This window comes from Vulpes lagopus, chromosome 13 (genome assembly GCF_018345385.1).
Source record: "Vulpes lagopus strain Blue_001 chromosome 13, ASM1834538v1, whole genome shotgun sequence".
Lineage (NCBI taxonomy): Eukaryota > Metazoa > Chordata > Mammalia > Carnivora > Canidae > Vulpes > Vulpes lagopus.
The window spans coordinates 31,481,420-31,548,147 of NC_054836.1; the positions used below are offsets into that span (position 1 = coordinate 31,481,420).

Consider the following 66,728-nt stretch of genomic DNA (forward strand, 5'->3'; position numbering starts at 1 on the left):
TGGCAACTCTTTTTTTTTAAATGGAATTATACTACAAAGACTAATTTCATTGACATACTAAGCAAAAATTGTCAAGGAAGTGCATGGTGTTACTATTAAAGTGAAATTCTGAAAACTGTATTAGTCTTATGATCTATTATACAAAGATCGATGACTAAAATAAGATTGTAATATAGTATAGCATCATAGGATTTCTGGATAATGAAAATAGTCCTGAAGTCAAGCAGAAGATTAGGGTATGGAAGTAGGAACAAAATAAGATAATGATTATATCAAGTCACTAGCAACTTTAAAAAGGGTGGACATTTTGTAATAACACTAAAATTGGATTGGTTTATGTGATTTAGTACATTGCGTTTATCTCATTTCTAAAAGGAGCTTTAAGCTACACAATCAATAAGTTACATTTTGGTATGCATTTCTCACTCCTGAAGTTCCTATGCTAGGAGGAAATTATTTGTACACTTTATACATTTTAGATAGAATGGCAATGAATAAGAATACAGAGATGAAGAAATAAAAGAGAAGGTAAGACATAGACAGCAAAGTCCCCTGCATGCAGTGTCACTTTTGGGAATTTGTTCCCTCTTTTGCCTTAAACTGAAAGCTAGCTGTCCCTGAGGCTATCATCTTCCAAATGGTGCCTAATTATTTTCTCTCATCACACACCCAGGATATAGGGCTGATGTCTACCTAGTTCCCTGTTGCCATTTCCCAGATCACTTCTACTTCATAGACGTGTAAAATGGAAACAAAACCCATCAACCACAAAAAACACCTGGTTTCTTTGTAGGTCGTGCTAGAATATGTGCCTCATCACATCTCCCTCATCTTTCTGAACAAAAATCACCAGCCTACCAGGTCTCACCCACTGTTCTTCTTTCCCCCAGCTTCTGTGGGATAGTGCACCTCAAACTTTATGTACAGTTGAACTATCTGAGAGATCTTGTTAAGGTCAGACTCTGGCTCAGCAAGGACACTCAGAGCATCTGCATTTCTTATAACTCCCTAACAAGCTGTGGACCACTATGAAAAATAAAGCACTAGAGGAGCTATTTCTACTATTACCTCATCTACTATACTCCTAATTCCCCTGTTCTGCTGGGCCACTCATTCCTTTCTGTCTTTACTATTTTTAATACCTATTGTTCCTTCGTTGTTTCTTGTTTTTTTTTACATAGTCAATATCCATTTCTCCTCTCTCTCTCAACTGCACAAGTTCATTCATTAAAATACACACACACATAAAATCCCAACCTAACCCTTTACTCTCCTTCTAGCTACCTTCCCAAGCCTCTCCCTTTTACAGCCAAACTTTAAAAAATTGTCTGTATTTATGTCATTTCTTCATTTCCAACCCAATTCATTATCTACCAACATAATGTTCAGTAAAGTCACCAATGAGTCCATGTTGAGAAGCCAACAGTTTCAGTTCTCATCTTATGTAAACCTATCAACAGCATTCAATACTGTGAACCACTCCCAACAGTTCTCCACTTTGTTCTCTATGACATAATGATCTGCATATTTTCCAGTTAACATTTTAGTGACTCTTTTTAAATTGTTTTTTTAAGTCCATCATCTTCTATTCAGCTATTAGATATTATATATTGAAATTGTTTGGGGCCCAGTCCTTCTTTTCTAGTATATATTTGTACCCTAAAATCTCCATGCTCTGTCAACTAAATGCAAATGACTTCTAAATTTATGTCTCTAGCTTATACAGCTTCTTTGAGTTACAAACTTGTGTACTCTATTGCCTGATATCTTCCCTTAGATGTCTTAAAGGTATCTCAAACATAAGAGATCATGCTAAATTAATGATTTCCCAGAAGTACTTGCCACACACATAGCCAGGTACACAGTAATAGAAAACTATTAAGCTGTTGACACATCCTCTTCCCTTGCTGTCATATATCTACTCTATCCTCCAAGAACTCCCACATATCTATGGAATGTATTCAATTTTCTTCATCTCTACCATCACCTCTACCCTAGTATCAATAATTGCCATCTCTGGGGTAGTCTACAGCAAATGGTTTCCCTAGATGTATTACTTCCATGTACTCTACTCTAATCCTCCCTCTTTAATCTGTTCTACACTCTGCAGATATGATATTTTTTAAACACAAATTTCACCATTGATGCTCCAAGCTTGTTTTTGTCCTTCATATCTGCCAGGCTCCTTCCCAATAAAGAGATGTTGCTTATACTGTTTCACTGGCTTGGAATGCTTTTCTCCTCTTTTCTCCTAGCTAATGCTATTTATCCTTCAGACCTTAACTCAGTTACTATTTTTTTTTGGGGGGGGGAACCTATCTTTGCCTTAATGACCAGGTCAAATTTACCTAATAGATTACAATATTACAATATTCCTTGACTACACGGTACATTTCTGCTTTTATTCACCATTATCTCCCCAGTTCTAGCACAGTTCCTGACACACAGGTGTTACCCTTTACAAAATCTCTTCTCTTGATAAATTAATGTATGGAGAGGATGATACCAGTTTAAGAATCCCAAATAGTATGCCATTTGAGTTGGGTACTCTACCTCTGTAATTATTGAAGAATAAGGTGGAGACAAATTCAGGATATTGCAAAGAACACAATGTATTAGCATTTGCTGTAATAATTAAATAGAAGTGGAAGGGGACTTGAAGATGTTTCATAGGGGACCTGGAGAATGGTAGAGTTGATGATAAAGCAGTTTCAGCTAAACTAAACAATAAGCTCCATTTATTGAAGCACTGAATTTGAAGTTACAAGCTCACCAGTTGGAAAGGGCTTGAAGACCTATCAAGATGTAGGAATGTAGGATACGGTGAGAGATATCATCCAGACATCTTAGCCTGGATGCCCTTCTGTTCCTAGCAAGGAAACAGAACTTCTCTGTCTGTGTTCAATATCCTGGTTACCGGGATCCCTGGGTGGCGCAGCGGTTTAGCGCCTGCCTTTGGCCCAGGGCGCAATCCTGGAGACCCGGGATCGAATCCCACGTCGGGCTCCCGTTGCATGGAGCCTGCTTCTCCCTCTGCCTGTGTCTCTGTGTCTCTGCCTCTCTCTCTCTCTCTCTCTCTCTCTCTCTCTCTCTGTGTGACTATCATAAATAAAAATAAAATAAAAAATTAAAAAAAAAAATCCTGGTTACCAGCACAGAAAGAGTCAGAAATCTTGGAGCCATTTGAGATCGATGTCTTCTCGTCTCCTGACCCCTCTCCATCATCATGTTTGTTCTTTCTTCTCTGTCCTACTGCCACTTTCCTGGACTTTCACCTGGACTATTTCAACAACTCTCTTACTACTCCCCCTGCATGCAGGCTTGCCCTCCTGTAATCCAGTTTGCACTTTCCTCCCAGAGTGACTTTTCTGAGAACCGCAACGGCACCTTTCCTGTGGAATATCTTTTAAAGGCTTCCACTGACTACAGGATAAACTTTAGACTCTTCATCAAGGCTTTGTGATCTGATTCTAGAATTCCTGAACTTCACTTTCAGCTCCTCTCTCCAATCCTAACAGACTTATTACCTCCAAATGCTCCGTGATTTCCTTCTCCCTTGCTCCCTTTCCATCCCACTGACTATAAAATAACCAAGTTATTCTGGCTGGGGAAAAAGATATTATATTGTCTAGCGTGGAGACAAAAAAAAAAAAAAGGCCAAGCAAACTCCTAGGCTTCAAGTTCAACTCCTACGGAGGAGCCTCCTGAACGGAGCCTTCCCCTCTAGGAAAATATTTCGAGTCCACTGTAATTCGTAGTCAAAGTTAGCTGAGTCACTCTCACGGAGGTGAAGTTAAGCTCACTGTTTGGCAAGTCTGTCCTTGAGCTCCTCTAGCTACAAGGAGTTCGGCTCCTACGTAACCAGCTGTCACACCTCTTTTCTGGACTGGAAAGGTTTCCACAGAATCCTCCCCTTGACCTCAAGAAGATGGCTACGGGGGTGGGGGGGGCGTCGTTACGCCTTACGTCACCACGTACAAGGAGGGTGGGGCCCTCGAGGGACTGGGGTGGAGGGGCGGGGCCAAGCGGGGCAGGGCGGGGCTACGGTGTGCTGGGCGGAGCCGGAGGGGGGTCGGGGGCGCTTCTGCTGCGGAGCCGGCGTGTGCCGCGGCGAGAGGGAGCGCGGGGAGCGTCCACTCGACGCCCGGTCCCGAGAACGTGACCGGGACCGCGGGCTCAGAGCAGGGGCAGCCGCGTAGCCGAGCGGAAGCCTGTGGCCCCGGACTGCGGCCGGAGTCCGCGTTCTGCAGGCGGGAAGCACCCGGGATAGGGGAAGCCCCAGGAGCAGCGCGGCGGCGCCTCCCTTACCCGAGGGGCCGCGGCGACGGGCACGGGGCGCGGCGCCGCAGCTCGCGACCCGGGCCAGGATTCCAAACGGGCGGCCCAGGCTCCTCCCCCGGCCGCGCCGCCTCACCTGCGGACAGCGCCGCGCCGCCTCCGCCGATGTAGGAGGCACCTGCGCCTCTGGGCTCGCGGGTCTCCGCCCCTCGCCCCTCGGCCTCGGACCCGCGCAGCGCACCTGGACGCGCGCGGCTTGTGGGGCTTGTGGGGCTTGTGGGGCCCCGCGCGGACGCAGGTGGAGCGGGTGGGACTGCGTGGAGCCCGGCGCCGGCCGCCGCAGTCGCCCCGGTTCCTGCCCGGTGCCGCGGACGGGCCGTCGGCGCCCGCGCCCGCGCCCGCTCCCGCTCCCGGGGAGGAGCCGCCGCCCGCTGGGCACCATGAACAGCAGCAGCGCCCACATCACCTACGCCAGCCGCAAGCGGCGGAAGCCGGTGCAGAAAACGTGAGTGTCCGGCGCGCGTCCCCTGCCCGGTGCGGGAGGCGGCCCCACCCCGCCCCCGATCTCCGCCGTCCAGAGCTCAGCTCAGGCTCGTTCCCGACACCGTCTCTGCAGCCGAGACTTGGAGGCCGGTGGAGAGACCCAGGCCTTTGGTTTTTTCCGTTTTTAATTATTGCATTTTAAAAATTGCGCCCCCCACCCGCAGTCCCTGGCGCGCGCACACCCACCCACCTGCACCTCTGTTCTGTGTTTTTTTTTTTTTCTTTTTCTTTTTTTTTTTTCTGCTCCTAATTTGTTGACAGGTCTAGCCTGCCCTGTGGGGCTCGTGGATTAGTTGACCTAAAACCGCCTTGAAATCCCCTTCCACTTTTAATATCCTCATGGGTTAGGTTAAAGGACGGTTATTATTCTCGTTCCTGGTAGGGCCAGATGTTTTAAAGAGCTGAACACGTGCCGTCTGCAAGAAGGGCTCTCGGTTCCTGTGAAGGTACTTTTTGGTCCTTGCAGCCGGCTTTTTGGTGCGCTTTATTTACTTATTTGGCAGTAATTTTGTAGCGCTCAACGTGATCATATCAGTAACACACATAGAGGTGGTAGCAGAGATGAGTGAACGTAGTGGACAGGAGACAACGGAGGGTTTGCATGTGCAGCCACCCCGTTGGGGGGAACTTTCTTACACTTTTGAGATGGTTTTAGGGTCTGGAAATTGAAAGATTTAGAGGTGGAATTATTGAAACAGACGTTTGCATTCTTAGTATCTTTCTCTAATTACCTCCCCCCCCCTCCCCACTTCAAAGTTTTATCAGTTCTAATAGAGTGATTAGAAACTTAGGTATTTTGTTTTGGTGAGATATTTGTGTGAGATGGTAAATAATGTTTCAGAAAAAAAAATCTGTGCTTGACACAGATTGCTGCGTGTTGGCTGTATTCATGTGTTTATTACTAATGATGATGTTTGAGTTACTTAACGTTTTTCGAATTTTCATAAACCATTTTAAGAACACAAACGTTTACTCAACACAAGTCAGAAGTGTGCATTTTGCTTAAAGCTTTAATTTAGGTCGTTAATGCAGGTCAGAAAAATAAGTTTAAAATTTGTGTTTGGAGCCAGTAACTGGATTTTTCGTTATTTTCGTTATGTTTCATTATTCTGGAGTTTTAATTTCCTTTTAGAATTTCCGTTATTATAGTTCTTCAGATTTAGACTTGGCATTAACAGAGAATATTAACCTCTAAATACACTGATTAAAATTTGGAAGTCTTATCCTGCAGTGTGGCTGACATTAGGCATAATGCCTAGTCAGCAGTTTTCTGTCTTGGCAGTTCTGTGATACATATTTTGTAGAGTGGCATCTTATATAAAAATGTATTTGCCTAACCTACCCTCATCCTTATTTAAAATTGAGAGGCATCCCAAATGCCTCTTCATGTATTTATTAATATCCTAATACACCTAATATAATATAAAATAGAGATATCATGGGTTATATCTGTATGGTTAGAAAACTTGAACATATCCCTGATGAATTTTTAGGTTGTAGTCATTGTTGTAACAAAGGCTGATTTAAAAAACAAAATCAAAAGCCTTAATACTGTATTCATTATAAAGTGTAGCAACTTTGGTTCTAATTAACATTTTATTAAAGATCTTCCCTTTAAACGTATTTTTTAATGTAAGATGTACCTTTCATTATTTCATCTTAGTGTTTTAATATACTTCTAAAACTTTTTAATATACTTGTATTTAATAATCTCATAATACAGTATAATTAAAGCATTTTCCACATTCACCTTAATCTTTGTTGAGCACCATGCCTTGCTGCTAGTCATATAAATACCTTAAAATGTCACTACATTGCTCCCTAAGAAAAGCCTAGTACTGGCATTCACATACAGAATCATCTAAAATTGATTATAAGTTATTTTTGCCTGAATGAAAAATGGTTTACTTTATAATGCAGTTAATCAAAGTTCATTTTAGGAATGTGGCTGTTAAACCCAATATTAAATTTAAGTTGGATTTTTAGTTACTATTTTTTAGCTGATGAGGTCTAAAATCCAGTGTTGTCAGAAAAATACATCTAGTCTGAGCTGAAAATGCTATTGAGATCTATTTAACTTTGATCCCTTAAGTGAGAGTCATTTTATTTTACTTAAAGAAAAAATATGTTGTAATTATAGGATTGTTACTAAGACAGTCATTTTATTTTATTTTTTTTTTATTTTTTTTTATTTTTTTAAGACAGTCATTTTAATACACAATTCCATAGCATCTTGGAACCAAGTAGGTTATAACTTTAACCTGAAGCTCTTCCAGTCCATCTTCAGTTGAATTTATTAAACTCCCCCTAGTGGCAAGTCTAACATTGACAATTACCTAATTGGTAGGATATACAACTTTAATGTGTTAAGTTTAATCCCTCTAAAGTACCTTCTACATAGTAGATGCTCAGTAAATGTTTTATTTATTTTTGGAGTGATTAGGATAGGAAATATAAGGATCCAAAACAATCTTGCACCAGACCTATGTTCCTAAAGGAGTTTTCAAAGGATACACTTAACAGTGGATTCTTTTGTAACTTTCCTTAAGGCGTTGCTCTATATGTAATAACCCTGCTTGGAAGACAAACAATTTTTTTTTTTGCTTACATTCTGTTTCTGTTTTCTTTGGAGATGAAAGTATTTTTCTTCATTTGCTTTGTTTTCTTATGAAGATTGCTGAAAAGCACACTATTGAATTAAACAATCTTTTTTTTTTCCTAGTGATAACTTTGTATATATTTTTATAGTTTTTAAAGTTTTATTACTACAGGGAAAATTTTATTGCTACTTCAGTTTACTGTATTTCTAGAAAATAATTACTGATGGTAAATAATAGGTGTTGAATAAATGATATCTACACTTAAAAATGATTATCACCATAGTGATGGTCAAGATAGCCATCATGAAATGTCAGAACCAGTAATTCTTCTCAGTTTTAGATGATCCTGTTTCCTTTGTTAACATAGTAATAATGTTAACGAATATAAAAGCGGGCAGCCCAGGTGGCTTAGCGGTTTAGCGCCGCCTTCAGCCCGGGGTGGAGACTCGGGATCAAGTCCCACCTCAGGTTCCCTGCATGGAGCCTGCTTCTCCCTCTGCCTGTGTCTCTGCCTCTCTCTCTGCCTCTGTGTCTCTCATGAATAGATAAATAAAATCTTTTTAAAAAAGAATATAAAAGCATGCTCTTTCTTGCTATATTTGCTAAGTTGCTGCTCCATTTAAGCCTCATGAACCTCATTTATATAAATAGTAGAATAAAATTATGTATTGCTTTGCTGCAAATGCTTTTTATAAATGTACTATAATACCATTCTAAATAGCTTTTGAAATAAAAGGATAGGTCTTTTCAATTATATAATTATTGCTTCGCCATCATTTTTCTTTCAGATGGTTTTACTTAGTTTGTACATAGTGACTCTAGAGACTTACATATTGAAACTATTAAATAAGTGAAAGTGTATAGTTATCAATATTTGTGAAAAATAAATGACAAAAATAAGAAAAAGTGAGAAATAAATTGAAATAACATTAGGTCTAAACTAAGAGATGAGGTCTAGTTTCCTTGCTTTTGTAGATCTGAGCAAGTGACTGACCAATAGAGCAGGACAGTCCATACCTACAACGCCAGTTTCACAACTGAAATGAACAAAACAAAAGCTTTATATAAACTGTAAAGGTTGTTAACATATAAATGAAACAGAAACATAAATTCTATTCTTTAAATAATTTTAGCTCATATTATCACAGAACAATCAGTTCTCCTGCAAGAGGCAGTGTATGATTATGTTCTCAGTTATGGTTAAAACTGAAATGGACTACTCCACTGACAAACTTACATAGTATGTGCTTAGCATTGTATATAATTAGGATAATTACTTAGGAATAAATACCATGCAGATATCTAACAGTAGTAACTTTCTACTTCCATACTTCTTTTAAAATGTATTTTTTGTACAGTGGTTTAATTCTTAAAAAGCTGCTGTTTATTAGTATTTACTATGTTGCAGGTGTGCACAGTGTTTTATATACATCATATTTTATTTATATAATGATAGTATGAAAGGTATTATTTGTTTTATAGATGGGGGTCTGAGGTTCAGGTTCAGAATTGTCAGGTAGTACATGAAAAATCTTGAGTTTGAATATCATGTTTCAGATCTTATGGCTCCAGAGCTTATGTTATTATCAACTTTACTGCTCAGGTGGTAAGTGTAGTGATACATTCAGTCCACCAATGTACTAGGGATTTCCTGAATATCCACTGTTTCTCCTTAAATAATTAGTGTTCTGAAATAAATGATTTACCATTTCCTAGACTTGTGAACTCCACACTTGCACTCACACTCTTTCCTCTTAGTCTTTTTCTACAATCCTCTTGATTTACTACCTACCTCTTGTCCTTTACAATATTGTTTTCAGTGGCTGACTAGTACTCCTTTATGTGAATATTCCATGATTTATTTAACTGCTTTTCTTTTGGGGGTAAATTTTGTTATTTCCAACCTTTTAGTACTTAACTATTTCAGAAAATAACCTTGAGATACGTGAGTTTCTATGCAAATTCTTAGTTGTTAACTAAGGAAAAATTCCTGTTAATGAAATTTGAAAGTTCAAAGCCATGTATGTATACTTGCAAGGTGGAGCCAGATATGCTCTGAAACAATATCAAATTACTCTACAAAAATTCGATTCCTATTGGTAATATGTGAGAGTGCCTGTGTCCTTGCATTTTTGCTTTAAAATGTGAATTGCCAATTTTGTAAGCAAAAAAGAGAGGTGGGGTAGGTAATCGAACATAAATGTTGGGATTGTGAGTGTACATGTGTGTGTATGTATTTGAAGTTGTAGTACTAGTAGTAGTAAATAGTGTCTGCAGATTTTTCTTCTTGAGATGTCCTTTACATGCTATTTTTCTTTGTCTTATATTTTCAATTATTTTTTAGTTTGTTTTTTCCCTTTTATTGATAGAATTTTTTGGGGGGGGTGAAAAGTATTCCTATTAAATACATATGCAGGGTTAAGAAAGTCCATAATATGTGTATAAATGCTATCTTCTTTTTAGCATACAGGTATGATCTGTTTTATTGTGATAGTTAAGGTTACTAGTGTTCTTTCATCTCTCCTTCACCCCCCTTTTTCACCCTCTCAGTATAACTATCGTTACGTCAGTTTAAATACACTTATATGTTCCATTAGTTTTTAACAGTAAATATTGTTTGCTGCTGAGCCAAGTAATATGCTATGATTACATTTTCCTTCCCTTCCTCCTGTTCTGTTTTATCATTTATTTTGTTTCTAACTATTTTTCATCTTCAGATTATTATCTGGGTTTAACTCTCTCTTAGGTGTATTCGAGACAGGCTGTTTCTGTCTCTGGTTTTCCTTGTCTGGGATGACTTATTCAAAGAGAAGGGTCTTTGTAGATAGTTATGTGTTCTGCTGTCATGAAACTGGAGGTGACCTCCCTGACTTTTAAGATCTCATGTACATGTCACATCTTCATGAAACCTTCTCTCATTAGTCTACCTGCTTTTACTTTCCTGAACTCTTGGACCTCACTTTTTTATGGCAACTGTATTATTGTAGGATACATTGTGTTTGATTTTGCCTTGTTATAATGCATCCCCTCCTGGTAAGAAAGATAAATTCTTTAAAGTTATGTTAGTCTTTTGTCTTTGTAGCAACGAGAGCATCCTAGTATCATGCACGTGGGTAGTTGAGCTTTATTTACTAACTTAACAATTGACCACTTAAAATTTTCATTTCAGTGACTTTGGTATCGTAGATATATTTTATGTGGGTCCCAAGAGAAATAATTTTTAAAAAAAGAAAAGAAGACAAAAGAAAAAAAAGCTACATTGATATAAGAAGAGGTAAAGGGGAATATTTTTAATGAGTTTCTTCGGGATTTTGGAAGTAACCATGATTTCCAGGGCATATTTCATGTTCTGGTTTTCACTGGTAAAGTCCTAGAGACTGTAAACTGTATGTATTGCCTCTTCTTTTGTATAGCAAAAAAAGGGAGAAGGAAGGATGTATTACTGTGGAGTAACATCAGGAGAGTGACTGAAGAATTCTGACTCATTAAAAGTGACTTCCAGTTAGATTCTCTGAAGTTTTTATAGATTTTTTTTCTCATCTAAGAAAGTAAAATATTTACCTGTATTCAGCCTGCCAATGAAATTTGACTTCATTTGTGTTACAGATCAGTCTCCAACATTACATTAATCATATAATGTATGACTTTAAACATTTCAGCATTTACATTCAAAGATAAATAAGTACACACTGAAACCATGAGGTGGAAATGATGAATGAATGGCTTGAGTATAGTCACTATGGTACAGAGATTTATTGAAGAATATGTCAATTTCCTAGCTGTTGGCTAGAGTGAAGAGCAGTACCATGTCCCATGGAGAGAGGGGGATGCCCGAGGTCTGGAAAATATGAATGAGAGGACATTCAGGTATAGGGGCTAGAAGTAAAGATAAACAACTTATGAGTAAGTAGACAGAAGCAGTTGAGAGTAGATTAAATCACTGAGAGGAAAATGCTGATAGAGCAGACTCAGTACTGTGATAGGTAATCTTTGTTAGAAAATGCTGCTTTAATCTCATAGGATTACTGAAATTGTATCTTTGCATGTCATTTGAGGTTTTACGATAAATGTCATATGAAAACAAACATTTACTGTTAAGGTAATTTATGATTAAACTGGGTTAAATTTTTAATTTTGCTTTTAACAGTGGGCACAAGTGATGTGTCTAAGACATTCTACACTGGGATATGAAAAAAGCTTGAAAGATAGCGCTTATACTGGCATTAGTTGTGCTGCTGGGCTTATTAACGACAGCACTTAGAGCATGCAGGGCTTCTAAAACAGAAGCACGGTATGCAGTCCGCTAGAGTGTTGATTTCACAATTCTGATTTGCAGGTTGGGGCAAGGTTTTTGAGGTAAGGCTTAAAAAATAATAAATTGCTCCTTGGCTTTATCAACATCAGTGGTCTCTCTGTTTCAGGAGATATCATAACTTCAGATCTCCCAAATCTCATCTTACAGGGATTTTGTTTGTATTTCAGATGTAGCTTTTCATTTAAATAGATGGTTGGCAGTATATTTTGGCATAGATTTAAAGGCTTTACAAAAGTAAAAGTACTAGCATAACCCAAGTTGCGTATAATTGATGTAAGTTTACTCTCTATATTTATTATGTGCATCTTTAAAATGTGTAAATAAAGATGAAATATTTTCACAAAATAGTTATGAGTATTTCTCACAAAATCAGTGAAAAAGCATGTTACATTAGCTTTAACAACAGTGGATTTGAAATGCAATGCCAAGTAGATACTTCTCAGCTCTGACCTTGCTTAATTTTTCTGTGTATTTGATTTTATTCTGTAACCTTGAAAGTATTCTGCTCTAGTTCTTTTCCTGTCTTATTATAATTCCCTCTCTTTTGTCTTTGCCTGTGCTTTTTTCTCAGCCTTAACCTCGATGTTGGTATCATCAAGGTCTGTCTTCAAGTCTCTTTCTCTTTGTTTGTTGTACCTTCTGTTTAGGAAATATGGTCGTTACCCCAAGCTATAAATTCCAGTCATTGGCAACCTCACCCTCACTCAATTTTGTCGTCTTCCATACTTCTTGTGCCCTGTCAGCAAACATTTGAGTCTTGCTATATAGCAAACTTTGTGATAGGCACAAAGTGTCATTTTTTAAACGTCTCTCACGACACCTTACAATCCCTGTTATTACTGCCTTTGGTCAGGCTCTGATAATTTTTTTTGGGGGGGGGACACTTCTGATTGGCAAACACTAATTTAAAGTCCATTCTATGTGAAATGCTATGCTGAGCAACGAATATACAAAAGTGATCAAATTTACATAGTAATAAGAGCAACTAACAGGTATATGTAATACCGGTTATGTAACTTGGGAAATTTATCTCCTGCTATGTATTCCATAATGTGCATAGTAACACATTAGAGCTGTGGGCAGTTTTACATGGCACAAAGAAATAGTTTGATCTAGTGCAGGGTGGAGTACTGCTGGGTGCCAGCACAAGATAGGCAGCAGTACCACATGGAGGGATATCCTTTTTTTTTTAAAGATTTTATTTATTTATTCATAGACAGAGAGAGAGAGAGAGAGAGAGGCAGAGACACAGGCAGAGGGAGAAGCAGGCTCCGTGCAGGAAGCCCGATGCGGGACTTGATCCGGGGACTCCAGGATCACACCCGGAGCCTAAGGCAGGTGCTAAACTGCTGAGCCACCCAGGGATCCCTACGGAGGAATATCTTGAGTGCTATTTTTCTCTTTTACCATGATTGTTATTTCTCTGTGTCCTATCCATTTTTCTTGCTTCGGTGTTTGTGTTACTGTCTTCTTTTTGATGTTTTATAATCATTACTGGAAAGCTACTAGAGTGCAAAATTGCATTTTCAACTTACTGAAAATGCTATTTGCAGAGGATATTCCTTAATGGAATGGTTGTAGAAGACGTTTGCACAATATACATAAGGCACAGAAGTACTACAGGAGGAATCTATTGTGAATAGGTCAAGGAGGACTTCACAAAAGTGATCTAATTGAGCAGGGCTTTGAAGCTGATGGGACAGAACAAGAGGATTCTGGAGAGTAACACGTATGAAGCCATCAAAGTATATGTTTGTAGTGAAGTAATTTCTTCCCCCTGGAGTATAATGGACAAGGAAGGCTTTGGTTGGAGGAATGAGACCAGAGAAATAGTTAGGGGGCTATAAAAGATCCAGAAGGATTTTGCTTGCTAGGCTAAGGAACATGGACTGTGCAGAGCTACTGAAAGCTTTGAATCAGAGGAGTGACGTAGATTTGTATTTTAGAGAGAAGCGCCAGCTTCAGTGAGAGCTGCCCTACATTTCATCCACTCCGTAGCAAGAGTCAGCTTTGTAAAAAACAAGACTGGTCATGTAAATACCAACTGAAAGCTTAAGATGACTCTTAAGATCTCAAAGTCTGATTTTATGCCATTTCTGTGAGGAAATTTACTGTTTGCTCTATCTTGAACACTTTTTCATCAGACACCCACATGGCTCACTCTTTCATTGTATTTATGTCAGTGCTGCAATGTAACATCAAAGACCCTTCCTGGCTATCAAAACCAGCACCCTTGGCACTCCCCAGTTCTTATCTTACTTTATTTTTCTTCTTAGCACTTACCAGCCCCCCAAATCAATCTTTCTTTTCTTTTCTTTCTTCTTTCTTTCTTTCTTCTTTCTTTCTTTCTTTCTTTCTTTCTTTCTTTCTTTCTTTTTCTTTCTTTCTTTCTTTCTTTTCATTCATTCATTCATTCATTCATTCATTCATTCATGTGTCTTCCGACTGAAATGTAAGCTTCATGAGAACAGGAAACTTGAGTATGTATTGTTCACTGCCAAATCTTCTGTGATTGGCCCATGGTAGGTGGTCACTGTTGCAAGAATGTGGCCTAACCAGCTTTCTCCTTCTCCTTTCTCTTGTTCTCTATGCTTCACACTCCACATAGGGAAGATCAGTTTTTCAGGCCTGCCTCCTCCTAAAATCCTGTTCATCTTTAAAGGCCCATCTCAGATACCACCTTGTCTATGAAAATCTTTGTTCAAGACTTTGCTCACATACTTTGCTCCTGTTACACTTTTTGAATGTGCAGAAGAAGAATGTTTTCCTAGACTACCCAGGACATGATAAGTGAAAGTAAATATTTGTGTTAACAAGTAATTAACCAATAGAGAATTACTCAGTGAGATAGACATGCATGATAGGTAAAATTCGAAATTTAGTTGATTAATTGAAGACTTGAATTTGATTATAAATGGAGTATAATTAGGGGAAAATAGAGAAGCAGTCACCAGTTTCTGTTAAGTATGCAATTATACAGACCATCTGGAGAAAGTACTTGATTTATTTTGTATATCATATACTTTACCAATTTATTAACTCTTATTTTTTTAAAAGATTTTATTTATTTATTCATGAGTGACACAGAGAGAGAGAGAGGCAGAGACATAGGCAGAGGGAGAAGCAGGCTCCATGTAGGGAGCCCAATGTGGGACTCCATCCCAGGACTCCAGGATTACGCCCTGAGCCGAAGGCAGTCGCCCAACCGCTGAGCCACCCAGACATCCTTAACTCTTATTTTTGTAGAAATAACATGAACTGTAATAAAAATAGAAATATACAAGTTCTAGAAATTATTTGTTAGGAACAATATAAAAACATTAACCTTTTATATTGACTTTTTAATTAATTTTTTGTATAAAGTATGACTTCACATATACCATTGAAAACAAAGTAGAAATATCTTTTTTTGTTTTTTTTGCATTTGGTTTTGTTTTGTTTTTAAAGATTTTATTTATTCATGAGAAATACAGAGAGGCAGAGACATGCGCAGAGGGAGAAGCAGCCTTTCTGTGGGAAACCTGATGCAGGACCCCGAAGGCAGATGCTCAACCACTGAGCCACCCAGGCATCCCTTAAAAATATATTTATTAAATCAAATTAGTAGCACTACACTCAAGTCAATTTCTACTTTTTTTAAGACACTGTAATTTGAAATGTTGAAAATGTCTTTGTCTTCTCAATAAAACTGGGAGGGGGAGAGTCTTTGATGTAAGAATACTCTGCATAAGTTTTAATTTTTCTGGCAAATGGAAAGGTGCAGAAGATGATCTATTTTGCTTTTTAATATCCTCTCTATATTTCATTATGGGTATCTGATGATCTACAAATTCCCTTTAAATAATGAATTTCTGCTGTGAAACCCTGGCTAAAGCCTTTGTGAAGTTACCTAGTTTCTCATTTCTAAACTCAAGTTCTACTCCTAATCGTAAATATCTTTTTTTTCAGATGAGAATCATGTTAAATGTTGGGGTTTCATTGAATTTTCTAATTGAGACATTAACTATGAAAGCTAATAATTAAGTAGAATTATTGACCAGTCCTAACAGCAAAATTTGCCAGTAATCACAGTTAACCCCTGATATCTGTCAATCAATTATAAATAACCAAAGTCATTTTTTTTTTTTTAATATCAGAAGACCCCTTTAGATGGCTGGACGACCATCTGGAAGTACCTGAAGCCCTTTGAATACTTGTCACTGACAGGATGAAAGTGTTAAATATAGGAAGCTAAGGGTGATAAAGCTAAACTTTTTATTTGGGGTAGCTCTTAACCATCTACATCACAAGTGATGCCAAGATGCTGCTTGTAGAAGATAGCAAAGGAAGCATAATTTTCACATAATTTATTGCAGATACCTTTTTTTTTTGTAACAATGGCTGGGTTTAAAGAAGACTCCTATTGGACTCATTATTGGGAATTATTATACAACAAATGTATGAAGTAAAGGAAGTATGACGCATATAAGATATATGCAGCATTTTCTCAAGATAGGATCATAAGCTTTTAATGAAACATGAAGAATTTTACCCACTCCTTTGTTTTTCTTAATCAAGATACAAAGGAGCATTTTGAAAGAATTTATGTTAACTTGAAGTAGATTTTAGATGTTTGTTTTATTAGAGAAATATTTGAGGAGCTATAATGCAATAGAAATGTTTGCCCCATGTATTTTATTTTGTGATATTTTGTTTATTTTTCAGTGTCAAGCCAATCCCAGCTGAAGGAATCAAGTCAAATCCTTCCAAGCGACATAGAGACCGACTTAATACAGAGTTGGACCGTTTGGCTAGTCTGCTGCCTTTTCCACAAGATGTTATTAATAAGCTGGACAAACTTTCAGTGCTTAGGCTCAGTGTCAGTTACCTAAGGGCCAAGAGCTTCTTTGATGGTAAGAAGAAGTTTTGCTTACTGCTGTATAGTAACATTTAAGTGTTCCAGATTCATTCATCAAAAAGATGCTGCCACTTAAATGACATGTGGTATCATTCTTTGAAAATCATATGCTTAAATGTTAGGCCCATATTAAGTATGTCAGTTTTTAGTTCCACTTCTCCTTCCAATTCAGTTTTTGAAAGTTTCTCTTTTTTTGATGGAATAAAACACTTATGCTATGACATATTTTTGCTGATTCCCTCCAATATGTTTGTGTAGATATTTCATTCTTTAAAAATTATGTACACTTCTACTATTTTATGGTTACTGTGTATTTACTCCAGGAGAATAAAATTAAATTATTTTTCCAACCAAAAGAATATTTTAGTATAGGAATCAGTAGAATTGGATTTCAGTCTCCATTGTGCCATGACAAACTCTTTGTTTTTAACCCAACCAGTTAGCATCCTTGTACCGCTTTACTCAGCCATGAAGTTAGGGAGTTGAGCTAGCTCATGTTACCTTTCATTATTTCATAGTTGTAAAGTATTTTAAATGGAAGTTTTGGTTTGAAAATCACATTTTAGTGTATCTTCTCTTGTAAAATAATTCTTCAGATTCTCTTTTTATCTCTTTATATGTCAGAAATAGATTTTTTTTCCCCAGGAAATGTTCAGTCTTTTAAATATATCATGTTATTTTACAAACAGTGGTAAAGAATTGTTGATAAAATCTCAGTGGCTTCATCTCAGTGCTTCTTAAACTTGAAGGTACTTGCAGATCATAAAGGGATCTTGTTAAGATGAAGGTTCTTATTCAGTAGGTTTGGGTGGTAGGCGGAGATTTTGCATTTCTAACAAGCTTTCAGATGATGCTGATACTGCTCCCCTAGACACATATAAAGATACACATTTATAATTAGTTTCTAGAATATTGCAAAAACAGTTATTTCCTCTTAGGTTTGTATTTAAATGGTTTGATTGTTTAGTCTGGGAATTTTTTTTCTTTGCTATCTGCGTATGTTCTTTATTTTCGATAAAAGCTGTATCATTTAACAGTTGTAATTTGGGCAATATGCGTTGATATAAGGATAATTTCAGGGCATATTATATGTTTAAAGGTTCATAATGACACTTAAATTTTTTCTGGCCTATCAAGTCTTCGAATTTTCAATTTTCATGTACACCAGATCCTTCATCTTCAAGATGAGTTATGTGATATTCAGTGACGTGTGTGTACGTTTATCAACTGAATAGTCATTTTGTGATAGAGCTGGAATTAGAACTCCAGTTTCTAGATATCCTATGTTGTTTTTCCCTAACCATATCTCAGTTACTTCTCTTTTTTTAGGAATCATTTATTTAGCACAGTCCTAAAGACTTTACTCTAAACTGTGATCCTCAAAATGTAGTCTCCAAACAAGCAGCAATAGTGTCACCTGGGAACTTGTTAGAAATGCCAGATCTTGGGCCCCACCCTAGACCTGCAGAATCAAACTCTGGCAGAGTGGTAGGGTTAGATGCATATGGAAGTTTAGAGCCCCTATCATAGACTCTAACCTTGAGGCTACTCCTGGCTTTGTGAAATGCTATCCTAACCCTCAGCATTTGTTCACATGCAGTGCTTACTGCTTGACCTTGGCGGGGGGAGGGGGGGTCCATAACACATAGGATGTGGTCTCTGCCCTTGGAGAGTTTATAGTCTAGAAGACAGAGAGATGATATTCCTTGATTCTGGCAAAGATGAATTGATGTCAGTCATTTTGTCTTTTCATTTCCTGCTCCTCTACAATGAAAAATCAAACTATAAATGTTAAAAAAGAAAAGAATGTATAGATTATGCTCTATTTAGAAGTAATGAATAAAGATTGAAGCAACTTAGTATGTAGTCAACTGCCATTTAAGTATTAACATAATTATTGTTTTCTAGGCAGTATGTGTGTATGTATGCTAATTAAGGTAATATATGTATGTTTAATGTATAAATTTATATATAAGTATATTTTTTTATCATGATTATGTGTCCTGTTCAGTACCTCAAGTAAAGAAGATTTTTAAGCCTACTTTATAAAGAATGCTGTAGGTTAGCAGGGTTCGTTATGGAGTTCTTATTAAAAATTATTTCCTTAACTCTTCATTAATGAGTTTATTTTTTTTATTTTGGTTTACTGTATTTAACAGAGGATCTTATTACCCTACTTGCTTCATTCCTTCATCAATTATACTACCTTTAATCTTGGTCCTTTGCATTACTGCTTTTAAACTTCATTGTATATCAGAATAACCTGGAAAGCCTATTAAAATTTGGCACATTCTAGGGCATGCTCCTCTTAGGCTGATTCTGTGTAGTTTCTATGTAGAACCAAGGAATCTATATTTTTCCTATGCATCCGAGATGAGTCTGAGGCAATGATTTAACTTGGCTTCAATTATGCTTGCATTAGTTAATTTTTTTTATTTGCCTTCAGAAAGACAAATCCCAATGTACAAAATTTTAGAAAGACTATAAATGTGTTTGCTTAGTTTTCAGTGGAGTGCATACCCTAAGTATTTTCTTAGGTTGTGCAATACAGGAACAGAATTAGATGGAAGGCGAAGGAAATAATCAATAGAAAAGATCCCATAGTCTTCTCCAGACCTCTAGTGATCTAGGAAGGCAATGCAATATTTTGAAAGGACAGAGACAGTAAATTTTTCATGGTAATTCTTAAGACCTGAACAAATACTAAATGCTGCAAACGAGGAGACTTGGAGCATGCTGACTGATGAGGATTTTTCTGTGCAGTTAAAACCACTCTCCCACTATTAGGGAAATAGTATAGTGAAGTGAAGGGAAGCTCTAAGTGAATAACAGGATGCAAACAGGGGGTGTGTGAATTCCTGCGGAAAGAACAATATAAACGAGTAATCATACAATCTTGTTAGAAAGGAAACTCAGGTTTTACTGTAACAATAGATATTTTTCCAAGAAAATACATCTATTTATTGCAAGTTTAAATAATCCAGCTTGGGTGGATCTTCTTAAACTTTGGAACCATGACTCTACTTCTATGACTGACTGAAAAGCAGCAGCGCTTAAGATTTAAGGACACAAATATTTACCCATTTCTAATTAATCCAAACATTCTGAAATATAACTATGAAGTACTTGAACAAGACTTAGTTATTTTTAATTTATGGTAAAGTTAGAAGCAGTTCCTTCTACACTACTCAATTAAAATTATTTATAATAAATTTTGTAATTCAAGATTGCACTTTATTCTAAACACTGTGCAGGTGCTAAATTCACAAAAAAGAAAAAGAGGGAGAAAAAGATTTCTGCTAATAGCTCTAATAGTGTCTCAGCAACTGTGACAAATGTAGCATATGAAATCCTTTAAAGATGGACCTATTCAATATTATTAATGCAGTATTTAGCATTTTCAAGGGAAGTAAGAAGATTAGGAGTTTGTTTTGGTTTGAACTGAAGAAATAATGGAGAGAATCTTTGAATGTTTAACCCTTGAAAACTCTTGAACTGTATATATTCTAGACAATACAGAGAATCGTCAGAGAATTATTTTTCCACTTTATACTCTGTTTACACTACAGATGAAGTAATCATAAATTTTTCACTTTTATATTACAATACCTTGATTTTTCTGATGCACTTAAAAGTACTATATATATTGCCTATTTCACTAATTAGAATGGAAACTCCTTGAGGATATTATGTGTACTGCTGTATTTTAACCAGTGACTTAAACAATGTCTGATTCATAGTAGGTATTCAATAAATATTAACTCAATTTCACTAACTTATATCTGAAAAACAATGTAAAATTCATGTTGAAATTCTAGATTATTTATTTTAAAATACAGTTCTAGAGCTTAGTTTAAGATGTAAAAATTTTGAGCAGCCTGGGTGGCTTAGCAGTTTAGTGCTGCCTTCAGCCCAGGGTGTGATCCTGGAAACCCGGGATCGAATCCCATGTCGGGCTCCCAGCATGGAGCTTGCTTCTCCCTCTGCCTGTGTCTCTGCCCCTCTCTCTCCACACCCCTGTCTCTCATGAATAAATAAAATCTTTTTAAAAAATGTTAAAATTTTGCTTTTCCCAGACAATCTGCTAGTAGCCAATTACAGTTATTGGTTCTATTAATAATCTTATCTTCTATCTATAAACAAAAGATGTGAGAAATATTTTATGGAATTATAGCCATAAAATTTCTTACATGGCCTCTGATTGGCTGGCTTATATAGTAAAACGTGTACAAGTACTTAAGAATGCAAATGTCAAAGCTACATACATCTTTTTAGGACAAATTAGTATCAACTGTACCGTTCGCAAATCAGTCCTGCCCTTTGCATTCGTTAGCTATCTCTTTGCTCCTTTGCCTTGTCTTTACGGGTATTATCTTGTTCGTGGTTCACTGGTTTCCTTCTTTGTTGGATGCTCCTTTTGTACCTCCCAGCAGTCTGGCAATCTTGGTACTTTTAAAATTTTTGTTAGCGTAGATGGAATGTGCAAATAGAACTGAGCATTTTTAAAAAAATCACTCCCTCTGTAAATTTGAAAGATTAAAAATTCCAGAAGAAGGTGATACTTTATTATTAATTTCTACACAGTGGACATATGTAGACATGTTTTAAGAATTAAAAACAGCGATATATTAATAATGAGAGACTAATTAAAATAGTAAAAAGCTATTTAAGTTGTATTCAGTTTCCATAGTAACATTGCTCTTCTGTGTTATCTTTTATTTTCCCCTGAAGACTTCTCAAAATTATATATCTTTGAAGTCTCTCTGTAGAATCTTTTGTGTTTTCAGAAAATACCCCAAATCCAAAATTGACGTTTTCTGATGTTGGTGATTAATCATGATAAAGTGCCACTTTTGCCTCTCAAGACGAATTAAATCAGTGCAGACTTGAGGACTGTTAAATGATCAAATGGAGCTGTGATCTGACAAGTCAGTGTGGAATTAGGTCCTGGAAATACAGTCTGAAAGCCTAAAATCTTTAACATTACATTCAAACTTTTTACCAAATTTTAGAATGTTAAGATTAAACCTTATTTGCTAATTAAGAAGAAAAGTGGAGCATTAAAGGAAGTCACAAAATAAGTATTTGTTGTTGTTGCACAAAATGAGTATTAAACTCAAATACCATGTTACCTCTAGAGGGAAAAATATCTAATATGTTTAAATAACTTAATGACTACGATCAATAATAATTTATTCAGGGAGAATAGGATATGCATGTTTACAACCCAGCATTTGAAATTGGTTGATACTAAGGGAACAGCCTTTTTCCTCCCGTGTTGTGTCCCTTAGTACCAGTTCAAATAGTGGACATTGGCCTTGTTGACCAATTGGAATCAGGATGGTAATGTTTTATTCTTAGAGTAATTACAGCATATAAAAAATTTTGAGTTAGATTTCATTATCACTTTATCATCATTATGTAAGTTTTAATTGTTTAAATTATTATTACTTTTGGAGAGCATCCCCAAAATTTATAATATGGAAATGACTCTTTTATATCTCTGCTGAGACACAAGTATCTCATGAGTAGAAAAGGCAGAAAAGTTTTCTTTCAGTGAGGCAATAGTAGGGGTCAGTGGCATGTAATAGTTGTCATTTCAATGAAATAATCATAGCACATATTACATCACTAAAATATAATTATTAACTGTGAGATCTTTTACATCTTCCATTATTATATGTAAGTCCTGGGTTATTCTTTGTGACATCTTTATAATTGGGGTAAATAAATTTAATCTGTGGAAAGGAAAACTTAGAAATAAGAAGGAGATGATTTCTGTCTAGGTTTCAGGAAGCCTGACAAAAGTGAGTTTGGGGATCTGAGTTTCTAATTCCGAACTCCTGCATTATGTAGCTGTCACAGGGAACAGTTTCTGGTTAGTTTAAAAACTAAGGAACGGGGTAGCCCCAGTGGCCCAGTGGTTTAGCGCCACCTTCAGCCTGGGGTATGATCCTGGAGATCCAGGATCAAGTCCCACATCGGGCTCCCAGCATGGAGCCTGCGTCTCCCTCTGCCTGTGTGTCTCTCTCTTTCTCTCTCTCTTTCTGTCTGTCATGAATAAATAAATAAAATTTAAAAAAAAAAACCTAAGGAACGTAGTTCTTGAACCATTTACACTCACTTAAAATAATCACCATTTTATAAAGTGTAGTAATATTTACATATTGGGATGTTCTAAATTCACAAAGGCTAAAAATGCTCTGAGAGGAGAGGATGACAACAGTTAATTTACATGATGGGATGATCTAACATTTATTCAGCCTCAGTGTTGACCATAGATCTTTGTTAATTTTATTTTAAATTTTAAAAATATCCATGCTCTTTTCTTGGTCTTCCTTTTTTAGTTATTTAACAGCTCCCTTCCAGTTCATTAGGTTTTCAAAAGAGAGCTATTGTGTTTATTCATCTTCAGTTTGTGTGTTTCTCTAGATTTCGATCCTGTTTTGGTATCCGTGTAACACAGAACACTATCTTGAGAAGCACATATGCAAAGAATGAGCTTGAACAAGCAGAGAAATGAATTAAATAAAAAGCCCTTTTGAGCATTTAAGTTTTATAAAGTTTAATAGGTTTATATATGTGCTTTTCATTCATGGAATTTGTATGCTTAATTTCATCTGCATTGCTATAATTTTTAAGTTACTGAACACCAAGTAGTTTATAAACTTTCAGTATAACTCTATCACAGCAAATGTGATTTCTTAATTCTAGACATGTCTATAGTAGGATTATTAGCCCAAAATATGAACACATTTGAAATCATCATATGTATTGAGTTTCTTTTGTCTATGGTATTATCTACTTTATCGTAATTGAGCCATATTTTTTCCAGAATTCACATTCTAAAACGAAACTAATTATAACATTCATGATAGCTTCCATAACTAAAACTATAAAATTTAATGATTCTTTTAATTAAAAAAAAAAGATTTTATTTATTCATGAGAGACACAGAGAGAGGCAGAGACATAGGCAGAGGGAGAAGTAAGCTCCCTGAGTGGAGCATGATACGGGACTCAATCCAGGACCCCAGGATCATGTTCTGAGCCAAAGGCAGATGCTCAACTACTGAGCTGCCCAGGGACCCCAACATTTTTCTGTTTTAAACTAAGATTGACCATGAACAGGTTCAGATGATCATAAATTGATACCTTTAGTTTTCTTTTTTTTTTTTAAAGGAGGATTACCATTGAGGTAATATTAAAGCCAGCTAACTTACAGCATTTTTTCCCCTTTTCCACCCCAAGTAAGGATTTTAACTGTCTATAGTTAATTTGTTTGATTTTTTTGTGTGGCTTGTATCTGATTAATGGAAATCTACATCTTCCTGTCACAGAATTTTAAAAAGTGTATTCACATAGAGTAGAGAATTAATCACTTTAAAGCCTGTAATGAAATGCAGTTATATTACCACTAATCATTTTATTTAATAATCAGGTTTATATGTTATTTTTAAATCATGCTCTTACAGCTTTTCTACTTTCGGATCAACCATTTTTAGTCAGTACAAATTCATTTATTTGTTCATAGCTGGAGATTTAGATTTTGGAGTCATTATAATATAGTGGGAATAATATTCTAAATCATGAAAGTGAATAAAATATTCCAGAGACCACATAGAATAAGAGGAGAAATACCAGAGATGAGATGTTTTAAGGATGAGCAGAGGTGGAGGAAAGCAAATCTGTCTATATATGGAATATAGAACTCTTCTGAGGTGACAGTTTGCTTAAGGATGCCTTCATTTGGTGTTTCAAGTTCTTGAATTAGAGGGTCAAAAGAAGATTGCACGTGAAAGTATAAACTAAAATGAAATTAAAGTCCATACAGAAAAATCATAATATTACAGGAATAATATTATGGTCCTTGATTGTCCTTAGAGGCCAGAAAACCATTCAGGTGTTTGCAGTGGGAGGTTGAGAAAGGAAACAAGCAGTCACATTGAATCAATTTAGCCTAAAATTGTATTTAATTATTCTGGTTTCTTCTAGCCTTAAATTTTCTCATATGGTGTGAGGTGCCTTTTATGGTCAGTTTCACAGATATTCTTTTGTCAGCTGGATTCTTGATAGTATCCAGTGTTATGTGTCTGGTCTCTAAGTTACAGAGGTTCCTCCTCTGTATTTTAGGATGGTGGAGGGAGATTGTCATCTAACAAAAGCACTGGTAGACAGGAGACAGACTAATCCTGTGGCCTTTGATACGACCTTTAACCTCACTGTTGCTCAGGGTCTTTATCTTCTCAGCATGGACAGTAAGAATGCTTGCTTGCCCCAGGTTTTAAGTTTGTGGTAGATTTACCCTAAAAATATGAGATGTGTGAAGTCAATTTTATAATTAAAATTGTTACATAAATTATAATTATTTCTTGTGGAATAGTGATATTTTACTTATTTTCATGGATGATTTTGTGGTCATTGTTCAATATGCATAGAGGCCTTTCAGACCAGGTATTCATATCATCTGACAATCTCTTGAATTCATTTTATGTTTTGATTTAGAGATGGAAATTTGCTAATAAATTTTTTAGCTTTATAGCATAATATATAATAATTTATTTCCCCATATTGTTTCATTTTTCAGAAGTGGCACACACTCAAATCTAGAAAATCTGTTCAGGGAAAGGTGACATGGCTTGCTTTGGTGAAGATATAAACAGGGCAGTGTGCTACTTGTTCTATTTGTATACATACAGTATTTTTGTTATTTTTTGTTTCATTCTTGAATTATGTGCTTCTTTTTTATCTTTATAAAATTGGCATTATTTCCTGAAGACATTCATATTAAGAGCACTCTTTAAGTAGAGGAATGATAATTTTAGAAAATAATAAGGGAATGAGATCTGGAACATTTATAAGTTATTTCCAAAATTGTGAATTTCCAAAGTCACTGGTTCTTAAAATATGGCACCTGGTCCTCAGCATCACTTGGGAACTTGTTAGTAGTGCAAACTGTAAGCCCCCATCCTAAACCTCCTAAATCAGAAATTTTAGAGGGTGAAGTCCAGCAACTGGTATTAATAGGTATTAATAGCCATAGCTTTCCTGGTGATTCTAATGTCTGTGAAATTTTGAGAATCACTGCTCTACTTGATTAAATTCTGCTACAGAATGCAATTTGACTTCCACTCTTGTATGTGTGGAAAGCTCAGTGCAACTTATTCCCCACTGAAAAGGTAAACTAAGCTGCTGTTGGTTTTGCTAATTCAGAGACCTAATATAGTTACAATAGAATTGTGTATAAATGTAAAACTGGGAAAATGTTAAGCAGATATAGGTCTAACTTTTAAGGACTTATTCAGCTTTAAAATGATGTTTTTCAGATTTGCTAAAAAGAGAGTAAACTACCAGTTATGCAACCTGCATTCATTCATAAAGATACAGACATTTGCTTTTTTAAAAACTGAATTTACTTTTATTCTGCCTTAGTGATTAGAAATTTCTAGGTAGAAAAAAAAATCTGTCAGTATCATCAGAAACTACTGCGTAAACTGTGTAAACCTAATCTTTGTGTCCTGGAAATTGAGAATATAGTACAGTTTTCTTTAATTTCAGTTTCTTCCTTCTTCTGCCCAAAGGAACACTTCATTTACAAACACCAAAATCTTTGTGTTGAACTACCTCTCTCTCTCTCTCTCACCCCCAGGTATTTAGAAGAACTCTCATTAGGTGCACTTAATATATTATTTGGAAATTATTTGTAAATACTGATCATACTAGACTAAGCTAGGGGTGTTTTCCTTATGTTCAAGAAATACTGCATTACCTAACCCTTTGTAACTTATAGAAGTTTATGTGGTTGAATTTTATAGTGATAGTTGTGCTGTCTTGTATGCTTATATCAATGTGAGAATGGAATTTAACTTTTTCTGCCAGAAGTAATAAAGGGGATGATAAATGTAATTATAAAATAAATTGAATTTATATCAACACAAGAAGATTTAAAAGTCTTATGCTTTTTCCTGGCAAGATATTTACCATGTCATCTTTCTGTTTAATTGCAAACTGCAGTAACATACAAAATATAGTTTACTACATGCCAGTATTTCTTCCTTGTGAATTTTTCTGTTGAACAATTTGGAGCATGTTTTTCAAAGAGGAAGTATTTGGCTTGTAGGGAGAAGTGGAAATCCAAGCTTAGATGTGTAAGGAAGGAAAGTGTCATATAGGAAACAGTTATGGTTAAATACTTGAGGGAGTAAGACTTGAATCACTTGGTAAAATGACTATTTGATAATATTCTGGTAATATTTATACTCTGGTTTCCTTCATCAATTAGATTAAATGCTTGTGTAATTCCTTCATTGATCTCAATGAGGAAATAGTTGAAATATTTCAGTGCTTTATTATCTTAATATTCCACAGACTGTTTAAACTCAGGTCTTTATATTTTGGAAGGTGTAGTATTCTTGCAGGTGGGGAGGATTTTAACAAATGTCTGTTTATTACAGCAAATGCTTCTCAAGTAGCAGAATTGGTTGTGACTTACTTTCTGATATTACATTTTGTTTCTATGAAGTGTCATATATTTAACTCCAGTGATGTAATGTTTCAAGTATCCTGTGCATCTGATTATGTGTATAATTTTTATAACTTACAGTTGTGAAGTACTTTCAAATCTTTGTTGTATAGGCATCATAGCAGTCCTGATACTCATTTTTTCATGTCATCTTTTCATAATGATTTGAGGGTATATCAACTCAGCAGCATATAGCCCATTATTGCTGTCCTGGGCTGTAAATTATGTATTCCAGTTGTTACTCAGGTACCCTGCCTCTTATTTTAGCCCTAAAAATAATTTGTCTGCAGAAGTATCATTGTCCTCAAGTACAGGTGAAGTCCAACAGGTGGTTAATAATAGCTTGAACACTAGGGTCAGGCTATCTAGGTTTGATCTAGGCTCCACTACTTCAAACTCTGACCTGGAGACAGTTTCTTCATCTGAGTCTCAGTTTCATTGAAAGGACAAAATAATACCAGTCTGATAGGATATTATTACAAAGATTAATAAGATCTAATGTATAGAAACTTCTTGGTATATGGAATGTGTTCAGTAAGTATCACATATTATTATTAAGGAAGTTATTTAAGGCCACTTAAGTGGTAGGAACTACACTGGTGATAGTACTCCACATCATATTACTCTTCTGTTGCTGTCTAACCAAGACTAGAAATATATACGTGGAAGTGACTAGTATTAAGGTAGTTCTAGCAATTTTAAGAAGGGAGAGGTAGCGGGTATAAGGTCAGATAGAGGATAAACTTTGTGGAGGGGCAGAAATTGCCTAGTATGGGTCAAGAGGCTCAGACATAGATAAGATTTCTAAAAAGTCACATTAGTATATTTTTACAAAGAATGTGAAGGGAATTCATCTTTCCTAGACTCATCTTTGCACAGTATTTACTTAAATCCTTTACTAATTATTAACTTTAAACATAAGAGCAACAAATATTTTTAGAAGAACTCTCCATTGATCTTTCTTTAAAATGTGCCTGTTGCTTTTCCCTTACACATATTAAATATTTACCTCCCAGCATTTACAGTTGTAAGCATTGGTATTGAAAAAGAGTTTCTTCTCTTTATTTTTTCTTTCAAGTTCCTGTAATACTTTAATTAAATCCCATTCTGCTACTTAATGTTTCTGACATTCTTTTCTAGTCATTTATTTTCCATAATTTATATTCCCAACTAAAGGCAGAGTCTGTTTGATGTCCATTTATGTTGGCCAGTATCCCCAATACAGGGTCAGAAACAAATCATAGATTATTCTGAGATGAATGATCTTGGTGGTCCAGTAACTCTAGCTGGAACTGACATCAATTCTATTAATTAGAAATTCATTTTAAAAGATTCCTAATAAGATAATTTAGACATTTCAAAATTTGATACTAGTAACATCTACCCATTTTTACAATTACTTTGCTGCTTTTTACAATGTGAGGGTTTTGTTGTTTTCTTTTTAATGGTGCATCTTACTGACATATGGTAACCCTTAAATGGTGCCTCATACTGGAGCTTTTAAAAAGTAAGAGAGTGTAGATAACCCTGACATTGTGAGCTTTTAATGCATTTAAACAAATTTGGCCGTTAGAAAGCAAGCAGCAGCAGAATAGGAAGGGAGAAGAGACCTTTTTTCTCTTGTCTTTTTCAATGAGAAAGACGAAGCATTTCCTTTGGTCCTGATTAACTGTTAGATCAATTTATGTACCTCAATTTTTTTTTTGCCCTAAGGAAATATGTTCTCTGGCCTTTTGAAATTGTTACAGAGGCCAAACTTTTGGCCTCTTTAAAAGCAGTATGTTTCAGGTTCTGCAAAGGCAAGAACTTGGCATAAGATTGCAGTGTGACACATGCACTGATTTACCAGAAAATATATTTCAGCATGAAAATGTGTTATGTGTGAAGCTTTACTCAAACTGAGAGAAAATCTGGTTATTAGTAAATCTAGTTTTCCACTGAGCCAGATTATCTTTGGCACAATAGAAATCTAATGAAATAAGTCTTAAAAAGAATATTAAAGTCCGTGCTTTTTTTTTTTTTTAAGATTTTACTTATTTATTCGTGAGAGACACGGGGGCGGGGGGGGGCGCAGAGACAGGCAGAGGGATAAGGAGGCTCCATGCAGGGAGCCCTACGTGGGACTCAATCCCGGGTCTCCAGGATCAGGCCCTAAACCACTAAGCCACTGGGGCTGCTCTCAAAGTCAATGTTATTTAATGATTTCTCGTATTTAAATATTGATGTTTAAAAACAGATCAGGAAATGGAAATACATTGTGATTGTATAAAAAAGGCTATACTTTTTAACAAACTAGCCTATAGGATCTGGGAAACACTGCTAATAAAGTTACCATTTATTGAACTTCTGAGCCAGGAACTTCACATATATTCTCATTATTCTTCACAATAACCGAGCAACATGGTTTTTTGTTTTTTGTTTTTAATTACCAGTTCACATTTTGGGACATAGGCTCAGAAAGCCTACACATTTAGTAAATGGCAAAGCTAAGATTTGAACTTCATTCTGTCACTTACCAATATTAAATGAAATGATATTTGAGAGTGCTTGGAAAAATTCTAAGTAAGTACACAATAGCTCTTACTACTCTTCAGTTGTGTTGCCTCCCAGACTATACAAGACACACACACACACACACACACACACACACACACACACACACGAGATAAAGAAGAGAGATGACAGAGAAGGAGAGAGAGTGTTATAACCTGCTACCTCCAGGAGTAAGCATCCTGCCATGGCATCAGACTTCCCCTTATATATATAATCCACAAGCAGTTAGAAGATAATAATGGAGAAGCCACTTTAAAAAACGGAATATGTAGAAATAAACATAAAAGTTAATATGCAAATCTTTTTGTGAACAACTTCAAAATACTCTAGTGGGACAAAAAATACAGATTTGAACAAAAGGAAGAACATGTTCTTGGATAGAATGATTCAAAATCATAAAGTTGTTAATTCTTCGTGTGTTGATTTACAAATTTAACAAGACTGTAGTAACAATACTACTTGCTTTTTACTCTAAAGCTAGACAGAAGGATTCTAACCTTAATGGAAATATATTTCTTAATAAGGCTGATGGTTGATTCTCCCTCCTCACCATTATATGTTCACTGTTTAGGTATGTATATATTGATAGTAAAATCATTTTACAGGTCATGTTCTGAGGAACCTTATAAGTAAATGAATAAGAATGGGGAGAGTTTTTATAGCAGCACCATGTAGTTCTTTAAAACTCTTAAGTTACATGCCAAAAATCCTATTGAGCTCATCACAAATTATTTTTAATACTTTATTGTTTTTTAATAAATTATTTATTGGTAATTAATTATTTTTAGCAATCTGTCCACTGATTTGGAAACCACTTATTGACAAAGGATTATACTTAGTCATTATAGTACTAGTGGACAGTATTTCACATTATGTCTCTGTTAGGTATATGGAGATTTTCCATTATAGCCCTTTGAAGTCACTTACTTGAAAAACTACTTACTATATCATTGCTTTTCCCTTTTCTGCATAGTTGCATTACAGTCCTCCCCAACTGACAGAAATGAAGTCCAGGAAAACTGTAGAACAAAATTCAGAGAAGGTCTGCATCTGCAAGAAGGAGAATTCTTATTACAGGTAAATTTTAGTAAATATAGTTTCTCATAATAAAGACATGGTAAATGAAAGATTAATGAATCAGTCTTTTAGTTACTCCAGTTTATTTAGAACTTACCCAGTATTTCATGTCATTTCATCTGAACTGCAATAGTGGTGTTGTGTTGCTAGTATGTGAAAAAATATAATTGTATCAAGTAGATTAGAAGTCTACTTAGCAATTTCCCTGTTGTATTTTTTTAACTAGAAAGAACTCCTAGATTATTTCAAAGGTTCTCATTTAAGACATTGAATTTACATATGCTTTTTCAGGGGTATCACTTTATTAAAACAGTTAATTACATTTACTTAATAGTTCAATATTGTTCTTAAACTAAATTTCATTTTTCAATATGTTCTTATAACTGTATTGTCTCTTAGCTACATCATGTCGTATCAACATGCTAAAGATTTTTCTCAACAACTAGAAGCCCTAATTTTTGCTTTAGAACTCAGAGAGTTTTTAGATTTGTTTGTAAAACTTTTTTTTTTTTTTACTCTATTTTTTTGGAACTGATACGATGTTTAATTCTCATCTAAAATTCTCAGGTATTTATTTTGTTGAAAAAAAAGATAGAATGAAGATGTGTGCTGTGCTATGTGCTATTACTATTATGTGATCATTTTCAATTCCATCCAGTGAACAGAGTGAAGAACTTAGTTTCCTTTTGTGACAGAAAGTAGCTGCAACTTTTACTAACTCCTTTAATTCATTCTGAAAATGTTTATGTGTAACTCAATAATTTTAACATTTTTTATTATTTTTGTAATTGTGAAAATTAACTTTTGCTCCCATTAGGTTAAACAAATTAAATGTATTCAAGCATGAGTCCTCTTCCTGGCCCTGGCTGAGGATCTTTATTTATATAATAGCTTCAAACATAAAGACTCCTTATTCAGGTCATAGGAAAACATTTTTATAATTGCTGCTTTATATGATTAAACACACACCTCGGGTTCTGGAGTAAAGTAATAAGGAAATCCTACATTTCAAGAGAAAATAAACAAATATGGAATGCTTAACATTTGATAAAGCAGTTTAAATTATGGGCCAATGATTTTTTCCCTCCTAGAATATTTAGGCAAATTTTAAGCATATACTATGTCAAGGACAGAGAATAAAAATAATATTAATGCAAGACTAGTATTATTTTTTAATTTTCTGAAAATTGGAAACATTTAGGTATTTAAAATAAATGCATCTGGTACAAATTATGTTGGATATCACTTGTAAATTAGTTTCCAATAGGAAGCATCGCATATCATATGATTTGCTAGGACCCAGTTGGCTGGATCTCTTCTGAAACAGATGATCAAGAACATTGTAGACATATGAAAATGGTGTATTTCATTACATACAGTTGTCATAATGACATCTAACTATACTTTCAGCATATGGTTATCAACCAAGTATCCCTAAGGCATAGAGAATGTTTCCAGAGATACAATATACTACTTGCCGTGACACTTTTAATGAGAAATCATTTCCTTTAGTTTTAACAAAGGAGATAAAGAAAATGTTACACCGTGTTTTATTACGAAAAATTTAAAATACTTTCAAGCTTAGCTTAAATTCATTAGTATTATATAAGGTATAAAAATAAAAATAAAAATGACTTTCTCGGGCAGCCCAGGTGGCTCAGCGGTTTCGTGCTGCCTTCAGGCCAGGGTGTGATCCTGGAGACCCCGGATTGAGTCCCATGTGGGGCTCCCTGCATGGAGCCTGCTTCTCCCTCTGCCTGTGTCTCTGCATCTCTTTCTCTGTGTGTGTGTGTGTGTTTTTCATGTATAATAAACAAAATCTTTTTAAAAAAATGACTTTCTCTGTCTTTTCATTATCCATCATTTATTTCAGTCATTTTCATTTGTTTAATCATCTTCTGCCTGCTACTATTTACTGTCATGCCTATTAGAATCTGCAGCTTCATTTTTGAGTTAACAGAAGTTGAAACCATAAATAACATTATCAGTTGCAACTTATTTCTCTCATATTAAATAGTAAGTGAACCTCATCATGATTTTCAGATAAGTAGGGCAAATCTTTGTGACTAATACTAAAGAATAATAATCTCTTTCATTAATATGTAATTAACATATTCTGTTTGTTCACTAATAATTCAATATAAGTAATAACCTTCTTCCGAATAGTATTTAAGATCTTTTGAGAGATACATAAAATTGGCATGCATATATTCTTTTTAAAGGCTTTTTTGTTTTATTTTTGACAATTAACATTTGTCTAAAAGCTTGTGATACTGTATCTTAAATTATCTTTGTGCTTTCTGGCATAAGGAGTTTATTGGAAAGTACTAAATTCATTTCACTGTTTGAACAATCATGACTCTCCACAAAAGAAATGCATATCATCAATGGATACTCTTCTCTATAAAAAAGATAATTCAGAAGGAAAAAAATACAAAATTGGGTGTAACTGCTAACTGAAATTTAAGACTATTTAATTTTGAAGGTGTTATTAAACATTTCAGTTCCCGGTGGGTGCCACCACCATTCATTTGGGGGCACTCACCAGGTACTATAACTATGATCTCTGAACACCCAAAGCATGAGGAAAAAGAAACCAGTTTTTTATTGAAGTTACTGTGATTGAACATTAAGTTTAGCTGTCAGCTTTTCCTTACCTAAATCAAAAGGTATAAATAGATTCTTTTCATTCGACAGTATATGGTATATCTGTGTTTATGAGATGTTATCATTTTAGCCATTTTAAAGAGAGATTTTTCAGCAATAAAAGTGACAACCGTAACTGAAGTCAGTATTTATGAGTGGCAATATTGTTATTTAGTCACATTACTAATTTGATAATCTTTTTCCTTGTAGGCTCTGAATGGCTTTGTGCTGGTTGTCACCACAGATGCTTTGGTCTTTTATGCTTCTTCTACCATACAAGATTACCTAGGGTTTCAGCAGGTAAGTATATTTTTCTCAAGCCATGTAAAAAAAATTTTTTTTGGAGAATTAACTCTACTTTTTATGTATCATATGCTTTAGGCATAAAAGATAATTTGTATATATAAAATATCAATCAAAATATTCTTTAAAATAAAAATATATTTTTAGCTAAAATTTTTATACTATTAATAATTTACTACATTACAATTTTCTTAAATGTTTATGAGATTCATACATATTGTGTTTCATCTTACACTTATTAAAGACTCTTATATATAAGAAACATTCAGGTTAGGGGCAGATACGCTTTGGATGGGGGGCAGACAAGGGAATATTTGCCATCCCATTAGTTATGGATACCGGAGGGCATACGGCAACTGTGAAGTGAATGAAGTGATATGTAAAGGTACAGGCAAAGTATCATGGCTTAAACCTTTAATTCTGTCTTAAGCTGATAATGGAAAATTTCCTGAAGGAAATGGTATTTAAGCTAACGTAAAGAAAGCATAAGATTCAGGTGGGTGGGCAGTTGTAGAGAGAACACAGGAAAGAAAAGGTAGAACTATGTTAAGCAGTAGTAGACCAGAAGTACTTTAAGAGATGAACATGTTTGGTTTGTTTAGTGTCATTGAATAAATGGTGCATAAATGGAGTGGTGAATTGTCATATTTGAGGGACAAAAATATTTGGTATAATTTGAGAACAGTTTGTAAATACCCTTGAATGTTAGCTATTCTTATGTGCCAGCATTTCTTAAATTCTAATATGTGTAGGACTCACTTAAACTTCATGTAAAACTCGAAAATCTTTGGGCCTTACTTCCAGATAATCTGATTCAGTTTGGGTCAGAGTGGGGCCTATCAGTTTGCATTTCTCACAAGCTCACAGGTGATGCCAAGGCTGCTGGTTGGAATAGCAGCATCTACAGTGTTATATAGACTGAAATTTAAACTATGTTGTATACATGATAGAAACCACCAAAAGTCTTTAGTTTTTGTTAAGGGACTGTGTATGCTGCAGTCTGTGTTTTAGGTGAGAACTCTGGCAATTGGAGAATAGATGGCATTAAGATGGTTTAATGCTAGATTAAGTACACAGGGAGGTTTAAGTGTAGATAGCTAAACTCGATAGATAGTGGAATCTGGCCCTCCCACAAAGCCTGACTTACTGAGAGGCAAGAGGTAGAGGAAGGAATCTAAGCTGGTAAAAGCACGATCCTTTACTCTTCTAGAAGTAAAAGTTTAATATAAAGAAAATCATTAGAGGACAGTGAAAGAAATACATAATACTTTTAAGCGTTAGAGAAGTCTAAGATGACTAAATTTTCAGACAAGGTTTTGTGAAAGAAGTAGGATTTAAAAGATCAGTAAATTTAAAATGAGAAGAACTGAATGTGTTGCAATTAAGGAATGAGATGATGACTTAGTTGACTGAAAAGCATTCAAGTAGGGAAGTGATGGTAGTTAAATTTGGCTGACTGGTTACAGTGTTCTGCTCACTCTAGCTTTTCCTATCTTGGATGACTAGAGAGTTTTGCAACAATCTGACATACATTTGTCACCACTGACAAGCACTCAGTAATCTAGCTACGTTTTGATATTAATTTAGTAAACCACGTTTTTTAAATCAGTACTTTAAAAAAGTCTCCTTGTATCTTTTTTCTTTAGTCTGATGTCATACATCAGAGTGTATATGAACTTATTCATACTGAAGACCGAGGTGAATTTCAGCGTCAGCTACACTGGACATTAAACCCTTCACAGTGTACAGACTCTGGACAAGGAGTTGATGGTAAGAATGTTTGCCAAAAGACAGTATGGTGATTTCTTGATACAGTTCTCTGAAAGGAGGCCAGAACCTCTGGGAGATGTATAACTCTACGGTGAAGGTTGGAAAGAAGTAGGAAGACATTAGTCTGTGGTTGTAGGCTCCAGCCAGATAACAAAGAGCTTGGTAACCTAAGGAATATTTTGACAAATTATTGATGAATTTCAAGCAAGAAAGTGTTACCATACTCAGTAATATATTTTAAATTTTTTCTTAAAAAAATATTAATTAATTAATTAATTAATTAATTTATTTAATTGATTGATTGTGCATGGGTGGGGGAAGTGACTGAGGGAGAGAGAGAGAAGCTGACTCCTTGCTGAGCACAGTCTCATATTTAGGGCTTGGTCCCACACCCTGAGACCACGACCTGAACCACAATAACAGCTTGATGCTTAACTGAGCCACCCAGACGCCCCTCTCAGTAATATATTTTATAAAAATCACATATAATATTTTGAGAGACTGGAAGGAATGTGTAAGGTTGATACTCAAGTATGTATAAATTGTTCTGTCTATCGAATGGACCAAATAAAAAGCAAACTAGAATATGCAAGTATAAAAAAACTTTTCGGAATCCCTGGGTGGCTCAGCAGTTTAACAACTGCCTTTGGCCTGGAGCATGATCCTGGAGTCACAGGATTGAGTTCCACATCGGGCTCCCTGTGTGGAGCCTGCTTCTCCCTCTGCCTGTGTCTCGGCCTCTCTCTCTCTCTCTCTGTCTCTCATGAATAAATAAATAAAATCTTAAAAAAAAAAAACTTTTCCCTCTGCAGTGCTTTTAGAAGTCTAGGAAAGTGGGCAGCCCGGGTGGCTCAGCGGTTTAGCGTTGCCCTCAGCCCGGGGTGTGATCCTGGAGACCCAGGATCGAGTCCCACGTCAGGCTCCCTGCCTGGAGCCTGCTTCTCCCTCTGCCTGTGTCTCTGCCTCTCTCTCTCTCTCTCTGTGTCTCTCATGGATAAATAAATAAAATCTTAAAAAAAAAAGTCTACGAAAAGTGTTAAGATAAAAGGCATTGGAAAATATATTTTTGACAATAGAAATAAAAAAAAACTGAGTAAAGTTCTATGTAGTAAAAGTGATATTCTGTGCATTTTAGTTTCTTTTCATTAGCTACTCTTCTGAAAATGATTCTTTTTTGTATCAGAACAGAATCCAATTTAGAAATTAATGCAAATTTCAGCTCTCCAAACACTTGATTGTACAGCAAAATGAGGTGTAAATTCGTGTTGCTATTATTTCTACAGATGCTAATGGGCTGCCACAGCCAGTAGTCTGTTATAACCCAGACCAGCTTCCTCCAGAAAACTCTTCCTTAATGGAAAGGAGCTTCGTGTGCCGACTAAGGTGTCTGCTGGATAATTCGTCCGGTTTTCTGGTAAGGTGCAAAGTATTATGATACTGGCAATTCCTATTAAATTTCAGAAAGCAAAAAAAAAAAAAAAAAAAAAAAAGACAACTGAAACTACTTTCTTTGGTTAGATTTGAGTTTGATATTTAAAACTCCTTTAAGAAATAACTTCATGAAGGAAAGTAACTAAAAAATTACTTTTTTCAGATTTTAGTATCTTCCATAACTCAAAATCTTAATCTTTTAGGATGTAGTAACAAAGACTGAGTGAAATATTATAGAACCTTGATCTTGCCTATTTTTAGGATTTCATAATATGTAAGACAGAGAACTTTGTAGCCCTTTTTTAGGAGCAAAATGCTTACCCTCTTTGGATTTAATCCTTGCCAGCCAGAAATATTATCATAGCTTTTTCTACACAACTACAGTAACTGCTATCTAAAAATGGTTGTATATTCGTGATTGCAGAATTGTCATGTGGTATGAGCTGCCATTGTGTAGCTTGAGCACCTGAACAAGATAATCAGGGAGCAAGCAGGTTTAGCAGGATACTCAGAGTGGAAGGAGTCTTTGTCCTTAAGATAGTGCACTCCACTGGGTACAGAAGAGAATATAAAGCATGATACATATTACTTTTGTGAATTATCAGGACTTTGAAATAGATAATAAAATCTTAAATATTAGCAGTTATTTTTGTTGATGTGTTTATTTGTGAAGGTTATTTTGCTGACCCACAGTTAGAATTGTGCTTTGAGGTAGTTTTCTTAGTACTGATGATCAATTAATATGTATTTCTGAGATAGAATTTGTATACTTGGGTCTTTTCTTCCTTGTGTTGCTGTCATATACTGAGGTCAGAATCATTGCTCAGCCTGGTTAATACACTTCTAAGCAACTAAATTGATCATTTTCACATTTAAGTTTCTTTTTTTTTTTTTTAATTTTTTATTTATTTTATTACAGTCAGAGAGAGAGAGAGAGAGAGAGAGAGAGAGAGAGGCAGAGACAGAGAAGCAGGCTCCATGCACCGGGAGCCCGACGTGGGATTCGATCCCGGGTCTCCAGGATCGCGCCCTGGGCCAAAGGCAGGCGCCAAACCGCTGCGCCACCCAGGGATCCCACATTTAAGTTTCTTTGTTTCCTGTCTTCTAAAAGTGCCCTTTATTGTTAGTAGAATTCTACATTCTTTAAATGATTTGATTATTCATTCTAGCATCTTAATAAAATTGCATTTTATCTCTATATGAAAGATTACCATAGGTTATGAAATAGACAGTGAGCTATGGACTATAGCTTATCTGTATTTGAAAATTAGTATGTACTTGATGACTTTATCACCATTCATTGAGGAAATATGTACTGAATGCCATGGTGAGGGGAAGGAAGGTATTAATAACAGGGCAATTGTGAGCTCAGAGAAAGATACAGATAATTTTGTTGTGACAGCTCCCTTGTCAGCCCTTTTAGGATAGTGTTTGTACTACCTGTAGGGATAGTTGTTAATGGGCTTCCTGTGAAGAAAAGAATGAAAATAGCATGAGTCAGCCTCATGAACTTTTATGGAATTTTCAAGACTACTGGAAATGGCCATGATTGAGCCTTTTGAAATGAACAATTTTTAAGCATTAATTTTAATGAACTGGTTTCGGTTTTCTAAGGCAATGAATTTCCAAGGGAGGTTAAAGTATCTTCATGGACAGAACAAGAAAGGGAAAGATGGTTCAATACTGCCACCTCAGTTGGCTTTGTTTGCAATAGCTACTCCACTTCAGCCACCATCCATCCTTGAGATCCGAACCAAAAATTTCATCTTTAGAACCAAACACAAACTAGACTTTACACCTACTGCTTGTGATGCCAAGTAAGTAAAACTTTTTCAGTTTTGTTTCATTAAATATATATTTTGTTGCAGTAAATCTCTTAGCATATGAAACATAGAGTGTACCTTGTAATGTTTATTATTATATGAGCGATTATTTCATACTCTTTCACTATAGCCTCTTAAAGTAATTTCATCAGGCTCACAGATCATCTTAAAATTTTTTTACAATACTTATCACAATTTATGTATCATAAAGATGACTTGCTTATTTTAGTAATAAGATTCAGTATTCTGATGACATTTATTGTTGGTTTATTTTATATTTTTAACACATACAAACTTTGATTTTTAGCTTTAGAAGTTTAATAACTTCCAGAAAATTATGAAGTGGATTTGATATTAGCATTCTTATCATATCAAAATGTAAAATTGTTTTTCTTGTAACTATGGGATTGCAGACAGGTTTGAAAAACTTTGTCCCTCAAATGGAGCATTCTGACATTTTTATTACAGATTCTTTTTTATGTATGTAACTCTGTTAGATTCGTCTTCCATGCTAATTTTCATGTTCTCTGTTCAAGAGATGAAAATCATCTAAAACTTAAATTAACAGTCATAAAAAGAAGAAAGCAGTTACATGAATGTGGTTAATAGATTGTTTCTACCTGCTACTGTTAAATTCTGAATGTCAAGGAAGACACAATGCAGAAAAGAGCATATAACTAATTTCTTATTTTACCTTTTTTTTTAAACAGAGGAAAACTTGTTTTAGGCTATACTGAAGCAGAGTTGTGCATGAGGGGATCGGGATACCAATTTATTCATGCTGCTGATATGCTTTATTGTGCTGAGTACCATATACGGAGTAAGTTGTATTTCCTTGTATGCATGCCTGAAAAGTGGCATACATTCTGGTACATATTTCAGATTATTACATAATGTATTTAAGGTAACTATTTGAATAAACTTACACTTAGTGTCATATCATTATGATTGCCCTGAATTACACTCTATTCTAAAGTGCTCTATAGCTGCCACACAAGAATATAATAGCTTAATTACTAGGAAAATGACCATTTGTCCAACATTTTATTTAATTTTTAATAGCATTTTAAATGGTATCAATTTATAAATCTATTAATATATATTAACATTTTATTACACAATTTTTAAACATAAATGATAGAAATGTTCCCCTTTTAAAATGAATATAATTTTTATCTTTTTGTTTTCCCCAAAATGTATACTCTGTAGTTTCATGTATTACCAGGATTTTCTGACCTATCTTCCCTTTAACCTACTAAAAAATAAGTTTAGGATGAAATAGAAAAAAACAACTTTGAACAACTGTTTCTATGCATTTTAATAAATTGTGTTTAAAAGTTGTCAAGACATCATATTTGATGATCAGTTTTTTGATGTATTGAAAAATATGTTAGAGGGGCTTTGTTTCAGAGATTTTCTTTAGTATGTTGATTTTGGGTTTGATAATTTTTGTATTTTATTTTAGTGATTAAGACAGGAGAGAGTGGCATGATAGTATTCAGGCTCCTTACCAAAGACAATCGATGGACCTGGGTTCAGTCTAATGCACGTTTAGTGTATAAAAATGGAAGACCAGATTATATCATCGCAACTCAGAGACCTCTAACGTAAGTACAAAGACAAAAATGTCTCATATTTTAATTTTTTAAAATGACTGCTTATAAATCCTCTTACATGAAAACTTCCAAATAAATCCTATGAGAGTTTTCTCTGGAAATAAAAGTTGAAAAGATAATATGTATAGAAAGAAGGCATAAGTGAAGGACATTGAGAAGATAGAATTAACAAACTTTACTGAACAACTAAACTTATAGAACTACAGAAGAGAATTAACAATGAAAACTCCAGGGCTTTATTGTGGTATATGAAGATGAAAAGTAATACCATTTGTAAAATAAAATAAATATAGAAGAATGCTGTGTTTAGTATACTTTCTAAGCAGGCAGTGGTTTTTAGGTTTCTTACATATTCTGTAAATGAATATTTTGTCAAATACTGTATTGCAAATATTTTCTCCACTCTGGAGAGCTGATATTTCTGTGTGCTTTGTATTAAGGATCAATGTCTATATTCCTTTATGTGTATATCCAAGTGACCAGTAACATTTATTGAAAAGACCATCTTAAAAAAAAAAGAAAAAAAAGAGAAGAAAAGGCCATCTTATCCCCCCTGCACTGAATTTTAATTAGGGGATTTGCTCCCTATCTCTTACTCTAGTTGTCTATTTTCACACCAACCACACATTGTCCATTGCTCAATCTTTATAATAAATCTTGATCTCTGAGTGTATGCTCTCCATCATGTTTGTTGAGTTTTTTTGTTGTTTTCCTTTAAGACTGTCCTCTGTTCTTTATATTTCCATATATACTTTAGAAATCAGTTGTCAGTTTCCACCAGAGTATCTGTTGGGATTTTGAATGGAATTACATTGAAACCATAGCTTATTTTGGGAGAATTAACGTCTTCATAATATTGTTCCAACCCGTGAACATGGTGAATAAATGTATGTACGTGGGCATATGGGTACATGGGTATGTACCTGTCTTTGTTTGAATAATGGGTTGTATTTTTCTTACCCAAGTCTTATATTTTTTTCTTAATTTTATTTCTAGATACTTGAACCTTTGCAATGGTATTCTAAATGGTGTGTATGTGTAGCAATTTCTTTTTTTTTTTTAAGATTTTATTTATTTATTCATGAAAGACACAGAGAAAGAGAGGCAGAGACCTCTCTCAGGTCTCTGAGAGGCAGAGGAGGAAGCAGGCTCTGTGTGGGAAGCCTGATGTGGGACTTGATCCCAGAATCCTGGGATCACCCCCCAAGCCAAAGGCAGACGCTCGACCGCTGAGCCACCCAGGCGTCCCTGTATAGCAATTTCTAATTGTTGGTTATTTTTGTTTATTTTATTTTATTTTTATTTTATTTATTTCATTTCATTTCATTGTTGTTTTTAATACTGTCTTGTATTCAGTGACCTTAGTATAATCCACTTTTTCTCAAAAGTTGTCTGGATTATTCAATATTTTCTAATACATACCATGTATGTAATTTTTGTCTTTTTAATCTTTAGATATTTATTATTTTTAAAAAATTCCTTTATTGCACTGGTTAGGTCCTCCATAAAATGTAAAAGAAATAATGATACTGGGACGCCTAGGTGACTCAGAGGTTGAGTGTCTGCCTCTGGCTCGGGGCATGATCCCAGGATCCAGGATCTAGTCCCACATCGGGCTCCCTGTGAAGAGTCAGCTTCTCCTTCTGCCTATGTCTCTGCCTCTCTCTCTATGTCTCTCATGAATGAATAAATAAATCTTTAAAAACAAAAAAAGAGATAATGATATCAGGTTTCATTTTTGTCTTCTTTCCAGTCTAAGGGGAAACTCTTTAGTATTTTACTGTAGAGTATGATGTTTGTGGTAGTGTATTCTTTTGCTATTTATATATACATATATATATATTTTTTTTAATTTAAAAGCTTCCTTTCTCTCTAGTTTACTAAATATTATCATCATGAATGACATTGAATTTTATTAAATACTTCCTCTGGATTCATAGACATGATGATGATTTTTCTCTTTTATGCTCTATTGTCTTTTTTCATTGTAAGATCTATAGTGATTAAGAAACATTTCCTGATATTAGAAATTTGCCCCCTCTCTTTTATTATTGCTAGAAGGCCATTAGTTTTTTTTTTTTCCATTAGTTTTTTTAGTCTTTTCAAGGATCCAACTTTTGTTGATTTTCCCTATTGTATGTTTGTTTTCTATTTCACTTTGTCTGCTTATTATTTTCTTCCTTCTAATCTCTTGGGTATAATTTGATATTTTTCCAAACTTTTCTTTAAGCTATTAGTTTCCTTTTAAGTACAACTTCAACTACAGTCCTAATGTTTTGACAGGTTTTGTTTTTTTCTATTCATGATTTGTTTAGAAATATAGTGGAATGTACTTTTTACATTGGGGATTGTGTAGTCTTTTTGTTACTGAATTTTAGGACAATTCTACTGAAGTTACAAGACATTTTCTGAGTGATTTCAGTTCTTTGAAATTTGTGGTAGCTTATTTATGATCTAACATATGGTCAATGTTAGTAAAATATCCCATGTGCTCTCAAGAATATATGTTCTGTTGTATGTATGATATTCTTAATATGTCAGTAATATAGTTTCTGCTGTTCATATTTTCATTATATGAGTTTCATGTTTGCTTGTTTTGTAAGTTATTAAGAGGTTTGTTGCATTTTCTCATTACTAATGAGTCAGGACATCTTTTTAAAACTTTCTAGGGCATTTTCCTTCTGTGAATTGTCAGTTCATATCTTCTGTTGTGTTGTTTGATTCTCTCTTGGTCCTCACTGAAACTCTTTATTTGGGGCACCTGGGTGACTCAGTGGTTGAGCATCTGCCTTTGGCTCAGGTCATGCATGATCCTGGGGTCCTGGGATCGAGTCCCACATCAGGCTCCCTGCAGGGATCCTGCTTCTCCCTCTGCCTGTGTCTGCCTCTTTCTCTGTGTCTTTCATGAATAAATAAATAAAATCTTTAAAAAAAACCTCTTTACTTAACATGGATATCAAATTGTATATATTTATACGCACATATACTATATAGAGTATATATATATGAAATAATAAATATGACCTATTTTTGTCTATGCTTTAACTTGATTTGTTCTTTTGCCATGCAAGAGTTTTAATTTTCATATCAGTTATGCCACTATTTTCCTTTAGAGATTCTGAGTTTTATTTAGATATGGCTCTTCCTACTCAGATTTCTAAATTTTTTAAAAGTATAATTAACATACAATGTTATATTGGTTTCAGGTGTACAACATAGTGATTCAACAATGATATACATTGCAATGCTCACTGTAAGTGTAGTTACCACCTGTCAGCATACAAAGTTATTACAATATTATTGACTGTATTCCCTATGTTGTACTTTTCATCACCATGATTTATTATACCTGGAAGTTTAAACCACTTAATCTCCTTCATTTGTTTTACCCATCCTTCCACCCCCTTCCCTCTGGCAACCACCAGTTTATTCTCTGTATTTGAGACTGTATCTGTGTGTGTATGTCTTTTTGTTCATTTGTTTTCTCTGGACTCCATGCAATTGATATCATACATTTATCTTTCTCTGACTAATTTCATTAGGTATGCTATACCTTCTGGGTCCATCCATGTTTTTAAAAATGGGAGGATTTCATTATTTTTTTATGGCTGAGCAATATACCGTACCTTCCTTATCCTTTCATCTATTGATGGACACTTAGGTTGCTTCCATATTTTGGCTATTATAAATAATTCTGCAGTAAACAGAGGGGTGCATTTATCTTCTCAAATTAGTGTTTTCATTTTCTTTGGGTAAGTACCCAGCAGTGGAATTACTGAGTTGCATAGTATTTCTATTTTTAATTTTTTAGGGAACCTCCATACTGTTTTCCACAGTGACTGTACCAATTTACAGTCAAGAGAGAGAGAGAGAGAGAGAGAGAGAGAGAGGCAGAGACAGAAGCAGGCTCCATGCACCGGGAGCCCGACGTGGGATTCGATCCCGGGTCTCCAGGATCGCGCCCTGGGCCAAAGGCAGGCGCCAAACCGCTGCGCCACCCAGGGATCCCACATTTAAGTTTCTTTGTTTCCTGTCTTCTAAAGTGCCCTTTATTGTTAGTAGAATTCTACATTCTTTAAATGATTTGATTATTCATTCTAGCATCTTAATAAAATTGCATTTTATCTCTATATGAAAGATTACCATAGGTTATGAAATAGACAGTGAGCTATGGACTATAGCTTATCTGTATTTGAAAATTAGTATGTACTTGATGACTTTATCACCATTCATTGAGGAAATATGTACTGAATGCCATGGTGAGGGGAAGGAAGGTATTAATAACAGGGCAATTGTGAGCTCAGAGAAAGATACAGATAATTTTGTTGTGACAGCTCCCTTGTCAGCCCTTTTAGGATAGTGTTTGTACTACCTGTAGGGATAGTTGTTAATGGGCTTCCTGTGAAGAAAAGAATGAAAATAGCATGAGTCAGCCTCATGAACTTTTATGGAATTTTCAAGACTACTGGAAATGGCCATGATTGAGCCTTTTGAAATGAACAATTTTTAAGCATTAATTTTAATGAACTGGTTTCGGTTTTCTAAGGCAATGAATTTCCAAGGGAGGTTAAAGTATCTTCATGGACAGAACAAGAAAGGGAAAGATGGTTCAATACTGCCACCTCAGTTGGCTTTGTTTGCAATAGCTACTCCACTTCAGCCACCATCCATCCTTGAGATCCGAACCAAAAATTTCATCTTTAGAACCAAACACAAACTAGACTTTACACCTACTGCTTGTGATGCCAAGTAAGTAAAACTTTTTCAGTTTTGTTTCATTAAATATATATTTTGTTGCAGTAAATCTCTTAGCATATGAAACATAGAGTGTACCTTGTAATGTTTATTATTATATGAGCGATTATTTCATACTCTTTCACTATAGCCTCTTAAAGTAATTTCATCAGGCTCACAGATCATCTTAAAATTTTTTTACAATACTTATCACAATTTATGTATCATAAAGATGACTTGCTTATTTTAGTAATAAGATTCAGTATTCTGATGACATTTATTGTTGGTTTATTTTATATTTTTAACACATACAAACTTTGATTTTTAGCTTTAGAAGTTTAATAACTTCCAGAAAATTATGAAGTGGATTTGATATTAGCATTCTTATCATATCAAAATGTAAAATTGTTTTTCTTGTAACTATGGGATTGCAGACAGGTTTGAAAAACTTTGTCCCTCAAATGGAGCATTCTGACATTTTTATTACAGATTCTTTTTTATGTATGTAACTCTGTTAGATTCGTCTTCCATGCTAATTTTCATGTTCTCTGTTCAAGAGATGAAAATCATCTAAAACTTAAATTAACAGTCATAAAAAGAAGAAAGCAGTTACATGAATGTGGTTAATAGATTGTTTCTACCTGCTACTGTTAAATTCTGAATGTCAAGGAAGACACAATGCAGAAAAGAGCATATAACTAATTTCTTATTTTACCTTTTTTTTTAAACAGAGGAAAACTTGTTTTAGGCTATACTGAAGCAGAGTTGTGCATGAGGGGATCGGGATACCAATTTATTCATGCTGCTGATATGCTTTATTGTGCTGAGTACCATATACGGAGTAAGTTGTATTTCCTTGTATGCATGCCTGAAAAGTGGCATACATTCTGGTACATATTTCAGATTATTACATAATGTATTTAAGGTAACTATTTGAATAAACTTACACTTAGTGTCATATCATTATGATTGCCCTGAATTACACTCTATTCTAAAGTGCTCTATAGCTGCCACACAAGAATATAATAGCTTAATTACTAGGAAAATGACCATTTGTCCAACATTTTATTTAATTTTTAATAGCATTTTAAATGGTATCAATTTATAAATCTATTAATATATATTAACATTTTATTACACAATTTTTAAACATAAATGATAGAAATGTTCCCCTTTTAAAATGAATATAATTTTTATCTTTTTGTTTTCCCCAAAATGTATACTCTGTAGTTTCATGTATTACCAGGATTTTCTGACCTATCTTCCCTTTAACCTACTAAAAAATAAGTTTAGGATGAAATAGAAAAAAACAACTTTGAACAACTGTTTCTATGCATTTTAATAAATTGTGTTTAAAAGTTGTCAAGACATCATATTTGATGATCAGTTTTTTGATGTATTGAAAAATATGTTAGAGGGGCTTTGTTTCAGAGATTTTCTTTAGTATGTTGATTTTGGGTTTGATAATTTTTGTATTTTATTTTAGTGATTAAGACAGGAGAGAGTGGCATGATAGTATTCAGGCTCCTTACCAAAGACAATCGATGGACCTGGGTTCAGTCTAATGCACGTTTAGTGTATAAAAATGGAAGACCAGATTATATCATCGCAACTCAGAGACCTCTAACGTAAGTACAAAGACAAAAATGTCTCATATTTTAATTTTTTAAAATGACTGCTTATAAATCCTCTTACATGAAAACTTCCAAATAAATCCTATGAGAGTTTTCTCTGGAAATAAAAGTTGAAAAGATAATATGTATAGAAAGAAGGCATAAGTGAAGGACATTGAGAAGATAGAATTAACAAACTTTACTGAACAACTAAACTTATAGAACTACAGAAGAGAATTAACAATGAAAACTCCAGGGCTTTATTGTGGTATATGAAGATGAAAAGTAATACCATTTGTAAAATAAAATAAATATAGAAGAATGCTGTGTTTAGTATACTTTCTAAGCAGGCAGTGGTTTTTAGGTTTCTTACATATTCTGTAAATGAATATTTTGTCAAATACTGTATTGCAAATATTTTCTCCACTCTGGAGAGCTGATATTTCTGTGTGCTTTGTATTAAGGATCAATGTCTATATTCCTTTATGTGTATATCCAAGTGACCAGTAACATTTATTGAAAAGACCATCTTAAAAAAAAAAGAAAAAAAAGAGAAGAAAAGGCCATCTTATCCCCCCTGCACTGAATTTTAATTAGGGGATTTGCTCCCTATCTCTTACTCTAGTTGTCTATTTTCACACCAACCACACATTGTCCATTGCTCAATCTTTATAATAAATCTTGATCTCTGAGTGTATGCTCTCCATCATGTTTGTTGAGTTTTTTTGTTGTTTTCCTTTAAGACTGTCCTCTGTTCTTTATATTTCCATATATACTTTAGAAATCAGTTGTCAGTTTCCACCAGAGTATCTGTTGGGATTTTGAATGGAATTACATTGAAACCATAGCTTATTTTGGGAGAATTAACGTCTTCATAATATTGTTCCAACCCGTGAACATGGTGAATAAATGTATGTACGTGGGCATATGGGTACATGGGTATGTACCTGTCTTTGTTTGAATAATGGGTTGTATTTTTCTTACCCAAGTCTTATATTTTTTTCTTAATTTTATTTCTAGATACTTGAACCTTTGCAATGGTATTCTAAATGGTGTGTATGTGTAGCAATTTCTTTTTTTTTTTTAAGATTTTATTTATTTATTCATGAAAGACACAGAGAAAGAGAGGCAGAGACCTCTCTCAGGTCTCTGAGAGGCAGAGGAGGAAGCAGGCTCTGTGTGGGAAGCCTGATGTGGGACTTGATCCCAGAATCCTGGGATCACCCCCCAAGCCAAAGGCAGACGCTCGACCGCTGAGCCACCCAGGCGTCCCTGTATAGCAATTTCTAATTGTTGGTTATTTTTGTTTATTTTATTTTATTTTTATTTTATTTATTTCATTTCATTTCATTGTTGTTTTTAATACTGTCTTGTATTCAGTGACCTTAGTATAATCCACTTTTTCTCAAAAGTTGTCTGGATTATTCAATATTTTCTAATACATACCATGTATGTAATTTTTGTCTTTTTAATCTTTAGATATTTATTATTTTTAAAAAATTCCTTTATTGCACTGGTTAGGTCCTCCATAAAATGTAAAAGAAATAATGATACTGGGACGCCTAGGTGACTCAGAGGTTGAGTGTCTGCCTCTGGCTCGGGGCATGATCCCAGGATCCAGGATCTAGTCCCACATCGGGCTCCCTGTGAAGAGTCAGCTTCTCCTTCTGCCTATGTCTCTGCCTCTCTCTCTATGTCTCTCATGAATGAATAAATAAATCTTTAAAAACAAAAAAAGAGATAATGATATCAGGTTTCATTTTTGTCTTCTTTCCAGTCTAAGGGGAAACTCTTTAGTATTTTACTGTAGAGTATGATGTTTGTGGTAGTGTATTCTTTTGCTATTTATATATACATATATATATATTTTTTTTAATTTAAAAGCTTCCTTTCTCTCTAGTTTACTAAATATTATCATCATGAATGACATTGAATTTTATTAAATACTTCCTCTGGATTCATAGACATGATGATGATTTTTCTCTTTTATGCTCTATTGTCTTTTTTCATTGTAAGATCTATAGTGATTAAGAAACATTTCCTGATATTAGAAATTTGCCCCCTCTCTTTTATTATTGCTAGAAGGCCATTAGTTTTTTTTTTTTCCATTAGTTTTTTTAGTCTTTTCAAGGATCCAACTTTTGTTGATTTTCCCTATTGTATGTTTGTTTTCTATTTCACTTTGTCTGCTTATTATTTTCTTCCTTCTAATCTCTTGGGTATAATTTGATATTTTTCCAAACTTTTCTTTAAGCTATTAGTTTCCTTTTAAGTACAACTTCAACTACAGTCCTAATGTTTTGACAGGTTTTGTTTTTTTCTATTCATGATTTGTTTAGAAATATAGTGGAATGTACTTTTTACATTGGGGATTGTGTAGTCTTTTTGTTACTGAATTTTAGGACAATTCTACTGAAGTTACAAGACATTTTCTGAGTGATTTCAGTTCTTTGAAATTTGTGGTAGCTTATTTATGATCTAACATATGGTCAATGTTAGTAAAATATCCCATGTGCTCTCAAGAATATATGTTCTGTTGTATGTATGATATTCTTAATATGTCAGTAATATAGTTTCTGCTGTTCATATTTTCATTATATGAGTTTCATGTTTGCTTGTTTTGTAAGTTATTAAGAGGTTTGTTGCATTTTCTCATTACTAATGAGTCAGGACATCTTTTTAAAACTTTCTAGGGCATTTTCCTTCTGTGAATTGTCAGTTCATATCTTCTGTTGTGTTGTTTGATTCTCTCTTGGTCCTCACTGAAACTCTTTATTTGGGGCACCTGGGTGACTCAGTGGTTGAGCATCTGCCTTTGGCTCAGGTCATGCATGATCCTGGGGTCCTGGGATCGAGTCCCACATCAGGCTCCCTGCAGGGATCCTGCTTCTCCCTCTGCCTGTGTCTGCCTCTTTCTCTGTGTCTTTCATGAATAAATAAATAAAATCTTTAAAAAAAACCTCTTTACTTAACATGGATATCAAATTGTATATATTTATACGCACATATACTATATAGAGTATATATATATGAAATAATAAATATGACCTATTTTTGTCTATGCTTTAACTTGATTTGTTCTTTTGCCATGCAAGAGTTTTAATTTTCATATCAGTTATGCCACTATTTTCCTTTAGAGATTCTGAGTTTTATTTAGATATGGCTCTTCCTACTCAGATTTCTAAATTTTTTAAAAGTATAATTAACATACAATGTTATATTGGTTTCAGGTGTACAACATAGTGATTCAACAATGATATACATTGCAATGCTCACTGTAAGTGTAGTTACCACCTGTCAGCATACAAAGTTATTACAATATTATTGACTGTATTCCCTATGTTGTACTTTTCATCACCATGATTTATTATACCTGGAAGTTTAAACCACTTAATCTCCTTCATTTGTTTTACCCATCCTTCCACCCCCTTCCCTCTGGCAACCACCAGTTTATTCTCTGTATTTGAGACTGTATCTGTGTGTGTATGTCTTTTTGTTCATTTGTTTTCTCTGGACTCCATGCAATTGATATCATACATTTATCTTTCTCTGACTAATTTCATTAGGTATGCTATACCTTCTGGGTCCATCCATGTTTTTAAAAATGGGAGGATTTCATTATTTTTTTATGGCTGAGCAATATACCGTACCTTCCTTATCCTTTCATCTATTGATGGACACTTAGGTTGCTTCCATATTTTGGCTATTATAAATAATTCTGCAGTAAACAGAGGGGTGCATTTATCTTCTCAAATTAGTGTTTTCATTTTCTTTGGGTAAGTACCCAGCAGTGGAATTACTGAGTTGCATAGTATTTCTATTTTTAATTTTTTAGGGAACCTCCATACTGTTTTCCACAGTGACTGTACCAATTTACAGTCCCATCAGTAGTACACAAGGGATGTGTACTTTTTTGATGCCCTTTTCCCCATATTCTCAGACTTATTATTTCTGGTGTTGTTGATTTTTGCCATTCTGACAGGTGTGAGGTGATAGGTCACTGTGTTTTTTTTTTTTTTTTGCATTTCCCGATGATAGTGATATTGGTAATCTTTTCATGTGCCTGTTAGCCATCTGTATATTTTCCTTAGAAAACTATCTATTCAGGTCCTCTTTTTTAAAAAATTTTTATTTATTTACGATAGTCACACCAAGAGAGAGAGAGAGAGGCAGAGACACAGGCAGAGGGAGAAGCAGGCTCCATGCACCGGGAGCCTGAAGTGGGATTCGATCCCAGGTCTCCAGGATCGCGCCCTGGGCCAAAGGCAGGCACTAAACCGCTGCGCCACCCAGGGATCCCTCAGGTCCTCTTTTTAATCAGATTTTTTGTTGTTGTTGAGTTGTATGAATTCTTTATATATTTTGGGTATTATCCCTTTATTGGATATATCATTTGCAGATATTTTCCTGAATTCAGTAGGCTTCCTTTTCCTTTTGTTGGTGGTTTTCTTCATGGTGCAAAAGTTTTTTGTTTTCAGTGTAGTCTCAATAATTTATTTCACTTTTGTTTTCTAATTTGTTGGCATCTAATTTTTCTTACTAGTTCCTTATATGTATTTCTGTAGTGTTGATTATTACTTTTATTTCTGATTTTATTTATTTGTGTCTTCAATTTTTCTTCTTCCTGGCTAAAAGTTTATTAACTTTATCTTTTCAAAGAACCATCTCTCGGTGTCATTGATCCCTTATATTGTTTTTATAGTCTCTATTTCATTTGTGTCTCTCTGATCTTTATTAATTGTCTTCCTTCTACTAACTTGGGGTTTTTGTTCTTTTTCTAGTTGCTTTAGGTGAAAAGTTAGATTGAGATTTTTATTTCTTGAGATAGGCCTATATTGGCATAAGCTTCTTAGAACTACTTTTGCTGTGTCCCAAAGATTTTAGACCATTGTGTTTCCATTTTCATTTGTCTCCAGGTATTTTCTGATTTCCTTTTGATTTCTTTGTTGACCCACTGGTTGTTTAGCCAGTAGCATGTTGTTTAGCCTCCATGTGTTTGTGATTTTTTTCCTAGTTTTTTTCCTTATAGTTGATTTCTAGATTCATACAGAAAAAAATGCTTGATTTCAGTCTCAAATTTATTGAGACTTATTTTGTGATCTAACATGATCTTGCTTTATGTGTGTGTTCTTCTTTTTTGTTTGTTTGTTTTGTTTTGTTTTGTTTTGGTGTTCTTCTTTTGGATGGAATGCTGTGTGTGTATATAGTTGGCCCATCTGGTCTAAGGTATCCTAGAAAGCCAAAGTTTCTTTATTGATTTTCTGCCTGGATAATCTATCCACTGATGTAAATGCAGTGCTAAAGTCTTACTACTATTGTATTACTGATAATTTCTCCTTTTATGTCTATTAATATTTTGCTTTATATATTTTAGTGCTCCTATGCTAGGTATATAGGTATTTACAATTATTATATCCTTTTGTTGGATTGATCCCTTTATCATTTTGTAATGCCCTTCCTTATCTCTTGTTATAGTCTTTAAAATCTATTTTCTCTGTTAATAAATAAAATAAGCTGGGGTGATACTACTTATTTATTTATTTTACTTTCATTTGCATGGAGTATTTTTTTTTTTTCCATCCCTGCACTTTCAATCTGAATTTGTCTTTAGGTCTGAAGTTTTATTCTTGTAGGCAGCATATCGATGTCTATTTTTTTAATCCCTTCACTCACCCTGTATCCTTTGATTAGAGCATTTAGGCCATTCACTAGGGATGGACTTACTCCATTTGGTTCATTGTTTTCTGGTTGTTATTATGGTTATTCCCTGTTCCTTATTTTCTTGCTCTCTTGCCTTGTGATCGATAGCTTTACTTAATGTTATGCTTGGATTCCTTTTTCTTTATTTTTTTTTTCTGTATCTATTATAAATTTTTAGTTTGTGGTGACCTTCAGGTTCCTATATAACATCCCAAGTATATAGCAGTCTGTATTAAGTTAATGGTTGCTTATGTTTGAACAGATTGTAAAAGCACTGTTTTTTTTACTACCCCTCTCATCTTGTATGCATCTGATGTCAAATGTTACATCTTTGTGATTCCCTAATTTTCTAGATAACTGATTTTACCTCTTTTGTCTTTTAACCATCATAAGGTTAAATCAATCATTTGCAAATGATTGCTCTACCTGTACTATAGGTTTCCTGGTGAATTATTTTCTTTCATAATTCTCTTTACCTTGGGAAACTCTTCCTCTCTTCTTCAATTCTGAGTTATAACCTGGCTGGGTGGAATATTCTTGGTTGTAGGTTTTTTCCTTTAAGCATTTGAATAGCTCATGACACTCCCCTCTGGCCTGCAAAGCTTGTGCTGCAAAAGTAGCTGACAACCTTTATGGGGTTTCCTTTGCATTTAAACAGCTGCTTTTCTCTTACTGTTTTTAACTTTGATGTGTCTTGGTGTGGGACCTCCTTGGGTTCATCATGTTTGCAGCTCTCTTTAATGCTTGTTTCCTTCCCCAGTTAAGGGAATTTTTCAGCTATTATTTCTTCTCATATGTTTTCTGCCTTTCCTCCCCCATCTCTCCTCCTGCTAGGATACCTATAATGTGAAATTTGTGTACTTGATGTGGTCACAGAGGTTCCTTAACTGATCTTCTTTTTTTCTTTTTTTGTGGTTCCACTTGGGTGCTTTCCATTGCCCTATCTTCCAGATTACAGACCTGTTCTTCTATCTCTTCTAACCTGTTGCAGATCTCTAGTGTATTTTTCATTTTAGTTATTAACTTTTTCTTTCTCTTTTTTGAAGTTCTGAGTTCATCCATTCTTCTCCCAAGTCCAGTGAACATTACTTTGAACTCTTTTATCAGGTAGATTGTTTCATTTGTTTCTGAAGTTTTGCCTTACTCTTTCATTTGGAGCATATCCCTCTGTCTTCTCATTTTTCACTTTCTAATTAGGTGAAACAACTACCTCTCCCAGTCATGAAGGAGTGACCTTGTGTAGGAACATCTCCTGTGTAGATTGCATGTATGCCACTGGCATCTTTGGCTGGCTGGCTGCTGCTGTCCTGGGCACATGGAATCCTGGGTTGCTCTGCACAGGGGGTACCCTGGCCAGGATGGTTAATTCCTAAATTCTTACAATTTATTTTTATATTTGGATCCTTATTCTACTCAGAATTTATTTTTTCTTCAGGATGTCATGGATGTAAACTGAGTGTGGAAATAATATTTTTCTAAAAACTTTTATAGCACTTGTCATCAGAGAAATCTTTGTCAAAATTAAGTTCATGCTCCCTGCTCTCAAACTCAATTACAATGAACTTTGCTGGGTTTTTACATTTTTTTTTATTTTAAAATATTTATGATACAACTCTTCGTAATATATGCCAAATTTTTTGCACCCAATTTTAGAGATGAAGAAGGAACAGAACATTTACGAAAACGAAATATGAAGTTGCCTTTTATGTTTACTACTGGAGAAGCTGTGTTGTATGAGATAACAAGTCCCTTTCCTCCCATGATGGATCCCTTACCACTAAGGACTAAAAATGGTGCAAGTGGAAGAGATTCTGCTACCAAATCAACTCTAAATAAGGATTCTCTCAATCCCAATTCCCTCCTGGCTGCCATAATGCAACAAGATGAGTCTATTTATCTCTATCCTTCGTCAAGTAGTACACCATTTGAAAGAAATCTTTTTAATGACTCTATGAATGAATGCAGTAATTGGCAAGACAATATCACACCCATGGGAAGTGATAGTATCCTAAAACATGAGCAAATAGGTCATTCTCAGGAAATGAACCCAACACTCTCTGGAGTTCAACCAGGGCTCTTTCCTGACAATAGAAATAGTGACTTGTATAGCATTATGAAACACCTAGGTATTGATTTTGAAGATATCAAACACATGCAACAGAATGAGGAATTTTTCAGAACTGACTTTTCTGGTGAGGATGACTTCAGAGATATTGATATAACAGATGAAATCCTGACATATGTCCAAGATTCTTTAAGTAAGCCTACCTTCGGGTGTTCAGATTACCAGCAACAACAGCCCATGGCTCTGAACTCCAGCTGTATGGTACAGGAGCACCTGCAGTTAGAACAGCAGCAGCAGCAGCAGCAGCAGCAGCTCCTCCTCCAACACCACCAAAATCACATAGCAGTGGAGCAGCAGCAGCAACTGTGTCAGAAAATGAAGCATATGCAAGTCAATGGCATGTTTGCCAATTGGAACTCTAACCAGTCTGTGCCTTTTAGTTGTCCTCAGCAAGATCTACAACAGTATAGTGTCTTTTCAGACTTACCTGGGACCAGTCAGGAGTTTCCCTACAAATCTGAGATTGATGCTATGCCATGTACACAGAACTTTATTCCCTGTAATCAGTCTGTGTTACCACAACATTCCAAGGGGACACAGTTAGACTTTCCCATAGGAAATTTTGAACCATCCCCCTACCATACTAATTTGGAAGACTTTGTCACATGTTTACAAGTCCCTGAAAACCAAACACATGGACTAAATCCAGAGTCAACCATAGTAACTCCTCAGTCCTGTTATGCCGGGGCTGTGTCCATGTACCAGTGCCAGCCGGAACCTCAGCACAGCCATGTGGCTCAGATGCCATACAATCCAACCATGCCAGGTCCACAGGCATTTTTAAACAAGGTAAGGGTTTTATCAGACTGAAGAAACCCTTTCAGTGATCCTTCTTACATTATAAATACACAAGAGTTGTAAACATTTTATGTCTGTGACTACTTTTATGTAAGCCAGTACTTTTCTGGTATTAGTATGTTAATAGGAATAGGTCTTTTTTCTTGAATTGTAGAGGAGAAAGAAGTCAAGGGCTAAGGCAACCTAATATGTCCTTTAGTTACCAAGTGAAATTATTACAAAGTATATTGTTTAGAATAGATTCTTGAGTTTATCTCTCTTCTTTATATGATCCTTTAAAAATTCAAAAATCTATTTGCTTTTTTTTTAAAGATTTTATTTATTTATTTGACAGAGAAATAGAGCACAAACAGAAAGAGAAGCAGGTTCCCTGCTGAACAGGGAGCCTGACATGGGGCTCAATCCCAGGACGCTGGAATTGTGACCTGAGCTGAAGGCTGACACTTAACTGACTGAACCATTTACGTGCCCCTATATTTGGAAAGTGTTTCCTTTAGGTCCACCTGGGTGGTTCAGTTGGTTAAGTGCCCAACTCTTGACTTCTGCTCAGATCATGATCTCAGGGCCATAGATAGAGCCCAGCATGGAGCCTGCATAAGATTCTTTCTCTCCCTCTCCCTCCCCCTCTTAAAAAATTTAAAGCTCAGTCTTTTTTATATGAGTTAAAGCCAATATAGTTGTGCTTTCTTCAAATGCCTTTGTCCTGGGTGACCCCTGAATTCAGCCGCAATACCTTCAAGTTATCTGCCAGATGCTCATTTTATCTTTAAAGTGGAATATTTTCTTCTGGAATTTTAAAAAATTTTCTCTCGTGTTGTCAAGCTTGACACTGTATTTTCATTTTATTTTTTAAAATTTTACTTATTTTTTTAAGAGTTATATACTTTACTGCAAGCACCCCTGCATTTTGATTTTTTTTGTAATGTGTCATCAGGATTCTTCTAGCAGCCACCACAGTTTAAATCTAAAAGTAATCGCTGAAAAAAAAAACGTTAACAATGATGGTAGCTGCTTTCTCTTTCTATCTCTCTGGCCTCCTGGGAATATATTTTGTTTGCATTCATGCTTTTCCATTAAAAAATATTTAGTGCACTTTAAAGAATAATTCAGTAGGCTTTTGAAGAAAATCCTGATCAAAATTAAGTTCATTGATCTCTATTTACTATGTATTAGAGTGTTGGAATAGCAGAAGAGATTCAAGTTCATGACATTTTTCACACATTTGGTTTGCCTATAGATGAGGTTTTTAGTAGAAAACGGCAGTGGAAGTTTTTCCTCTGATATATATCCAACGTCCCTCCTGACATCCTTCAGTTATCTCAAAATTTAGTTTTCAGTTCAAGTCTATCTCACAACATTGCCATAACATGGCAGAGGTAGGCAACCTGAGTAAACTGCTGACACGTCCCTCATTTACAGGGTTTACAATTGTATTATTCAAGTTGTTCAGTTTTGTTTTTTTCTCCCCAGTTTAGTTTTTTTATTACTTCTTTATGAGTAAGAAGATAATAGGAAGTGAGTAGCCCTATGGGTTCCCCCAGGAAATGATTTAAAATTAAAATTACCTATGTGGCTCACATTGTATTTCTATTGGACAGCACTGCTTTTGACAATAAATTTAAAGAGAATTGCTGACATGCATCATGCTTTGACTAATGAGTCATTTATTCAAAGACTACCATTCTCTGATAATACTAACATCTGTTTGAAGACTCCGTGTAGATGCCATTCATTGAAGACATAGATTATGTGACTTTTTACTATATATTTAATGTTTTGGAGGATCTTTTAAGTCTAATGTTAACATGTGACATAGGATTTACTTGAAGCAATTAGAGTTATGAGTTCAAGCTATTTGAAAGTTGCCACAACTTTCACTAACTATATACTAAAATACAAAGGTTCTATATAAATCCCTACAGAATTGTGTATCTGCCTCTTTTTTTTTTCAGTAGCAGTTATGGACTAATTTTATTGTAAAGAAGATGAGAGCATTTTATTTGGTAACTTAATCTGTAATTGGGACCATTTTTAATAGTACTTCTCAAAAGCATATAACAGATAAAAAATTGGTTTAGGAAATCCTATCTGTGCTATATTTTAGGAATATTAAGACATCTCTATCAGAACTGACCTTTTATGGAAAAGTCCTAGGTCTACAGTCCAATGTATTAATTTTGAATGCAGTCAATCCATTGGTACCCAGAACTTGACTAAAATGGAATCTGGTCAAAGCAAACCTATTTATGACAGATATATTATGTAACTGTGAATCATAGTTGATACTCTCTGATCTGTCAGTTCCTATCCAAACCAAAGACAACTTGTTCATCAGATACTCTTCTAATGTATGGAATGCCAAATCTGAGCTCAGACTGATATATCACACATTTGTACCATCTAATGGAGAAACCAGGAAGTTATAAATGCAACACATAGTATGTGCTCAGTAGGTCTTTGCTGAATGATTGAAATTTTAGCAACAGTAAAGAACTTGAAGTTTAACAATATGCAAGGCAAATGTTTTAAAAATGCAGTTTAATATATCATTTAGTGGCTTAAGATACTTGAAAGATCTAGTCTGATTAATCGCATTGCTATTTTTGTTTGCAGTTTCAGAATGGAGGAGTTTTAAATGAAACCTATCCCGCTGAATTAAATAATATAAATAACACTCAGACTCCCACACATCTTCAGCCCCTTCATCACCCACCAGAAGCCAGACCTTTCCCTGATTTGACATCCAGTGGATTCCTGTAATTCCAAGCCCCTTTTGCACCTTGGTTTTTGGATGAGTTTGCAGAAGATTACAGAATAATAATACTGTCAGTGTTGGTCATCAGCAAGTTTACATGGAGGCATTGATGTGTGTTGTTTGCGCTATTTTTCCAAACCAAACTTCAGTGTTTTTAAGAGTTAAGAAAATTACCAGAAATACGTATAGTCATTAAACTATATATTGTGCTGCCACAGGGAGTGAGATTCCATCTCTATTTCACATGATTCTGAGTACCAGAGAATATACAAAACTTATTTAGGGGAACTGTAGGACACTTTTAAATAAAAATTTCTGTCAGAAAAAAATACTTTTGAATTTTCAGCTTCTAGATTATTATTAATACACCAAATACAAAATTAAACTCCTTTTGTTTAGCTTTGGCTTTTATCTCAGATATTAAAGCAAGTGATTTGGTGCTTTTATAAAAGATAATCTCAGTGCTTTCCTCCTTCATTATTAATGTAAGTGCCTCACAATTTTTTATACCTATAACACTGTAGGATGTATATTTGATAGAAAATATACTTTTTTTAATAACATTCTGTGCACAAATATCATTTGTATTTCTTAAATTCAGTCATTTTTATTATTCCAAGCATGTTTTGAACTGCACTACTCACCCACTTTCTTCAGGAAAAGGGCAAATAATGATTGAAAAGATATTTATTATATAATCTAGTCGCTCCTAGACTTTAAATGTTGCTCTGTGCCTTATGTTGAAAATTTTTCAAAGTAAATTGTGTTTCCAAATTATTTTTTGATTATCCTATAAATATTAAGACCACAGCACTAAAATTCGAACAGTGTTTTCAGAAGAAAGAGATATACTACCATTTACTAAAATCTCCATGATAGTTGAATGTTGCAATGTGGAAAAATCTGCTTGAATGCAACCTTTTTAATTAACTTGCAATGAGAGGTAGCTTTATTTCTAGCTCTTTAATCAATCACTCATTTCAATGTGTATAAATTCCTTAAAAAATATTTTAGATCTAGAATGAGCTTTAAGGTATAGTATGTTGACTTTATAAATTTCACTTCTTAGTACGGTGGAAACTATTTGTTTTTCTCATATTTGAGGAGTGTTCAGATTGAATATAGCAATGTTTGATGCAAAATATTGTTATGAGTGAAATAATGGTGCATTTATAGTTTATAGTGAACAAAATTATTTGTAAAATATTTTCAATCTTTCATTTAAAAAAAGTCTATACCTTATATATGCATATAATTTGGGTCTTACATATTTTATCTGTGTGTCTTTGTAAGAAATCATATAATGAATCCAACTGTTTTTACCTTGGTATTGAGACAACCATGCAGTTCTCTTAACATCAAGCATTATGTTGTTTCTATGATAAAATGACCTTTATTAATCACCCTACTAACTTGACCGTCCCTCAGGTGATTTTTTAAAAAATACCCTTTTATTTAAATGTGACATCTGAAGGGCAGACACATATTGCATGTATTGCATAAAAATATGATGGAGTAACAAACTGAGATGTAGTATTAAAATATAACATTTTTCACTTTTCTAGTATATGTATATAAAAGTGGCTTCAGATAAAATGTCAGTTCTATGCATTTTTAGTCAAAATTTTGAATCTGTAAAATCTATTTAGATTCTGAAAAAAACAGATTTTAAAACATTTCATAATTTGTTTCCAGCACCAAGTATCACTGAAGATTTAGAGTAGGGTCTGCATTAATATTCCATTTTTTACACATAAGCCTTTCATCAAAAGTCTTCATGTAACTGTTTTTGTTAGTCTTTCCCAACATGTTACTGGGTGAGTTAATTAGCAGAAAAATAGGCTTATTTAAAATTGTGAATAGGATGACAGTTATGCACTTGTACAATTACAAAATTTTAAAGCAATATTGTATATTTTTATCTATATAAAATAACTAAAATGTATCTAAGAATAATAAAATCACATTAAACCAAATAACCATTTGTCTATCTTGCTAAGTGCCAAACAAAGAATGCTCTATGTGTACTGCTCTAACAAGGGATTCCTTTTTACATGATGCGCACTTCTGAGGATGTGGATATGTCTAATTCAAACTCTTCCTATACCAGGTTGTTCTTACAGTATCTGAAGATTTACCAGTGTTCTGGTAAATCTTTTCCTAATAATGGTGTATTAGGAAACTGTCAATCATTACTATGCACCAAATAGTGTTTCTCAGTATTACCAAATTTTAGGCACATGTTTTCATGGCTTTTCTCTTTTCTTCAAAATGTTACTGTTTACCTATGCCATGCATACATTTTTGTTCAAAATATGATTTATAACATCCTTATCAAGCAAAATTGTATACAGTAATATATGGTAATAAAATAATCACTAAGTATAAATAAAATGTTTTGATGTAAATTCTTTATGATCCATATAGAAGAAATAAGCATGTTTAATTAAGCATTATAGTATTATAACTATATTAATGAAGGCAATCCACAATATTTAAGGATATGTTAAATAATTTATAAACTTCTTATAAAGTTCTAAGAAGAACTTTACTGGATAAATAAATTATCCTAGATAATTGTAGCCTTTACCTGAATTTATATATATATATATATATATTTTATAAATACACTCTTCAAGTAACTTCATAGATTAAAGTGCTGCTGAAATGGAATGTTTTTTTAAACTTTGTATTAGTGTTTAGATGTAGTGGTGTTAGGATCTCAGATTACATTTTTAAATTCCATTTTCATATTTTAAGAATATTCAACACATTTTTAGAACAACTCATCGTATTTTGTGTTTAGAACGAGAATGACTACTCTCCTTCCCATCTGGCAGCAGGCTTAGTTCTGACCATTTGTGATTCTCTTTCTCAATATACTGTACCTTTGGAAGCACACCCATTCTGCAACTCTTTATGAATTGCTTCAAAATCAGTTATCTCCCCTCTGTAAAGGGGTAAAATAAAAAGACATCTCAATCCTGATTGACATTTGTGGGACATCTGAGAATGTAGCAAAGCTAAGCATGCACGCCCTGGAGTCAGTTTCCTGGCCTTCCACAGATATGACAGGAATCTCTGGAAAGGTTTGTTACTCTGAGTTTCTGCAAAGTAAGGATCACCTTAATACCTGCCTCACTGGACTGTTGGAAGGATTCAATAAATAGTTTATATAAAAATATTTAGTTCCCAATGGCCAAAACTGGAACAATTTGAGCAACAAAATAAATAATAGCATATGATTAAAACCCAAAGAATAAATATCCATGAGTGCCTCCTCATATACAGAAGTGATTAAATAAAGGAGCAAAAAGGGACAAACCTTCCTCACGGAAGAAGCCCGAGTATTTAGAGATACTACACTTTCCAATCAATGGAGTTTAATACCTCCTCCTCCTCAGAATGGGCTAAACTGAGAACAGAGCAGAAAAGGGGGAAAAAATTACATTCTAGAAACCTGGCAAGCACTGCTTTAACCTAGTGATCAAGGTTGATGTCACCAATGTTAAGTCAGGCTAGCATGTTCTTCCTAAATGATACTGTGACAAGCACACTTCAGCTCTATGGCATCCTCAGAAACACATAATCCCAGTCCACTTGTGAGAGAATACCAAACAAGTGCAAATTGAGAAACATTCACAAGACTCCTTAAAGCATTCTTTAAAAATGTACAAGTCAGTAAAAGCAGAGACAGAAACACTGTCACAGACCAAAGGATACTGAGGGGGGCACAGTGATTAAACATGGTATGGCACCTTGGACTACATCCTGCTACAGCGAAAGGACACAGCTGCAACCAAGGGTCCAACTGCACAAGAAAAGCAACGAATGTAGAAACCCTAATAAAACTGAACAGTGAGGGGTACAAGACGATGAACTCATTTCCTAGTTTCACCCATGTCCTGGAACTGCAGGAGACATTAGTGTTGGAGGAACCTGAATGAAGGGAATAAAGGAACTCCCGATTTTTGCATATCTAACGTTAATCCAAGATTATTCCAAAATAGTTTATTTAAAAATCATTTTCCTATTAAAAAAAGTTTGTTGATTGCTACATAGCAAGTACTCAGTAAATACCTGCCATTCCTCTTCCCTGTGATACTTAAACTCTTCTCAAGTGGAGGTAAAATTGCATGACACCAATCCTTCTCATCCTGCTTACTCTTGGTTTTTAGTCTCCAGTTCAGTGTTCCTTTTCTCTTTTACTTCCTACTACCATCCTTATCAATGATCCTTCTAGTCTTATTTCTGTAACTCCTACACATCAACTGTAAGAGTCTATTTTTCCATTCCAGCTGAGTACGACCCCAAGTCAGACTTGGCACATGTGTAAATGCTTTATCCTGTGAATTTGAAAATTTCTTCTTTAATTACATTATCTTCTCTCCTTTCCCAATCCTGTCTTCGTTTAGCCCCTCACCTTCTAATAATCTCCAGTCCCTAGATGGCATATTATTCTTTTTCAGTCCATCAGCCTGGACCTCAGTATCAGGATTTCAGTATTTTTTCCTTGTATCCTGTAATTGCTCACTTCCTAAATTGGTAACTGCTACTCTAATCCATAGTCCTGGCCAAAACACCTTCTTTCCCTAATAAGCTGGAAAAAGTGACAAAACTGAAAGAATTGGCCTCACCACAAACTTTTAACATGTCTATGGCAGAGACTGACAATTACCTACACTAATAGCACCCCCTACCTTCTTAGTAAGAGAACTCTGACTTTCCTCTGGTCACACTAAGGGAAAAGGACTACATTTTTCCAGACTCTTTCATGATTAGGTGTAGCTAGTGTGAGTTTTGGCAAAATATGAAACCAAATCGTGTCTGATACTGCCTGAAAGCCTGCTTAAAGAGACCTAATGCAGCAGCAAGGAACCTACTCTGCCTTTTTCCTTTCCTCTGCTAGCCAGCACATGGCATGTGACAAAGATAGAGCTAGCAGCTCTCCAACTGGGAAAACAGGAGCTGGAAACTAGACAAGTGAAGCAAAAATAGGACTCTGCACTTTCCCTCCTTCCATCCTTTCTTCCCTTCTCTCTCTCTCTCTCTCTCTCTCTCTCTCTCTCTCTCCCTCCCTTCTATTATTCCTTCCTTTTCCTTTCTTTTTTCATTCAGAGGAGCACATGGGCTTGTGTGGGATGAGGGAATGGGCAGAGGGAGAGAGAGAATCTTAAGCAGGCTCGATGCTGGGTGGGCTCAATCCCACCACTCAGATCCTGACCTGAATGGAAATTAAGAGCTGGATGCTTAACCAACTGAGCCACCCAGGTGCCCTAGACCTGTTTTATATAAAACCTCGATAGACTTCTGTCTCAGTTAACCCATCTTTCTAATATCTACTGCACCCCTACTCAATAGCATTCTCATCTTCTCTCTAGCTACAGTATCTCTAGTTTGCCTGAAAATAGTCTCATGGAAACTTCAGTATTCTACTCTTTGACTTCTATTTTGCCTTCAATCATCCTCCCAGATCTCCCTTATTCTATTTTCTCACATCTTCGGTGCACTTGTTTCTTCAGCATACAAGCATAATCCACTTTCTCCTAAGAAAAAGAAATCAAACTACTATCTCATTGTTTTGTTTTCATTACATCTGAATAGAGCAGCTAGATATAGCTTGCTTCCTTTACTTCATCATAGACCTCTTATTAAATCTTTACACTCTGAATTTTACTAATTCCAATTTTATGTGTACAAATGTGCTATTAAGTCTCAAAGTTTATCTTCCCTGATACTTTCTTTCCTTGGCTTCTCTAAGATTGTGCTAGATTTTCTTGACTTCTGCTTACTCTTGGTCCCTCTCTTCCACTTTCTATTACTCTACAGATAGATTTTTTTAAATACATTTTTTTAAATTTTTTATTTATTTATGATAGTCACAGAGAGAGAGAGAGGCAGAGACACAGGCAGAGGGAGAAGCAGGCTCCATGCACCGGGAGCCCGACGTGGGACTCGATCCCGGGTCTCCAGGATCGCGCCCTGGTCCAAAGGCAGGCGCCAAACCGCTGCGCCACCCAGGGATCCCCCAGATAGATATTTTTATAAAGTTCAGTCTGTCCCTTTTCCTCATCTCTCTATACCTATCTCTCTTTATAATTTCAATCATGTGTATGACTCATGTGTATGACTCAATGTATATGACTCAATGTGTAGCTTAGACCTCTCTTCTGAGTTCCTGCCCCAACTTTTCCATCATATATTCTGTACAATAAATAGTTTTAAAATATCCCACCAGCACTTTAAGTTGTCTTTGAACAAAACTGAATGAAACATTTTCCCCAACTCTAGTGATTCTCCCACCATTTTTCTGTGTACCTCCATTTCTATGCTTCTAGTAGCCTAAACTCAAATCCTCACATCTCTCCCTCTCCATCATCATAGTAGTCAGTTCCACTGGACAATGGAATCTTTTGCTTCTATACTTAAAAGATCTTAGACACTTTTGATTGAAATCATAATTAATAACTCAGCTAGAATGATGTGCTGACCCACAGCAAGAAAAGGCAGACTAGGGGAGAAAAATCTACATGAGATAGGAAAGGAGTGTGTAGGAGAGAACCAGTTATAGAGATTGAAAGAAGTTTTAAAATTAAAAACATAGTTTTTAAGAAGGATTTAAGAGTGATTAGATAGGGGGAGCAAGGAATTATTCATTCAACAAACATTTATCTAACCAGTGTTATAGGGAGAAGTTCTAGGTTGAAGCTAAAGCATCCATCTTAAGAGTTTCTATTTGACTCCCTCCTGATGGAACCCATAGGTGTCCCTCACTTATGGTCTATGTCCTTAAGGACTTGGTGTCTCTGATTTCAAAAGAACCAGTAATAGTGTATTTTACAGGGTATTCATGGGCCATCTTTGCATCTATATCATAAGGGGAATGCTGTAAAAATTAGATTTCTGAAGACACTCCGTGCTCACTCTATTAACAAGCATCTCTGATGATTTACATGTACATTAACATGTCAAAAAAAAAAAACCCCATAGTCTTATGATGTAATTATTAGAGTATGGAGGCTGCCCAGGCTACATGGTCTTAGGGATCCTGATTGACCCTCTGACTCCCACCTGAGAAGCAAAATCACCTCATTAGGTGAACTGCTCTTCTCTCATAATATGTGATCTTTAGGATATCAACACTTGCTTGGATAGAATTTATGTCTGCCTATTTAGCTTTGCTGTGCTGTTGAGATTAAACTTTTAAAACTCCCTAGGCAGAACCAGTTTTGGCTTCCTTCTTCTACCTCTAATCCCACTACTACCATCTTGGGCAGGATCCACAGCCCCTAAGGATCGGTTTCTGACACCATGCCCTCTACCTCCAGTGAAATTTTTCAGGAGGGAAGATAGAATCCTATTTGTAGTGTCTGACATATATAGTCTTGCATAAAACAGCTGACATTTTAAGACCAACTAAAACTGTGAAGGAACACAAATTCACATACAGAAGAAATAGGAATCAAGGTTTAAGACATTGGAAAACAAAAGAATGGTCTGAGATATGACTGCCTACTTCAAATAACTAATATACTAACATGGGAGAAAAAAAACATACTTTTGTTGTCCATAGTACAAAAGTTAATTGATGATCAATGATAAAAGTTACAAATTCATAGATTTTACCTTAATATAAAGAAGGCTATTATTTAAAGATGCCTGGGGTTACCTGGGTAGCTCTGTCAATTAAGTGTCTGACTCTTGATTTTGGCTCAGGTCATGATCTAAGGCTTTTGAGATTGAGTCCATGTTGGGGGCTTTGCACTAAGCCTAAGATTCTCTCTCTCCCTCTCTAAAAAAAAAAAAAAAAAAAGGAGAAAGAAAAGAAAAAGAAAAGATAGGTAGATGGATGCTTGGAGATAAAATAGTTGAGTTGGAAATCTTATGATCTTCCTGTCTCTAGAAATGATCATTTCGAATTTATGCTGAGAAAATAATTCAAAATTCTCATGTATCATATACCCTATCACTGCTAAATTTCCTTCTGAGAGTCTGTGATTGCATAACTTCTATGTTAATCTTTGAGATGATGTATTTCTTGCCCCCTGTTTGAGGTTTCAAAAAAACAAAGGCCCAGAGACTATTCTGTACAAGTCTCATAGTTGGTGATAAAATGACCTCACATATCTAGAGTTCTGGTCCAGTATTCTTTACCCAACACAAGAAGTTGGTTTTACCTCCACCCAGGAAAATCAGAATATTCAAAATCTCTTTTTAGCCTTGATATATGAAAATTTTTGTTTTCTTTTATTCAGAATTATAGTTTCGGGTAATGCTAAATATCCCAATGCTTGAAAAATATCTCTGAATTTATTCTCAACTCCATTATCTTAAGATGTTATATCTTTAAAATGCTTTAAACTACCTATTTGTTGACACTTTAGTGTATTGAAGTCTAATTTGGGGACTTTGGCATGAAGATTTAGAACTGATACTGAAGGGCAGCCCAGTGGCTCAGCAGTTTAGCTCTGCCTTCAGCCCAGGGCCGGATCCCAGAGACCTGGGATCGAGTCCCACATTGGGCTCCCTGCGTGGACCCTGCTTCTCCCTCTGTCTCTCTCTCTCTGATCTCTCATGAAAAAAAAAAAGAAGAAGAAGAACTGATACTGAAATCTGTGCTGTAGAATTAA

The 66,728-nt window shown here is 35.1% G+C and overlaps 1 protein-coding gene across 1 annotated transcript; it reads left to right on the forward strand.

The window, feature by feature from the left end:
• Positions 1 to 4,650: 4,650 nt before the first annotated feature.
• On the forward strand, positions 4,651 to 60,487 carry AHR (aryl hydrocarbon receptor). The gene is made up of 11 exons (XM_041727715.1): positions 4,651 to 4,783; positions 16,441 to 16,628; positions 30,681 to 30,784; positions 33,641 to 33,730; positions 35,380 to 35,503; positions 36,787 to 36,917; positions 38,549 to 38,751; positions 39,468 to 39,577; positions 40,223 to 40,364; positions 54,074 to 55,334; positions 57,957 to 60,487. The coding sequence occupies exons 1-11, from the start codon at positions 4,719 to 4,721 to the stop codon at positions 58,101 to 58,103; spliced, it is 2,565 nt and encodes an 854-aa protein (XP_041583649.1). The 5' UTR covers positions 4,651 to 4,718; the 3' UTR covers positions 58,104 to 60,487.
• Positions 60,488 to 66,728: the final 6,241 nt, after the last annotated feature.

Coding starts and splice junctions, on each gene's coding strand:
- AHR (XM_041727715.1), top strand. CDS start 4,719: ATGAACAGCAGCAGCGCCCACATCACCTACGCCAGCCGCAAGCGGCGG. Junction 16,629..30,680: donor GGCCAAGAGCTTCTTTGATG/GTAAGAAGAAGT, acceptor TTTTCTGCATAG/TTGCATTACAGTCCTCCCCA. Junction 36,918..38,548: donor ATAATTCGTCCGGTTTTCTG/GTAAGGTGCAAA, acceptor CGGTTTTCTAAG/GCAATGAATTTCCAAGGGAG.